Consider the following 72,089-nt stretch of genomic DNA (forward strand, 5'->3'; position numbering starts at 1 on the left):
CAGGTTGCCCAGGGGGGTTGTGGAGTCTCCTACACTGGAGATATTCAAGGCCCGCCTGGACAAGTTCCTGTGTGATGTACTGTAGGTTACCCTGCTCTTGCAGGGGGGTTGGACTAGATGATCTTTTTAGGTCCCTTCCAAACCTTGGGATTCTGTGATTCTGTGATTCTGTGAATGGATAAGGAGCTGCTGAGAAAAATTCAAAGGAAAAAAGAGTCTTATGAAAGGTGGAAGCAAGGACAGGCAGCCTGGGAAGAGTACAGGGATGTTGTCTGGGAAGCTAGGGACCAGGTTAGGAGGGCTAAGGCCCAGTTAGAATTAAACTTGGCTAGGGATGTTAAGGGTAACAGGAAGGGATTCTACAGGTACGTAGCAAACAAAAAACGGACTAGGGACAACATAGGCCCCCTGAGGAAGCTCTAGGGAGAACTGGCTACACAGGATTTGGAGAAGGCTGAGGTTCTGAATGACTTCTTTGCCTCAGTCTTCACTGGTAAAGGCTCTGACTGCACCACCCAGGTCTTAGAAGGTAGATGTAGGGACTTTGAGAATGATGACCTTGGGCCCACTGTAGGAGAGGATCTGGTTCAAGACCATCTTAAAAATCTGAACGTGCACAAGTCCATGGGACCTGATGAAATCCACGCATGGGTCCTGAGGTAGCTGGTGAATGAAGTTACTAAGCCACTGGCCATCATATTTGAAAAATCATGGCAGACAGGTGAAGTTCCCCATGACTGGAAAAAGGGAAATATAACCCCCATTTTCAAGGGGAAAATGGAAGACCCGGGGAATTACAGACCAGTCAGTCTCACCTCTGTGCCTTGCAAAATCTTGGAGCAGATTCTCCTGGAAGGCATGCTAAGGCACATGAAAAACAACAAGGTGCTTGGTGACAGCCAGCATGGCTTCACTAAGGTGAAATCTTTCATGACCAAATTGGTGGCTTTCTATGATGGGGCTACAGAATTGATAGACAAGGGTAGAGCAGTTGATGTCATCTACCTGGACTTGTGCAAAGTGTTCAACATTGTCCCACACAACGTCCTTGTCTCTAAATTAGAGATACATTAATTTGATGGATGGACCACTCGGTGGATAAAGAACTGACTGGATGGCTGCATGCAAAGGGTTGTGGTCAACAGCTCAATGTTCGTCTGGAGACCAGTAATGAGTGGTGTCCCTCAGGGATTGGTGTTGGGAATGGTCTTGTTTAACATCTTCGTCGCTGACATGGACAGTGGGATTGAGTGCACCCTCATCAAGTTTGCCAATGACACCAAGCTGTGTGGTTCAGTTGATATGCTTGAGGGAAGGGATGCCATCCAGAAGGACCTTGACACGCTTGTAAGGTGGGCTGCTACCAACCTTATGAAGTTTAACCACAAGTGCAAGGTCCTACACCTGAGTCGGAGCAATCCCAGGCACAGCTACAGGTTGGGCAGAGAAGAGATTCAGAGCAGCCCTGTGGAGAAGGACTTGGGGGTGTTGGTTCATGAGATAATGAACATGAGCCGGCTTCAGTGTACGCTTGCAGCCCAGAAAGCCAACCATATCCTGGGCTGCATCAAAAGGAGAGTGACCAGCAGGTCGAAGGAGGTGATCCTGCCCCTCTACTCTCCTCTTGTGAGACCTCACCTGGAGTATTGTGTGCAGTTCTGGTGTCCTCAATATAAAAAGGACATGAACTGTTCGAACAATTCCAGAGGAGGGCCATGAGGATGATCAGGGGACTGGAGCACCTCCCGTATGAAGACAGTCTGAGACAGTTGGGGCTGTTCAGCCTAGAGAAGAGAAGGCTGAATGGGGACCTAATAGTAGCCTTCCAGTATCTGAAGGGGGCCTATAGGGATGCTGGGGAGGGACTCTTTGTCAGGGACTGTAGTGACAGGACAATGGGTAACGGCTTAAAACTTAAACAGGGGAAGTTTAGATTGGATATAAGGAGGAAATTCTCTCCTGTTAGGTTGGTGGGGCACTGGAATGGGTTGCCCAGGGAGGCCGTGAATGCTCCATCCCTGGTGGTGTTGAAGTCCAGGTTGGATGAAGCTTTGGGTGGTATGGTTTAGTGTGATGTGTCCCTGCCCATGGCAGGGGAGTTGGAACCAGATGATCTTAAGGTCTTTTCCAACCCTAACTATTCTATAATTCTACAATTCTAAATATATTCTCACTCATCTCTCCAGTTCCTGTGGAGACGCAGTTTTTTCACCTTTTTTTAACTATGTTATCCAAGAGGTGCTGCTGCCATAGCTTATGGGATTGCCCTTGGCCAGTGGTGGGTTTGTCTTGGTGCTGGCTGTTATTGGCTCTATCAGACATGGGGGAAACCTTTGGCAGCTTCTCACAGAATCCACCCCTGCAGCCCATCCTCCATGCGCTCCCACTCTCTCCTTGCCACTCAAACTCAATGCAAGTACCCGCTTTTGAGATGATTCCTAACAAAGTAGACTCATGAGCAGAAAACAAGAATTTTCTTCCTTGTAGGAGAACCGCTTTGCTAAACAAAAATCCTAATAATTTTTTTTTTTTTGCTTTAGTTTTCTTATGATATTAGATTAATCTCAAACTCGCCATCTGATGTTGGAATGGGATCCAGTTTGTGTTACCCTTTCTGAAATTGGGACAGAGCTCAAAGAATTATAATATGGTAGCTTTAGTCTTCAGGATTTCTTCAGCTTCTAGGAGCTTATGTTTATTTGGCACCTCCCTTTAGACTTTAGTTCATTGGCTGTTGTAAGGTAGAAGAGAACCCATAGCTTTCTTCTGTAGCAGATATCATGAAGTAGAGCTGAGATAGATATAAACATTCATGGGGTTGTCCCTATGTTTTCATGGGATTGAATTATTTAATCTTTTCAACTTGGGTATCTCCTGATGTCCTCTAAGGTCCCTCAGCAGAAAGATCTTTATTCAGCCAAATCTGTTATTCGATTTTAGGATATATTTCAACATAGTTCAGTGAACATAAGCCATATTTTTTATTATATTTGCTCTTTTCTAATTGAAGATCCTTTGTATACTGAATGTTCTGGTCATGTGTACATCCATCTTGGCTCCTGCTAACTGCAATGGGAGCTGGGAACAATCAGTCCTTTCTTAAGTTTGAGCTTCTGTTAAAACTGTGATAACTAAAACCATTTCTATTGCATGAGCATGATGGTACATGTAAACTGGTGTCAGTCCCCCCAGCTCAAACTTATGCTGTTAATTTAACAGCCAAAACTTTGTCTATTTTCTTGCACTTTGAGACTCATGACATATAGCAATGCTGAGATAGATAGTTGAAAACATTCCAGTACATTTATTTAAAGTCAGGTGTTTTAAAACAATCCACTTCCAGTGTGAGAATATCTGTGATTCCACAATGGAAAGCACCAAGGGTTTTAATAGTGATGACTTAAGGATATGCAACCAGACTTACAAGTCTGTGTAGGAAGAGGTGTGTATGGCATCTCATATGTTTATGAGAGGTGAACTACAGAATAATCATGGACTCTTGTTTTAGCATAAATCAGAGAAGGTGGATAAGACTCCCTTGTTTGCTTGTTAAGTTAATGTTTGTCTTCACACAATACACTATGGGACACTTTATATTGGGGATTCTCTCTGTTATAGGGAGTGAGCTGATGCAGTAGCTCTTCCCCTTACATATCAGTTTACCTTCAATTTTAATCTACATTTGAAAAGCAGCACGACCTTCTTTCAGTGTTTACTTTATCATGCTATTTGTCATACTGTGCACCTCATAGCAATCTGATGGTCCATTCATATTTCTCCTTTAGCTCTAGAGTGACTCTGATTGTCATTCAGGGGCAGAGGTGATACTCAAGTTATTTTACAAGGTTATGTGTCTCCCATCTATCATGTTTTCCAAATAAGTTTATGGAGCTCTGTTTCACATTTGCTCTGCCCTCTGGTCCGGTCTATTCCCTTACTATGTATAGTTTCCTATACTCTTCAGCTGTGCTTACTTATCTTTCTGAGGGCTGAATAATTATACCAACATTCACTTAAGCATTGGAAGACTAAAATGTATACCTAATGTATGGTTATCCTATCATACGGCACAGTTAGCATTGAATAGATTAATCTCCAGAAATGTGTAGATCTTATTTTTATGTATGCTAAGTGAAAACAGGGGCCCCCTGCTGAAGAGCTCCTTTAACATGTTAAACTATGTTCAGCTAAAAATCAAATAAACACTAATGTACAGTGTAATAAACAAAGACAAAACTGGTCTCACTAAAATATGAAAAGTAATCTTTATGATGATCATTGCTGTGACTTACATGACAAATGAGCCAGATTCGGGAAACAAATGTTCAGAAGGGTTAAATCTGTGGAGCCAGCTGTTTTATAAACTACACTCATCCCTGTCTTAATAGTGAGCTATGAGACCGTGTTTCTTTTCCAGACCTCAATCCCACTGGTTAAATGAGTTGCTCAGTATTTGATTACAGAGGATAATCAAGATGTTGCAAAATTGAGTGAATAATTCATAATGTGTCATTTATCTGACAAATTTTGCCTCTGTTTCTGTCTGCCGGTTGTCAACGAGCAGATTATTATGTTCTCAATTGCACCCCTTATTTGAATTTATTTGCTGAATAATTTCTGCAAATGATTCTTATTTTGTGCCTCATCCACAGGCAGTTTGTTATGAGTGTTCAACACTGGAAGATGCAGTTAATTTTTATTTATCTGGCATATGGATCATGCGATATTCCTCTGTTTTCTGTGTGGATGATGCCTAGAATATAAGGAAACTTCAATATCAAAGTTCTACATTCTTTTACATTCAGGATGCACCTAAAATTCTTGGGTAAAAGCCAGCATGCCCTACTAGACAACAATATCCAGGCACAGCGTAAGAACAGGAGACTGACCCACTCCTCAGATCACCTGACTTCACATACATACTGCCAAGGAGATTTAAATAGGATGAGTCCAAGAGTAGCCAGCGCAGTTTGCAAAGAAACTACAGCTATGTGGGATATCATCCTCTCAGTTCTCTTCTGAAATTAATAGGGGTTAATGTTGCTGCTCAAAAAGGAATATTATTTCAATCTCTGCATTTTGCAAAATAGCTTTATGGACAGATAACACTTAACAGGGAGGCTGCATTCTAGGGGAATCCACTTGGATATAGGAATAAATCATCGAAGGTGATGATTCCTGCCCCTCTACTCTGCTCTTGTGAGACCTCGCCTAGAGTATTGTCTGCAGTTCTGGTGTCATCAACATAAAAAGGACATGGAACTGTTGGAACAAGTCCAGAGGAGGCCAAGAGGATGACCAGGGGACTGGAGCACCTCCCGTATGAAGACAGACTGAGAAAGTTGGGGCTGTTCAGCCTGGAGAAGAGAAGGCTGCTTGAAGACCTCATAGCAGCCTTCCAGTATCTGAAAGGGGCTTGTAAGGGTGCTGGAGAGATGCTCTTCATCAGGGACCATAGTGACAGGACAAGGGGTAATGGGTAAAAACTTAAACAGGGGAAGTTTAAGTTGGATATAAGGTAGAAATTCTTTCCTGTTAGGGTGGTGAGGCACTGGAACAGGTTGCCGAAAGAAGTGGTAAATTCTCCATCCCTGGCAGTGTTCAAGGACAGGTTGGACGGCGCCTTGGGTGACATGCTTTAGTGTGAGGTGTCCCTGCCCATGGCAGGGGGGTTGAAACTAGATAATCTTAAGGTCCTTTCCAACCTTAACTATTCTATGATTCTATTCTTTGATTCTAATCCACACCCCATAAAAGCAGACAAGACATTAAGCCTTCCTGTTAGAGAGAATACATTCTTGTTTCTTTTTTTCATTTTATTTCTGGTTGTGTAATGGCACACTATCTATAGAAGAGCTTCTCACTCTGCTTAACTCCATCCCCGAAGGCTTTACTTTAACTTTTCACATTTCCTCTTAAGATTTGCCATATGGATGGCAAAACAGTTCTTAAAAGGGTACGGACCTTGTTGTGTTTCTAAAAAATTGTGCATTTCTGGGGTGCAAGATTTAATGTGGATAAAACATGTGTCTTGGAGGAAGTTACCTACAAGATGATGAAGGTGAAGATTTGTTTAAAAATGTAATTGGACATGTCTGAATGTGAGTCTTTCATTCATCTTTACAATTTTGCGAGAACTTCTATAATGACAATGGCTTACATAAAAATGTTCACTATAGGACCAAAATTCCTATGACACGTATTTTATTATTATTTTCTATGCATATCTCACTACACAATTCCAGTTCTGCACGTTACTTGTGTTGGTAGGACTTACCCCTTTGTAATGTTTCCCATATAAAAAGGAAAATGTCTTTAATGATAGCAGAACTGGACATTGATATGATGTAGATAAAATTCTTCAAATGTTTTTTGGTTATATTGTGAGGTTTGGCTGCATTCTTCACAGAATGTCAGATTCTGGGGGCTTCCACGGTCTGGGATCTGATACTGATATGAAACTTGTGACTGACATGTATATAATAGGCCAGACATAAGACAGTTCTGAAAGATAAACAGAAATCATAAAATTCTGCATGGAGCAGGTCCAAGAGAGATTTGATCTCAACCTGTTGTGTGCACTTCCCCAGAGAGAGCCACAACTTTCTTTAGTAAAAAAATATGCCATTGTTTAAAAGTCATCACTAGGAGCTGCTGTAGAAGTATGCCCTTTCTCACAGATTGTGTGCCCTCTGAATTTTCCATTACTGTACCTACAACTCATCCATAACTACCTGTTCTTCCAGAATCTTAACCAATCAAATCAATCAAACACTGAATAAATCTTGTACTTCGCTTTGCATGAACACAATTAATCTTGCTCCGTGTAAACATTACCAGTGAGCCGCTGGCCCCAGGTGAGGCATACGAGCCATTACAATAAACCAGATTCCACTAACAATTCATAAAGTAATTGACTTTTTAAAAGCATGTTATATTTAGCAGAATTTGATTTTATTTGCATTTGTCTACAGAAAGTGATATATTTCACCTGACCTAAAATGAATATTTCAACAATATTCAGCTTTAATAAGACTTCATTCACAGGCCTGTTTGTGACCACTTTGGATAGTGAGATCACAAACCAAGTTCATATTGCCACCTTTGAATTTTGCTTGTGTTGGAACATTCTTTTATATTCTTTGCTTTGCTAATTTGCACCTCAACCTGTTCTCAGTGCTTCTCAGATCAGAATTACTGATATCTAGCAGAAGTCCTAAAAGAGCTTCACTTTCCAGATGAATTGGTAGCAGAGTAGTTTAAATACAGCATAAATACAGATTGACAGAAATAAATTTCTATTGCTTTGGAACATGAGTCCATTTAAATGTAATTGCAATAACATTTTATTTTTTGAAATCCCTCCTTTCTCCTAAAATTACTAAAGTTCTGGAAGACAGTATCCACTGCTTGGATTTCATCTCAGCTCAAACAAATCTTCAGGTAGGTCAAGAAAATTTCAGAAAGCGTAAGTCTGAGGCAAATTCAATCTTGATACTAGCAATGGCAATCTTGCAAGGCTATGAAGTATACAGCATGAGCACAAACAGAGGACTAAGACATTTCCTGAAATATTCAAACTGTAGCTGTAGACGTAGAACGTCTACAAAACCTGCAGCCACCACCACCACCATAACAACCAAACCAAAGCCATTGATTTTAGGATTCTAAAAATATTCTCTCTGGTTTAATGTATAAGAAAAAACAGAGGCTGAAGCAGTTAACTTTTCTAACAAAGCAAGAGTTACTTTATGTAAGTGCCACAGAGAAGAATTCGGAAATTTAACTGAAAGGTTAAAGAGATACTAGTTCATTCCTTACAACAATTTCCTAGAAACAAGTACTATGCATTAAATTCCAAGGGCAATCTTAAAATACTTCTGCCACAGTGGCAGAAATAAAGATAAACTTCTTCATGATCATTTAAATGGCTTCTTTGTGCCCTGGTAGATATATAGATGATATGAGAGGCCTATTTACAATGTATGAATTGTACAGATTTTAGCTTTATGTCTCCAGACACCAGATGAGTCTTTTTGTAGTTCTAGGATGTGGAGCTTAAAGTGATCTTCAGTAAGAGATAACTGAAGATCAGGTCTGTTTTATTCAGAAGACTTAATATTGACAACGAAGATGAAAATGCATATGAATAGGTGATCCTTTTACATTATAGGCAATGGAAAAGCAAATTAAAAAAAAATATTCCTTAGTTTACACTAGAATCATCGTGGAACAAATCTGACCATCATTGCTGTAGCACTCAGCTTAGTGAGGCTCTGTTTTTTAACTTTGACATTTTCATATCACTATGGTGAAAATAATAATTCATCACAAGAGCAGCCTATGCTCAAATAATTTGTCTATTTTGAATACCACTATGTAGAGTTTCTCAGTAAATTAGTGCAGACAATTAGGCACAGGTGTTTTGAAAGAATCTTGTTAATTTTCCAAGATACCAGAATATATGAGCAGAATGCTTTTCTCTCCCTAGGAGAATTTCCTTAAAAAAAAAAAAAAATCCAGAATACTTTCCAATTAACGTTAAGGAGCTGATATAACAAGAATTGACAGGTCACAACATGCTCCTTCATCCTAATTCAAAGCTGTAGATTTCATAAAGTTTTAAATGTGTTTAAATGTGCAAAAACTCAGGAGGAAATTCCTAGTATAAAACACCTGCTATCTTCACCTGAACATTCCAAATATGAAAGAAATTAACTTTTAAAGTGCATCTCTTGAACCATGCTGATAACTAATATTCTGAAAAAGCCTAGCCAAAGCATCTTTTTAAAATGTAGTAATTTTATTTCTCAGATAAGACTGCATGGTACTTCAAAAGTCAAAAGCATTTTTATAAATGTTGTAGAACACAAATATTATTTTTAAATGCATGCTAGATTACTTTAAAGTGTATGCTAGCTCTGTATTCACAAATAGAAAAATAATGAAGTAAAATACATATTTAGTAAAAAGGAATGCAAGGAAGAAAAATCTCCGTACGTACTGCAAAATTGTTACTGCAAAACCACATTATATTCTATGAACATTCATTTAAGTATTTCATTAACTATAACTGATTCAATATTATTTGTTTATCAATTTTAGCAACAAAGATTACAGGAAGGAGTGGTGGCTAAAATAATAAATTTTCAGCGGTCTTGAGAGCACCCTAAAATAAAGTTAATTTTATTAGCATTTTAGCTTTGATTCTCTCCCTTATAATATCTTTAATTATTTTTATTATGCAAAACAATATTAAGGAAATAAAAGAAAGGTCTCAAAAAAATATTTCTTAGGAGGATATGCAAACTCTTTTTTATAAACCTAATTATATTAATATATATATATATATTATAAATACTTTCACAGGAACCAGATATATCATCAACAGCTTCTGAGATATGGTTAAAAAGGAATTAACATTAAAAAAAATAATAAAATTGAAAGAATATGATTTACTACCCCCAGTTCTGAATTTCTTTAGAGAATATTGATGTCAGTGTTTCATCTTAATAAGATCAAAATATTTCCTGATATGCTTCAGAAGAGCTTTAAGAGATGGAATTTTGAGTTTTTTCAGGCATGAACCTTATCTTCTAGGCTGTCTTCTTAGAGGATCACCAGAAGCTGGAGAAACACTGAGGTCTGGAAGGAAATACGGATGAATGTCTGCAAGAGAGACCTGCTAGTGCTTCCAAACCTGTACCTCCTGAGTAGCTTGGTATTAGTCTAGGAACCTTCTTATTTTTGAACAGCCTGCAAAAATGTTTTTAAGAAATCCTACAAGTGAAGATGCTTCAACAAGTTTTCTTTCCTAAAAACATAGTGTTAATGTTTGCCTACCATTCTGTACAGCTAGAATAGAACAACTGGTGACACCGTGACACCGAGAGAAAGAAAAGCAGAGTAATTAAAATGAGATGATTTCTCCACACCAAAGTATATTTTTTCTTTATTTTACCATCATGCTAAACCTGTAACTTTCATTTGGGAGGATAATAATAATAATAATCATAATCATAATTCTCTTTCTTGAAAATTTATTTGGCACTGAAGTGCATTTGTGGGGTTCTTTGGTTTCAGCAGTGTTCCTTGGTATGATAATATTTCTGTGTATAATATGTATATCTGCATATGTGTTTGTCATTATGTATGTGTTTGCGCACATGTACAAATGTGTCTTTCAATGTTTGGACCATGAAGGAAAGATAACTGATGACATACATCTTCCAGAAACTGTATTATTTTATTACTTTTTCTGATAGATAATCTGAGTTTAAATGAGAGCTTGGGATGGTTACTAACATGGAATAATATTTAACATCAATTAAGAGTTTTTAATATTCAGTATCATGCACTCAGCATGATAACAATTAGCTGCTATGAGTATAGAATCTCATACAGAAAAGCAGTGGGCTATGGTCTTCTGTTTTGAGTACTTTAATCCTCTACTGATCATTAGATACTATAAATGTCAGCACCTTGACAATGGAATCTGGAAAAAGTCCTAGCACAGACATCTGATCTTATAAGTTATTAAAAAATATTACTAATATTTAAAAAAATAAATTATGATTAAATAATGTTTGTCTTTACTAGATTATTCTTCCACTGTAAAGATTAGAATTATATTTTCAATTTTTTTCTGATATCAGTTTGATTTTTATTTTTCATTCACTTCAATATGTGACTGACTCAGGGCTACAGAATTCGCTGCCTACAGAGTTATAATTCTTCAAATAACTTCATCTATATTGCCAGTAAAGAACAGTGAGTAGCTGTCTTCTTTTAAATTTAAACAGAAAGTCTTTGATATAGCAGAAAAAAGTTAAACTTCTGGTCAGAACATAACCTACCTTCAAAGTGGCTGGCTGAGAAAAAGAGCTAATATATACTAATCCTCTACTAAATAGCATGTTAAATTGTATGTTCTTCTGTTAACAGTTCACAGAATCACAGAATCACAGAATCCCAAGGGTTGGAAGGGACCTCAAAAGATCATCTAGTCCAACCCCCCTGCAAGAGCAGGGTAACCTACAGTACATCACACAGGAACTTGTCCAGGCGGGCCTTGAATATCTCCAGTGTAGGAGACTCCACAACCCCCCTGGGCAACCTGTTCCAGGGCTCTGTCACTCTTACAGTAAAGAAGTTCTTCCTGATGTTAACGTGGAACTTCCTATGCTCCAGTTTACACCCATTGCCCCTTGTCCTATCACTGGATATCACTGAAAAAAGCCTAGCTCCATCATCCTGACACCTACCCTTTACATATTTGTTCCTCATAGTTATAACAAGTTTATCACAGTAGTTGCTGAATGTCTGCCATTTATAATCTGTTTTATAATGCAGTGACAATATATTTTTTGATACCTTCTCTTTTAGATACCTTCTCTTTCCATTAACCTCTATTTGATTCTATGATTCTATGATTCTTCTTTCATCATATTGCAATACTGCTGCCAGCAGATTCTGCAAAGTTATGTGCTCCATTGCATCTCACTGTCACGAACTCCACACAGTACCAAATATTCTGAGCAAGCCTGTGTAGAAAGGTATGGTTTTCTTTCACATGTGGAGTGATATTTTCAGAAGAAATATAAACCCAATGTATAAAGGCTAGGTCTGGATCAGAACATTTGCAAAATCTTTCTAAACAATATTTTAGGAAGATATATCTCTGCATATTAAATTCTATTTAATTTCCATAGACAGCAAATGCATTTCTAATATTCAATACAAGTCCATAGAACAATCACATTCCAAATAGCTTAGAAACACATACATTCTTTACATACTTACATGCACATCTGCTGCTATGTGATAGAGTATGTTATCATAGAATCATAGAATAGTTAGGGTTGGAAAGGACCTTAAGATTATCTAGTTCCAACCCCCTTGCCGTGGGCAGGGACACCTCACACTAAACCATCTCACCCAAGGCTCTGTCCAACCTGGCCTTGAACACTGCCAGGGATGGGGAATTCACAACGTCCTTGGGCAACCCATTCCAGTGCCTCACCACCCTAATAGTGAAAGAACTTCCTCCTTATATCCAATCTAAACTTCCCCTGTTTAAGTTTTAACCCATTACCCCTTGTCCTATCACTACAGTCCATGATGAAGAGTCTCTCCCCAGCATCCTTATAGCTCCCCTTTAGATATTGGAAGGCTGCTAGGAGGTCTTTACTCAGCCTTCTCTTCTCCAGGCTGAACAGCCCCAACTTTCTCAGCCTGTCTTCATACGGGAGGTGCTCCAGTCCCCTGATCATCCTCGTGGCCCTCCTCTGGACTTGTTCCAGCAGTTCCATGTCCTTTTTATGTTGAGGACACCAGAACTGCACACAATACTCCAGGTGAGGTCTCACAAGAGGAGAGTAGAGGGGCAGGATCACCTCTTTCAACCTGCTGGTCATGCTCCTTTTGATGCAGCCCAGGATACAGTTGGCTTTCTGGGCTGCAAGTGCACACTGCCGGCTCATGTTCATTTTCTCATCGACCAGCACCCCCAAGTCCTTCTCTGCAGGGCTGCTCTGAACCTCTTTTTTGCCCAGCCTATAGCTGTGCCTGGGATTGCTCCGACCCAGGTGTAGGACCTTGCACTTGTCGTGGTTAAACTTCATAAGGTTGGCATCACCCCACCTCACAAGCGTGTTATGTTTTATGTACTAAGAAACTCTGAATTACAGTATTAAAATGACAGAAGTTCTTTGTGAATAAATGATGTTTCAGCACAACCAAGCCTAAGACTGAAGAAAAATCCATTAAACCTCCTTTGAATTAGACATATATTGCTACTTCTTACATAATAAAAATCATTGTGGGGGGTGGTGGAGGTGTGCAATCCAAATAGAACTTATTTTCTGCAACACTTAAAGAAGCATGGGGAAATTAGAGAAAATTTCTCCTGTATTTTTTTTAATGGTTTCAACAGTTATTCTAAAAGCAATATTGTTGCCTTTTGGTGCACTATCTCAGTGCTTACAACACTCATTACAACTGATGAAGACCTAACATAAGTAAGGCCTGGTTTGGATTGACTTCTATAACTCCTGTATCACAGAAAAGTAAAGTTTCAAACTGTTGAAATTGTTGATAATGGAGAAACACAGGTACTTATTTCAAGCTGGAAGTATTTAGTCAACCTAGAATGACAGATCTTGTGTTTGCCAGTGAACTTCTTTCAAAATAAATTCATGTTCACCTCTGAACTTTACAAGGAATTATTTAAAGTTCCTTCTTGGGGAGTTTTGGTAACAATGTAGGTAAAATTTTAACAGGTTTTGTGAAGAAACATTTTTTAAAAAGGCATGTTTATTCTCAGTTTATAATGTTTTCTTGTAGAAAAATTATCTTCTTGGTTTTAGTTCTTATCTCATTTATTTTGCTGATATAAAATTTAACTGAACATGACTTTGTTCTTAAGACACATGTTCCTACATGTTTTTTGTTGTTTGGATTCTCTTATAAAGTTAGAAAAGTAACTCTAATGGTGTTTTAAAGAAGCTTTCATTTTTTATTTAGGAAGATGTTTTTAATGCTTCAGTAAATGTAAAAGATAAAATGGTGCAATGAAGTTTTTATTTTTTAATCTTTAGTGCTAATTTTAAGCTGAATATCCTATTATTATGAAGAGCCAGACAATATTTCTCAATTGAAAAGGACAAGTGATATAAAAAGACCACTGTGGCTTGCTACATACAGTTCTTTATGGAACAGTAATTTCTTCACAACTGTGCTTCTAATGGACCATCACAGAGGAATCTGTTTAAATATATTGCAGTCTAAACAGATGTGGCATCTGTGAAACATGCCTGATTTACCTCTAACAACAGCTAGACTGCATATCAGGATACAGGTTGACCAGCTAACAGCAAAATAATCTCCAAACAGTGTTGTATACTGGTAACAGACAGACATGGAGAGACCTGCAATGTAAAAACATAAAGTTATTTATAGAAGTACAAAGTTTTTATTATTTTTACAATAAAACAATGCAGACTACTAGCTAAAATCTGTGCTAATGCCATTAGTCTACTATCTGAAGCAAAGGATGTTTCCTCTTGTGTGACTTGCTGAGGTCATACAAACAAGACACAGGGAAAGAAAAGTAGGAAGCTAAGCTTTTGTGACTGTTCTGTAAGAATCAAACTAGCAGTGTGCACCCAAGAGAGTAAGCTTACTATTTGAAATGTCTTTTATGTCATTTTACTTTTTCCATTTTTTGATAAAAAAAGGAATTAAAAATAAAGAAATGTATGTAGAAAAGCCTATTAAAAAGATGGATAGACATACTTATTCTGAAGAAACATTAAGAGAGAGATTTACTTTTCTCAATATCATTCTGGGTCCCTCCCAGTGCCTTTGTGTTTGTTGGACCAGGAGTTGTTCTGTATATGTGAACCTTTCTGTATCTACTGAAGCATGTTATGTTAACAACCTATGGAAATAAATGCATACATGGGAATAAATCTGGAATGGTAATCTGAAAACTTCAATTTTCTATATAACTGTGTGTAATTATAACAGATCTCTCAAAAAACCAGCTCCCTGACTATCAGATTCTGACAGTAGACCTCAACCCTATAAGTAACCATCTGTGCTGCCATTCAGCGAGACCTGGACAGGCTGGAGAGTTGGGCGGGGAGAAACTTGATGAAATTTAACAAGGGCAAGTGTAGAGTCTTGCATCTGGGGAAGAACAACCCCATGTACCAGTACAGGTTGGGGGTTGACCTGCTGGAAAGTAGCGAAGGGGAAAGGGACCTGGGGGTCCTGGTGGATAGGAGGATGACCATGAGCCAGCAATGTGCTCTTGCGGCCAAGAAGGCAAATGGCATCTTAGGGTGCATTAGAAAGGGTGTGGTTAGTAGGTCAAGAGAGGTTCTCCTACCCCTCTACTCAGCCTTGGTGAGGCCGCATCTGGAATATTGTGTCCAGTTCTGGGCCCCTCTGTTCAAGAAGGACAGGGAATTGCTTGAAGGAGTCCAGCGCAGAGCCACAAAGATGATTAAGGGAGTGGAACATCTCCCTTATGAGGAGAGGCTGAGGGAGCTGGGTCTCTTTAGCTTGGAGAAGAGGAGACTGAGGGGTGACCTCATCAGTGTTTACAAATATGTAAAGGGTGGGTGTCAGGATGATGGACCTAGGTTTTTACAGTGATATCCAGTGATAGGACAAGGGGCAATGGGTGTAAACTGGAGCATAGGAAGTTCCACGTTAACATCAGGAAGAACTTCTTTACTGTAAGAGTGACAGAGCACTGGAACAGGTTGCCCAGCGGGGTTGTGGAGTTTCCTACACTGGAGATATTCAAGGCCCGCCTGGACAAGTTCCTGTGTGATGTACTGTAGGTTACCCTGCTCTTGCGGGGGGTTTGGACTAGATGATCTTTTGAGGTCCCTTCCAACCCTTGGGATTCTGTGATTCTTCTGTGAAGCATGTTATGTTAACAACCTATGGAAATAAATGCATACATGGGAATAAATCTGGAATGGTAATCTGAAAACTTCAATTTTCTATATAACTGTGTGCAATTATAACAGATCTCTCAAAAAACCAGCTCCCTGACTATCAGATTCTGACAGCAGACCTCAACCCTATAAGTAACCATCTCCAGAGGGGAGAAGTCTTTTATAAGTCTTGAGAACATTTAGGCATTAGCCTCTCTGCTTGTATTACCACATGAGGATGCCAATAAATGTTATTTACAATGTGGATACTTGTCCATTAAAAATGGGACTAAACCCAGTAAATAATTTCACACAGACCATTGAATAGCTGTCAGAGGGTAACGCTTTCTGTCACTACTAATTTGGTATGGATGAGAAGAAGTGACTTAGAGGTGTAATTCTCTATCTTATTACTATATGCGCCGTACATCCTATTTAACTTTAATTATTTACTTTTGTATTACTATTTGTTCAGGAAGAAATGCCATCAGTCTTTAGCAATGCTCAAAGACAATTCAGTTATTTTAATTTTTAAATGCAATATTAGGCCTGTATATTAGGGAACAGAAAGTTAAGTTAAACATTCTTCTTCCACATATAAATATAAGGTACCACTTTTTGCTTTTTTCTGTTTTTCATTCTATTACCTTTTCTTTTTCCCATTCTCAAGATATGAAAAATCTTTCAAAGTGTCAGGATGAAAGCCTTATGGCATCTAAGAAGATGAGACCATTTGACTGGGGAAGTTGTAGCTCTGGATCCTGACTTTATCTGAAGGGAGACTTTGACATCTTGATCTAGTAATGTGCTAGGAAAACAAGAACCAAAATGTGTGTAGTGTGTGTGAAAGTCTCTAGGACAAAACGGCTAATTCTAGTCTCAATGCTTTCAAATAATGAGCTCATTCCTCATCTATTACCATTGTAGCAAGCCATCTCATTTTATTTCAGCACTTCAGCATCTCAAGACGCATCCTACCCATTTTAAGCATCTGAAAAACTCCTTTTAGTAATTAAAATTCCACTGAGTATTGGTTGAAACTCTGAAAGACAGAGAGACGGGAGGAGGAGAGAGTGAAGGATGGGGAAAAGAGAAATAGTAAGAACCAAATTTGACATAAAAACAGGGAAATGTGTTAGGTTTTGAATTGCATTACAATGATATAATTTGAATAGACTACATGAGAATCAGGAGTTAGTTAATCTTTACACAGTAAATATTGCAGAAATGCTAAACCGAAGGTTGATTTCCCAGAAGTCAGCTCAGCAAAGGCAGTTTCATCCATATATTCCAGATAGGGTAGAGGAGTTCATCTAGGATTAAGTCACACATGCCTAAGTTCTGTGTACGTGTATACAAGTATACATGTATACATGTGTGCAAGCAGTTGGTATCTTTCATCTTTCTTATGGTCTTCACAGCTGTTCCCAGAAGCCCTAGGGGCATACACATGCAATATAATTCCAAATCTTGTATTAATGACAGGATCCTTGGATCATCTCATTCTAATTGACACTGATTACAGGACTTGGAAAAATAAATGCATTCAAAATGTCTTTTGGTTTCCCCAAACCAAGAATTATACTCTTATCTAGAGCCTAAGGAATCATCAGTAGGATTTTAGATAAGCCAACAGAATGTTGTAAGTTTCTCACGTTAAACACAAATATTAAGAGTTTAGGACTACCTTGTCACTTCTTTAGAAATGCTTTTGATACCAATAATGTTAACATAAGGAATTAATAACTACCATCATCATCATCATCATCAGTTACCAAAGCCAGTCTTCCTTCTGTCACATCTTTCAGTCTTTTCTTGTAATTTATTCTATTAAATGATTCCTATATTTGCAATGTGAAAAAGGATACAATTGTCACTAGATTTTGCTGATAAAATACTAGTTTTATCAACCTAGTTGTGTCAATGTAATGATGAAGCCATAATTTCAATGTCTTTGAAGAAAAACAGTGGAGTATAGCAAAAGTACAAACAGATACTTTAAAAGAAAATGCATGGGATGACTTCAGAGACCACTTAAGTATAAATATAAATTGCAAAAGAGTAATTAGTAGTAAATGCAACTTTGAGAGCTGGGTAGGGTTCATTTTAAGGCATTTTTTAAACATGTATAGAACTGTGGTACAGCCTATTGCAGGTACCTGTGATTGATAACATAGGTACAATAATCTTTAGATTGTTTACAAGACAACAAACCCCTAAGCTAAATGCAGATATATCTTTTCTTCAGAACTGTGTGTACAAAGCATATCAGTCTGATACCCTGTAATAATATTAAGCTACCACTATGCTATCAAGAAAGGGAAATGTACCTTAATTTCAGTACCACTGCTGGTAACTGTCCACTGAGACTCAGTTGAAATTGGCATATGACTCAATCTATGTCATGCTCTTATTGATAGAATAACTTTGTCAGCCTTTTAGGCAAAGTTCATTGTCTTTGACACTAAATGAAAGCAAACCAGAAAAATGGAGCCTGGTTAAAGCTACTGTTCTGTTCAAATTTTATTTTCTATATCTAAAATTTACATAATTATCTAGATACATTGTTACAGATATTTTATTTGGTTAATATACACAGAAAATTGCATATATAGAATGTAAAATATAAATATAAAGCAGTGACATAACAAGTTATTCAATAATGTCATCTGCTATATGTGCGTTTTTCAGCCTGTGGCAATAGAAGATAATGTGACTTTGTTTACCAGTAAGCCTTTTGATATTTAGCAGTGTTTCTTAATTTACATATAGAGCACACCAAGAAAGTGCAGACAGATGTTATAACTGATAAATGGTGGTCTGTTAAGCAGTAACAATTTTACAAGTATCTGAGTCCTGTCTTATATTTAGACAGTATAATTAAGATTTACCATCTCCGAAAGAAATAGGGTTGTTATAAGAACAAGCATAGTGAAATTTTATTTATGCTCTTTTTCAAAGCAGTTTAGCAACAGAAACAGAAAATGTAAGTATGTCTATTTTGATATTGCATAATATACATGAATAGGATTTTCGGTTGTTTAAGATTCCTACTGAGTTTTATGAGACCTTTGAATGTCAAAGTATTCCTATGAACTAAAAAAAACCCTTTTTCGACAAGTCCTCCAAATTTGGCTTTGCTACAATTTGACCATCTGTTTGTGCTGGACCTGGATTCCTGTGATACTGGCAGTGGCCAGTATTGTCTCAGGTGGTGAATGGAAGAGAAGAAATAGTGACATATGGTAGTAGGATGCTTAATCCAGCTGAGCAAAAACAAATTGTACTACATAAAAGCAATTACAGTTTATTTTTTTTGCTCTGAAAGTACAGAGTTGAATTTTAAAGATTTTAACTACTTACATTTTTTCAAGGACTTCATAAAAATTAGTTAAATGCCTTTAGGCTGAAAACCAATAAGAATAATTTTGCAGCCTGCATTCTGAGTTGGGGGAGTAAAAAAAGTGTTTATGTTATCAGTTTAGATGGTGAACTTAGGTCCAATAAAGACTGTAAAAAGCTTTCCTTGTTAATCAACCAAGATATCTCAAAAAGGACACTTAAAGGACACCTAAAATAATTTGCAGGTGCCTTCTTTATGTTCTTTAAAATACTCTTAGTAGTCTTAAAAGTAGAGAACTGGAAAATTGTTGTTTTTAAATCCATACTTTTTGGCTATCCACACTTTTATGGAATCAGGATATGGAAACAGGCTTTTCAAACAGTTACAATGGATAGCTAGCGTAGTGAAATCACAGAGAAAAATTTTTCCTTTCATGTCCTGTAAAGCTGACAAGTTCTGCACAGGAATGCAGACCAAGAACATCTCTTCATGCTTTGTTGTACATAACTTAAGATAAATAGTCTTTCTTTGTATGAAATCATGCAAGAATTCCTGCACAAAGAAAAGCAAAAGCAAAAATGCTCCCTCTCCCAGCCCCCCACCAAACTCTACACAATAGCCATGGGAAAGAAGACCTGTCCAAGGTACAATCTCTACTCCGTAGATAACCTCTGAAAAAGGTTAATGTACTTACTGCATAAGTGCTGTAACTAATACATACTTATGGTTTCCGCTTAATATATTTTGTATAGTGTTCTGCATTTAGGTTTTCTGAAGAAATGACCCTACAGATACTACAGGTTCCAATACCTACACCATTTTTAGGGGTTGGGTTTAGGTCTCAGTACAATGAAGTGGAATGACATTTAATTACTGATGTGCAACCATTCAGTTCAGCTAATTATGATCCCTGGAGTTTAGTCATCATATGTAATTAACTTTTACTTTCATAAAAGCTTAATGTGCTGCAAAAGCAGCAATGTCTGTGAATGTTACACTTCAGGATCACTGACAGAATTCAAAATGAATTCGAGAAGACAATTTTTCTCACTAAGTGCTGATATAGCCATCTGCTCTTAAACAATGTAAATTTGTCCATCGATATCTATGGATTTTCCTTTTTTTTTTTTTTTTTTTTAATTCATGGTCACAGTAACCACAGTATAAACAAGAAGGAGAATAATTCAGCCCCAGACAAGCAATCATACTCTACTCAAATAAGACTAACAAAAAGACTGATGAGCAATATTTGAAGGCCAGCTGGGTTTTCTTTCATGTTTTGTTTGGTTTTGTTTTTCTGTTGGTTTGTTGGTTTTTTGGTTTTTTTTAAATAACATATTTCAAACCACTGTAATTAGCAAAACTCAATTTGATTTGTATTTTTAAAGCATTTTAGTAGAAACTATGAAATAAATTTCCATATCAGCTATTTACCAAAAATAATGATTTTGTAGAAAGGAGGTTCACTACCTCTCATGTATGTTTAGCCAGCTTTTTCTGATCTTTGTTGCAGAAAAAGGAAAACAGATCAAAGCTCTAAAGTAAATCAGAGAAAAACTGTATTGAGTCACACCAAAATCTTGAGGTATGCTTAACAAGCCAGTTACTGTATGTTGGCATAATTCATTACAGTCAAGTGCAGGGATATACCAGTTAGCTCTGAATGGGCAGGAGTACCAAATCAGTGTCACAGTTTGGTGACACTTTATAACCGGGATAAAATAACCCATTTCTCAATAGAGTTAGGTTACTTAGTAACAACATGCTATTGCATATGCACCAATCAGATGTACTCAGTATAACCCTGGAGAACCCAAAACACTCATATTCTCTATTTATGATATTTGTAATGGTTACTGACGAACAAGAAACTGTTTTGAACAATGCTGATGACACTGCTAGAGCTCAGCTTCAGGCAGGAGAAGCAACAAGCACTTGGCTACGAGGCAGAAGCTGAAACCAGCTCAGCCCAGTGTGGTGGGTTGACCCTGGCTAGACACCAGATGACCACCAAAGCTGCTCTATCATTCCCCTCTCAGCCGGATACATGAGAGAAATTAAAACAAATGGCTTGTAAAGTAGTTCAAGGACAGATATGTCTGATACTCAGAGAAATGGACTGTTAGTTTTCACCCTCAGTATATGCAGATCAATGTATCCTGCTCTTTTGTGTTTCTCTATTCCTTCACAAGTGTTGTGTTCAATTCCCCATTATATTGAAATAATTCTTAACATTCCACTTTTTGGGATTTACACCCTTCTACCAAATGTATGTGTTTCAGGTAAACTTGCCCCAAGTGTGTTGATTTACATTTTCAAAGAACCAATTCAAATAATTCTTTCCTTGTACATCTCACTTGCATGAGCATGTGTAACTCTTCTTTTTTGAGTTCTTCATTAAATTACTCATTACTGAAAGATTCTGGATGACAATATTTGTTTATTTGTGACTGATAGGTTGACCCTGCCTGGACGCCAGGTGCCCACCAAAGCCGCTTTATTACTCTTCTCAGATGGACACAGGAGAGAAAATACAGTGAAAGGCTCATATGCCAAGATTCCCAGTGAAAGGTCCCTCTTAGGGCAGGGAGGGATCACTCACCAGTTACTGTCATGGGCAAACCAGACTCTACTTGGGGAAATTAACTAAATTTATTACCAGATCAGAATAGGATAATGAGAAATAAAAACTAAGTCTTAAAAACACCTTCCTCCACTCCTCCCTTCTTCCTGGCCTTGATTGTACTCCTAATTTCTCTAACACCTCACCCCAGAGCAGCACAGGGGGACGGAGAATAGGGGTTGTGGTCATTTCATCACACAGTCTCTGCCTCTTCTTCCTCCTCAGTGAAGGACTCCTAACACTCTTTCCTTGCTCCAGTGGGGGGTTCCTCCCACAGCAGACAGTCTTCCATGAACTTCCTCAATCTGAGTCCTTCCCATGGGCTGCAGTTCTTCACAAACACTACCTTCTCTCTCTCTTCACTGACCTTGATGTCTGCAGAACTGTTTTTCTCACTACTCTCTCTGGCTGCAGTAACTTTTTCCTCTTCTTAAGCACATTATCCAAGGGGCACTACGCCATCCCTGATGGGCTTGTCCTTGGCCAGCGGTGTCTGTCTTGGAGCTGTCTGGCATTGGCGCTATCAGATACAGGGGAAGCTTCTCTCAGAAGACACTCCTGTAGCGCCACCACTGCCAAAGTCTTGCCATGCAAACCTGATGCAGTTACATTAGTTTGAAATAGTGTCTGTGGCTGCCATGAGGAGCCTCTGTTTCTCACCTCACTCCAGAGCTGGGTCACACATCCATATTAAAAATTCTGAAGCACACCTGAGCCTCATCACAGTTGTGTAGTAGGCTTAATGCGATAAGTTTCAGGCTTGAAACCTGAATTCTGTTTAGCATCTGTTGAATCTTGACATCTATCAATCCCAATTTAAACTTTTATCTGTTTTAATTGGCTGTATGGCATCATTAGTTGTGATGTTCACCACATCCTGATACAACTTAGCTTTGTCATTTTGGTGAGCTTTAGTGGACCTTGGACATTAAAACTTCTAAAGCTCTCTAAACATGCTCAAGTACTGTATTCATATAGCAACTGTACAAAACAGAAAGTATCCCAGTCTACTTCAGTCACTGCCATTCGATATCCTGTTATTCTTATGCAGGACAGTGTACCAACTAGTGCAAGGCTTGGTACTGCTTTCTCATCACATTCTCTGAATAAAATACACTGGCTTGTTTAGTTTCTCTTTTATTAAATTAATTGTTATCTAATAAGCTTAATAGCTCTCTTATGGCAATATTAGAAATGGAAATAATATCAATTCTAGAATTATCATTAGGAAGTGGTACTTTAATGTGGCTTTCTGTTATATTAGTCAGTATAGTAAAAAAACCCCAACAAATCCTGAAGTGTATTTATTTTCTCTACTATTCAATATCAATCTGTTAAAGCAATTGCTGTATGATATTTAGTATCTTTAATAGATTAGACCTTCCACCAATATCTGTCTTCAGACTCTTTCTAACTTTTCCATGAGTGCTATTGATTACTGTAGTCTTCTTTATGATTGCATTCTTTATGATTCTTTCTAATATTTACCAAATGTTACCTTTTCTCTTTTTTTTTTTTTTAATCCAGAATTGAATCTTGAGTACCTAAAAAGAGTGTACGTTGAAAAAAAAAAAAAAAAAAAAGGCAAGGTTCATTTTGGTGTGATCATGTTAGCTTTTACCATTTTAAATGTAAATATCTTATCTCCCTACCTGCCTAGGTCAGAATTGATCATATTTCAGTCTATCAGATACGCTTACTATCTTTCTGCACCATATTGCTACTACTATGCATTGTTTGTATCTGTGCAGTCTTGTTTACAGGTTTGTCTTCTGTGTCTCTAGAGGTGTATGAAGTCTTAGATGACAAAATTTGAGGTCATACTTTCTTGAACAAGTCTCCATTAATTATCTTTAGTAGACCACTTGTATCTCCAGCCAACAGCAGTCTAATGAGCTAAGCTGTAACAAAGGAGAAAACTTGGGGCTAAATTGTCTTTTTTACTAATTAGAAGTGATTGCTTTTCCTTAGTCTCAAATAAAATCAATATCTTAATAAAAAGATATTCTACTTTAACTAAGCCCTGGGATTAGCAAGAAGAGTCTCTATCAGTTTCCACAATAGCATTTTAAATTAAACTTGATAGAAGAACTGCACAGAACTCTTATCTAACCAAACCTGTTAAGCAGGGAGTTGAAGTGTATAAGTGAATACTAACACTAGCACAGAAATTATAGGACATGAAGAGTGACAGTATTGTGCAAATTATGTTTTTTAAAAAAACTATATTTTTATTTGGTACCAAGTTCAAATTAAGTCAGACCTGGGCATTTGCACTTTGTTTGGATAGAATGGAGTTAACTTCCCCATATCAGAGTTCATAGTGTTGTGCTTTTTATTTGTCAATAGAATGGCTTTGGTAACACACCAATGTTTTGTATAAACAAATAATTTTTTCTGTTTCTATGCAAGGCCTTTGCTTTTCTTTATTAAACTGCCTTTATCTTGATTCGTGAGTTTTTAATCTTGTTTTATTCCCTGTCCCTCTGAGGAGGGGGAGTGAGAGAGTGTCTTTGTGGGCACCTGGCACCCAGCCATGGTAAACTCACTGCAGCATTTCACAAGCACAGCCTTCCCTGTAGACCAGATAATTCACTGATTACATAGATTTTGCTGTATTGGAGATACCATTTGCCCAGTAAGGTGTAAAACCAAATACATGAGCAGAAGTGATCTTTAGAGATCCAAAGGACGTTTTAGTGAGAGTAATATTCTTCGTTCTGGCAAATCTCCATTCCAGGCAATTATGTCTGAACTACTTAAATTCCCCCTATAATTGTAAATGCATATAAAATTCTACTTTAGTTCCCATCTGCATTGTTACTTTATACTAAGGGGCAAACACCATCTTACCCATGGCAACCGGAATGGTAAAGGAACCTACCATATCATAATGTTATGTCTTAATTAATTAATACTAAAATCTTGAATAAGTTCAAATGAGTAGACTGCTTAGAACTACAAAATATTCTCGACAGGCCTGAAGAACATTGACTAAAATCTGGTTTTATGTGGATAACAATTATTTTCAATCTTTCAATCTCTTCTTTGTTGTTCAGGAGCCAGCCAACACGGTGATAGGAACCTGACAGTAAGTTACTCCTGCGGGAGCAGACCTCAGGGTGAAACTGGCCCCTGCTCTGTATAGAAAGCTTGTGAGGGCAGCCTCACAAGGTGGAGATCCAGGGCTCACAGCATCCTCTGGACTTGAGCACTCAGTCCATGCTAGCACAAATGTAAGCAACGTTATAGAAAGTTAGATGAGAGAGCATTGTGCTTTTAAAGAGATAGCTTTTAAAAAGTAACCAGCATTCATGGACCCTAATACTTTCAAAAACACATTCCCAGAATACCTTGCTATTTAGCTCCTTCAGCAGCCCTATATCTGCTCTCCCCACACCAAGAGTCAAAGTTTTCCTGGCAGTTCTAATCCTATTGCCAACAATTTGAAACTCAGCTGCTTTATGGACACTGACAAAGACAGTCATGAATCACCACTTTACCCATGAGTTCCTCTCTGTTTACAAATAAAAAAATTAGGAGGACACCCTTCCTAGTTGGCTCCCTTAGTATCTGCACGAAGACATTATCTTCAGCATGCTTCAGAAATTTCCTGGACCTATCTGTGTTCACTATGTGACATTGCCAGTTGGTGTCTGGGAAGTTAAAATCACCCATAAGTTCAAATATTAATAAATTCTTAGTTTCATACATGTGTTCCCTTTTTCCCATAATAAAAGTTAGAATGTAGCAGCATAGATAACTATAACAACTTTGGATTTATTCCTGCCAGTCCTTTCACCTAGACAGATCTCCCGTCTTAAGTCATGTTGTTCAAGAAGCAATTTTCAGTTGTTACTGTTCAGTTTACTAAAATTAGTCATCTCACTTTGTAATCCTCCACTCTTTTTTCCAATTTTCCTGAGGTCAGTCTTCTTTCCTTGCGTTTAACAGTTATTCGCCTATGTGTAAGTTCCTGCACCTTCTTTTCAGGTTCAGCAATGAATTTGTTTCCCTACTGTATTGCAAAATCTGTGCATTAGATTATAAGCATAGGGTTATCTTATACATATATAGGTATCTTTAACCATATGAGACTTCTTAGATCTTAGTCAAAGTTACATTCACATACCGCTTTCACTTATTCTTTCTTTACAGAGCTAGAAGGAAGTGTAGCAGGAGGGCCAGGACACGTCCTTGGGTGGATAAGGAGCTGCTGAGAAAACTTCAAAGGAAAAAAGAAGCGTATAAAAGGTGGAAGCAAGGACAGGCAGCCTGGGAAGAATACAGGGATGTTGTCCGGGAAGCTAGGGACCAGGTTAGGAAGGCTAAGGCCCAGTTAGAATTAAACCTAGCCAGGGATGTTAAGGATAACAGGAAGGGATTCTACAGGTACGTAGCAAACAAAAAACAGACTAGAGACAAAATAGGCCCCCTGAGGAAGCTTTCAGGAGAACTGGCTACACAGGATTTGGAGAAGGCTGAGGTTCTGAATGACTTCTTTGCCTCGGTCTTCACTGGCAAAGGCTCTGACCACACCACCCAAGTCTTGGAAGGTAGACACAGGGACTGTGAGAACGAAGACCTTGGGCCCACTGTGGGAGAAGCTCTGGTTCGAGGCCATCTTAAAAATCTGAATGTGCACAAGTCCGTGGGACCTGATGAAATCCATCCGCTGGTCCTGAAGGAGCTGGTGAATGAAGTTGCTAAGCCACTGGCCATCATATATGAAAAATCATGTCAGTCAGGTAAAGTTCCCGACGACTGGAAAAGGGGAAATATGACCCCCATTTTCAAGAAGGGGAAAATGGAAGACCCAGGGAATTACAGACCAGTCAGTCTCACCTCTGTGCCTGGCAAAATCTTGGAGCACATTCTCCTGGAAGGCATGCTAAGGCACATGAAAAGCAACAAGGTGCTTGGTGACAGCCAGCATGGCTTCACTAAGGAGAAATCCTCCCTGACCAATTTGGTGGCCTTCTATGATGGGGCTACAGAATTGATGGACAAGGGTAAAGCAGTTGATGTCATCTACCTGGACTTGTGCAAAGCGTTCGACACTGTCCCACACGACATCCTTGTCTCTAAATTGGAGAGACATTAATTTGAAAAGTGGAGCACTTGGTGGATAAAGAACTGGCTGGATGGCCACACACAGAGTTGTGGTCAATGGCTCAATGTCTGGCTGGAGACCAGTAACGAGTGGTGTCCCTCAGGGATCGGTGGTGGGACCGGTCTTGTTTAACATCTTCGTCGCTGACATGTGCAGTGGGATTGAGTGTGCCCTCAGCAAGTTTGCCAATGACACCAAGCTGTGTGGTTCGGTCGATATGCTAGAGGGACCTTGACACGCTTGTGAGGTGGGGTGATGCCAACCTTATGAAGTTCAACCACGACAAGTGCAAGGTCCTACACCTGGGTCAGAGCAATCCCAGGCACAGCTACAGGTTGGGCAGAGAAGAGATTCAGAGCAGCCCTGCTGAGAAGGACTTGGGGGTGCTGGCCGATGAGAAAATTAACATGAGCCGGCAGTGTGCGCTCGCAGCCCAAAAAGCCAACCGTATCCTGGGCTGCATCAAAAGGAGCATGGCCAGCAGGTCGAAGGAGGTGATCCTGCCCCTCTACTCTCCTCTTGTGAGACCTCACCTGGGGTATTGTGTGCAGTTCTGGTGTCTTCAACATAAAAAGGACATGGAACTGTTGGAACAAGTCCAGAGGAGGGCCATGCGGATAATCAGGGGACTGGAGCACCTCCTGTATGAAGATAGGCTGAGAAAGTTGGGGCTGTTCAGCCTGGAGAAGAGAAGGTTGCATGGAGACCTCATAGCAGCCTTCCAGTGTCTGAAGGGGGCCTATAAGGATGCTGGGGAGGGACTCTTCATTAGGGACTGTAGTGACAGGACAAGGGGTAACGGGTTAAAACTTAAACGGGGGAAGTTTAGATTGGATATAAGGAAGAAATTCTTTCCTGTTAGGGTGTTGAGACACTGGAATTGGTTGCCCAGGGATGTTGTGAATTCTCCATCCCTGGCAGTGTTCAAGGCCAGGTTGGACGAAGCCTTGGGTGAGACGGTTTAGTGTGACATGTCTCTGCCCATGGCAGGGGGGTTGGAACTTGATGGTCTTGAGGTCCTTTTCTACCCTAACTATTCTATGATTCTAAGATTCTACAGCAAAATCTGGGTTTGCTTGGTTTCCATTACACTAATGTACCAGAATGTGGAAAAAATGCTAATATTGTGTTCTTAATTCTAAATATAATTTTTCTTTTATTAATTGCTTCATTTAACTCTCATAAAGCTATTTCATTAATTATTTAAATGGAACTGATACAGTTCCATTTAAATACATTTTTCAACCAAAGAATAGCATCCTGTAAGAATGGTTTTGATAGCGTCATTCTCTGAAGCAGATATATTTAAAATCTAGCTCTGCCTTTATTTTCTGTATGACTGGAAGGCATCACATTAATTGACATTGGAGCCTTCATTTCTTCTGGTCTTGCTGTTATTATATATTATCAGGTTTTATCAGTTTTATTTTTTTATTTTCTATTGAGAATTATTTTCATTACTAGTGCTTCATACCTAGATAATTTGTGAGACTAATAATATACTGTCTCAAAAGGGGAGAAAATATGAACTGAATCCAAATTAAGTTTAAGCTAGAAAAGAAATTGAAAGCCTCTTGAACAAAAATGATGAAAATAACTTAAGTCCTACAGCATTCAGGTGTCTAGTGCCATTGACAGCAGTCACACAGTGGCAAACACAGAAAAAAACAGATTATAAAGTAATGGCAAGATTTGGATTACAAACAAACTAGACATACCGAAGTTAATCTTGGAATACTTACAGAAGTGCTTGTAGTAGAGATGTAAAAGGATATTTTTTTTAAGAAATTGTGAAATATGGCTGAGATTCTAGAAAATAATGCTTGTGCTAATATGGGAAGAAACTGTGGATTACAAACTGTTTTGTTTTGGGTATTTTTCTATCTTTGGAAATGCATGGGGAAAAAAATGTACCCATACACAGAAAATAAATTCACTATCAGTGAATCCATACTAGCCAGTAGAGATTCAGCAGGAACAAATCATGTCAAAACACTGTAATTTCATTCTGTGGCAGATTGATAAGTGTGAGGGTTTGGAGCGAGTTAGGAAATATTATACTCTGTGAACATTGAAAAGCTTTTGACACAGCCATACTTGATATCTGTGACAAAATTCAAAGAAAATAGTAGGATGCACATTCATAAATGGTTGCAAGACTAGTTGTAAAAACATACCATCCTATTATCAAAGGTTCTGTGCCAGCTGAGGATGAGTAAGGTGATATTTCGTCTACCCTGTACAAGAGTTGCTAAGTATTTTCATTAATAACCAAGGAAATTAATTAAGTAGCCTTTTTATTTTGCAATTAATTTGGAGGATATTTCTATTTTTCTGCATACTAAGCTGTCAGACAGAGTCTGTTTCTAATGCTTCTAGCTCATGTGTCAGCATTGGTATCTAATTAGAATCTTCTGTTAGAATTTTCATGGACTATTGCTATTTATGGATTATTGTTACCTGTGTGGGGCTCATCTCACCTTCAGTAACATAAAAGTTAAATATTTCATATTTCAGGCTTTGTCTTTTTTATGTTACTGAAAATCAGCACCGTTAAGTTCAGCTTCAAAGAGCTTTTACAGAGAAAGTGGCTTGTTTTTCAGAAAGATTTGAATGAGATAAAAGAGATGAAAAATATTGTATTAAATGCAGTTAGATGAGTTGAGAAGAAGCAAACTAACGTGAATATGACTGTGATAAGGACAAATAATTAAAATAACGATTGCTGCTATTTCTCCAAATACCAGTCTTTCTCCAAAATCTGTTTGTATTCTTTATTAAGGACAAACAAACAGAAAATAGGTATAGTGCCCTGCAGGTTTAGTGCATAATGTGTTAGGAAGGATCATTTCAGGGGAAAATAGGAATTTTCTAAATGTAAATTGGTTTGTTTAAAACTAGTCCTGGAAGAGAATTCTGTTCATAAATAAGATCGAAAAGTTCTTTTCTGTCAGATCTTATTGAAAACCTACAAATTCCAAATTCTTGGGAATCAATTCTGCCTAAGGCCTCAATAATTGGAGAGTCTACAGGCGTGAGCTTTATTGTGTACAGTCCAACCAGTGAATGTAGATGAGCTCATCCCAACCCCAAAGTGATTTCTTCATGATAGTAAGTCATGCTACTTAAGAGTTTTGGCTCACTCATATGCTAACATCTCAACACCGTGGCTACTAGTTTAAGCCACCTTGGAACCCCCGATATATCCCCTGATATATTTATCAAGATTTTTCTAAAAAAGAAACATAACTACACACTCAATATAACAAAACAACCTGATGACTTGCTACATATTGCTTTTTAATTTGAAGGGTTTTTTGAGATGGATGTTTTTTTAACACTGATTATTGTGCTGCACTTACTTTACGTAATTTAAAAGTTGAATCTGAGCTTTACGTATGCAAAGAGGCATCACTGTTTTTGCAAGAGTGTTCTGATGACAGGCAGGGTACGCCACAAAGTGACAGCGCACTAGGTGTATAATATGCACAGTTTATTAAACAAACACACTAAAGCCAATAAGCACACTAAAGCAAACAAGCACATTAATGTGAATCAGGTAAATCTCTCTCTCTATATAGTAAATAAGTACAATAAAGCAAATCAGAGATATACGTATATAAGTAAAGTACCAAAGAATGTTAGCAAAGCATCAAATCATTACTACATAGAGAGAATAGAGATTAAGAAGAAATACACTACCAATTACCACTGAATCATCAACCAGGCCCACACTCCATTGCAGATGATGCCAGGAGTTGTAAGTAGTTGGGAAAATTCTTACATGGTGCTTCCAGCCATAGGTGAGGCTTCTGTCATGGCCAAAGAAGGTACTGCCTTTATACCCTTAGAAAAACAACAACCGACTTTATGCCAGATATGTAACTGTTTACTCATGGGGCTGTGCAGTTTCTCATGATCTCATTGTTGTCCTTACTGAGAGTGTTGGCCAGGTGCCCCAGTGCAGCCAAGGTCATAGAACAGCTGCACCCCTGTTTTCCTGTTTCTTTCCAACAAACACTCACAATAAACATAAATATATATACTCTACTGAATACACTGTGACAAAAAAGATACTTGTGCCTCTCAGTCATGAGAGGGAATCAACTCTCAGTTAGGTTCCCATCCATTACAAGGAGCAAAGGAATATTAGTGAACGTTTAGAACTACTTATCTGAAGTGGTGGATTTACTCAGTACCTGAATTTTTAGGTGAGGATTTCTAGAACTGTGGTCATCCAGTTGACAGAAGCTGTCATGGAAACAGATAAAAGTTAACACATTTTTGTTAGACACATGAAAGCATTCTGAAACCCTATGTGATTTTGGCTGATGATCTACAGCCCAGTGGATAATGACAAAACAGTTCTTTCTCAAAGGGAACTGTTAAAATTAAGGATTCTTCCTGAGATAATGAATTTGTTAAAATAAACTTGTGTGGAAATAGGGGTCTTCTGTATAGTGTATTAAAAAAAAAAAATGTTTTCTTTAATTTAAACATAAATTTATGGAGTAAATTTGTATTATTGAAGACAATACCAAACATTAATTTCCTGGGTTCAATTTCATTCTTAAACTAGCAAGCACTTAACACTGTCAGCCCCTTGTGCTTTTAACTGAATAAAGGTCAGATAATCAGAATCTGGAAGGACAGCTCATTTATCATCCTCTGATAAATGTGTCAGTAGCTAATCTTTAGCAGTGGATGATAACACCACACAATGAAAAGTTAATGAATTCAAAGCACTGAATTTACCACAACAAGTATGTAATGATGGTGGAGAGCAGAGAGTTCAATATTATCCTATATTTTATATGAATTTTTATTTGCAGCTGAAAACATTAATTCCCACAATCTAAACTTTATTTAAACTAAAGATTTAAATAGACTAAACCCCACTTTATCTAACTTTCAAGAATATTTTGTATTCCAATAGTTCATAAATATATTGTGGAAATCAGAAATATCACCTCCTAGCAGTATAATTTTGTCGGAATTATTTTCGTAAAAAAAAAAAAGTAGATTTATTGCATGCTCTGTATCAGTTTTGCAAATTCATTGTTATGGTATTTGAATCAAGCAACAGAAAAAAGTTTTTTAACAGAAAAAATACAAACTTTCAAGAAATAATTAAAAAAAAAAAAAAGAAGAAAAGGTTATGACAGATCATATTTTTTTTCTACCTGGCAGCTTAACTCAAATCATTCATGTGTGCAGAAAAGCAGGTTCAATGCTATTTACAGTAAAGTCAGTGATAGGAATAATAAAAATATTTTTTTAACAGTGGCATACTGTTTTGATTTAAAAGTCAACATTTCAAACACATCACCATAGTCAATATTTGTCAAAATAATGCATTTCTAAATAGCTATATGAAAATTTGTATCTAGTATCTAAAATTGCTCATTAAGATCAAGTGAACAGCATTGAATTAAAGAAATAATACAGTAAAAACTAACAAATCATTTTAAATCATGTACATACTCCTCTATACCTGGTTTTAGAAGAGCAAAACAAAACACTTGCATAATAGATTTTTCTTCTTTCATAAGTATTATCCAGTTGGACTTCATTATTTGTCTCTCAATTAGTTAGCTAGCTAATATTCTTATAAATTGTTCTTAGATAGTAAGTTAAGAACATATAATTCGGTTGGGAATAGTTTCATATTATAATGACTGAGTATGAATTCTGAGCATTTTCTTATGATAGAATCTGCTTATAATCTTACATGAAATTTACAATTACTGTTTTCATCACTTGCTTGTAAGAGTAAGATTTCTACTCTCGTCAAGATTTGTCAAATGGATATTGAATTTGTGACTTACAGAAAATTAATGAGAGAACTTAAAAACCTTGATGATAAATATATTACAGAATCGAAACATATCAACATATACAGAAAACAGAAAAAGGATTTGGATTAATTGAAACTTGTGTGCTTGCTTCAGTGCTTTTGCTTCCTATAGAGTGATTGCACTGGGAAATCTACAAAATGAAGCAAGCTTTTTAGCACTTTAAGTAGAGCCAGACCGAATAGCTTTACTGGGATTACTCTGAAAACAGTTAAGGCAAATCAGCATGAGCTGCAAACAGAAAAATAAATTTTTTGCTGTTGAAAACTTGGCTTAAAATTACTAAAGAAGGTGTGTTTTCAAGGGAAAAACCAATTCTGAAGCTAAGCACACATTTTCTGAGCTTATACATTTTAAACAAAGAATTAGAAATTTTAGAAAACATATTCCTAAATTCCACTGCAGTGTTGGGTTCTTGGAAATTTTATTTCTGTTCTGTTACACATTTTTTTATACTCCACATAGGAGGTCTACTAGTGCTTGCAAAGGTGACAGCTTCTCATGAAAAGATGTACTTAAGTTACTACTGCATGATTCTGACTATGTGCATCACATGAAATCCAAACAAAAGGTCAAACTCTGTTTCTGTCAGTTTAGTCTCAAAGCTTCTTAATGTATGATTATTGCTGACTCACACTCAATTACTTCAATCTTGCTTTCAAATACAGCTCTGAAACATATCCAGGAGGACTCTACACTGATTGGTCTGATCTGTCCTTCAGAAAGTTTAAGACATTACACATCCACTGATGTATAATATTCTACAAAGCTCAAGAACATTAAAATCTCAATCTTTTACTCCTGTATAACACTGATCTTCTAGAAAGCAGGAATAAAAATCAAAAAGGGACCAAAAGCAGAGTGGTTTAAAATTATACATTGTCTTATGTGGGGAGTGCCATGTGCAAATTTCTACTTTGTTGTAGTCGATCTATCAGCATGGGGTTTTGGTCTGACTCAGAAGCGTAAGGAGCATTATAACATGAGCTCAGAGATCACTGAGGAGAACAGATGTTTTTAAAAACTTTTACAGAAATAGATCTGGGATTAGATAATAGGAACTATGGGATAATGTGAAAATGAACAAAACTGATGAGAGGTGCTTGTGAGAGACTTGGAAAACACCATATTTTACAGTTACTTGTTTTATTCACAACAGACAAAGTACAGAGAATACATCACTCCATTCTTTATGTTAGCTTGTTTCACATGGATTCCCCCACACATTATTACTGTCATTATTCTTACGGTTGTTGTTGTTATCATTATTACTACTTTGCTATAGTTCTGCAGATAATATACTGTAATATTAAAAACCCGAGATGTTTGGAGACGTGCAAAATAAAAACTCAGACCATATTGTCTTTGAAAAGAATGTGTATCACCCTGATGAAACAATTAAATGAATAAACTGCAAAGACACAATGAAAGGAGCTAGCCTCATAGACTCATAGCCCATAGTCAAATTAATCTCTCCACACCTTCCCTGAAAATTAAAGAAAAAGAAATAATCTCTATACCAAATTTCTTTTCATCCCTAGTTGTTGAACTACATGTGTCTGCTATGAGAATGCTTACTGTAGACAGCAATGAGAAAAACAGAGGGGGGTTAAGTCTGAACATTACAGCTTTGTCTTAGAATTCATAGCACAGTGTTAAACCAACATATTTCTGTTCTCCAATTTTTTGTTCCACAGCTATTCTGATCTTTCAGAATTCTCCTAGTCAAAGATTCCTCTGCAGGTTGGACTAGATGACCTTTAAAGGTACCTTCCCACCCAACTCATTCTATGACTCTGTGATTCCTGAAGGCCAGCCTCACTAGTAAAGACTGAAGGGAAGAAGGAATTCATTACCCCAGCTTCTGCCATGTCCTATGTGACCATTCAGCAGTGGACTCATATTTTCTCCTAATCTTCCTTTTTGCAATTCATATACTTAAAGAAACAGTTCTGGTTGCCTTTGACATAATTTACCAGATTCAACTCCATATGGTCACTGGCTTTCCTAACCACACCTTTGAATGTTCAATGTGTCAATATTCCAAGGTTACCTGTCCCTGTTTTCATCTTCTGTGTATTGTGTTTTTACATTTGAATTTTTGCTAGGAAGAGCTTGTTAATCCACTCAGTCCTCCTGATATTTTTTTTCTGATTTCTTGCTCTCAGCTTGGGGAAGGTGATCCTTGCATATCAACCAGATTCTCTTGACATTTTCTTCCCTCTAAGACCTTATAACTTGTTTTCAAGCAGATCCTTGAAGGCATGAACATCTATTCTCCTGAAGTCCAGGGATGTGATCTGGCTATTTTCCTGCTCCCTCCTGTCAGGATCCTGAACTCTTCCATTTCGTGATCATAAAAGCAGATGTCAGGTAGTCAAAATATTCCATGAGGACCAGGGACTGCAATTGTGAGCCTACTGCCAGTCTTTTTTCACCCATTTATTCCTCCTGGTCAGGCAGCCTATAGCAGACACCCACTACAGAATCACAGAATCACAGAATCCCAAGGGTTGGAAGGGACCTCAAAAGATCATCTAGTCCAACCCCCCCGCAAGAGCAGGGTAACCTACAGTACATCACACAGGAACTTGTCCAGGCGGGCCTTGAATATCTCCAGTGTAGGAGACTCCACAACCCCCCTGGGCAACCTGTTCCAGTGCTCTGTCACTCTTACAGTAAAGAAGTTCTTCCTGATGTTAACGTGGAACTTCCTATGCTCCAGTTTACACCCATTGCCCCTTGTCCTATCACTGGATATCACTGAAAAAAGCCTAGCTCCATCATCCTGACACCCACCCTTTACATATTTGTAAACACTGATGAGGTCACCCCTCAGTCTCCTCTTCTGCAAGCTAAAGAGACCCAGCTCCCTCAGCCTCTCCTCATAAGGGAGATGTTCCACTCCCTTAATCATCTTTGTGGCTCTGCGCTGGACTCCTTCAAGCAATTCCCTGTCCTTCTTGAACAGAGGGGCCCAGAACTGGACGCAATATTCCAGATGCGGCCTCACCAAGGCTGAGTAGAGGGGGAGGAGAACCTCTCTTGACCTACTAACCACTCCCTTTCTAATGCACCCTAAGATGCCATTTGCCTTCTTGGCCACAAGAGCACATTGCTGGCTCATGGTCATCCTCCTATCCACCAGGACCCCCAGGTCCCTTTCCCCTTCGCTACTTTCCAGCAGGTCAACCCCCAACCTGTACTGGTACATGGGGTTGTTCTTCCCCAGATGCAAGACTCTACACTTGCCCTTGTTAAATTTCATCAAGTTTCTCCCTGCCCAACTCTCCAGCCTGTCCAGGTCTCGCTGAATGGCAGCACAGCCTTCTGGTGTGTCAGCCACTCCTCCCAGTTTTGTGTCATCAGCAAACTTGCTGATGGTGCACTCAGTTCCCTCATCCAGGTCATTGATGAAAATATTAAACAGCACCGGTCCCAGCACCGACCCCTGAGGAACTCCACTAGTCACAGACCTCCAGCTAGATTCTGCGCCATTGACCACAACTCTCTGCCTTCTTCCTTTCAACCAGTTCTCGATCCACCTCACTACTTGATCGTCAAGCCCACACTTCTTTAGCTTATCTATGAGGATGCTGTGGGAGACAGTATCAAATGCCTTACTGAAATCAAGAAAAACTACATCTACCGCTCTACCATCATCCCTCCACCTAGTCACTTCCTCATAGAAGGCTATAAGGTTGGTCATACATGACTTCCCCCTCATAAAACCATGTTGGCTGTTCTTAATGAACCCCTCATCCTTGATATGCCTAGTGATGGAGTCAAGAATAAGTTGTTCCATCACCTTTCCAGGGATGGAGGTAAGGCTGACCGGTCTATAATTACCCGGGTCCTCCTTCTTGCCCTTCTTATAGATTGGTGTGACCTTTACCATCCGCCAATCTTCAGGCACCTCGCCCGTTTCCCACGACTTACCAAAGATGATGGAAAGTGGCCTAGCAATGACCTCCGCCAGCTCCCTCAGCACCCGTGGGTGCATTCCATCCGGACCCATCGATTTACAGATGTCCAGATTGCATAGCTGATCCCTAACCCAATCCTCATCTACCAAAGCAAACTCCTCCTTTGTCTTGACTCCTTCTGGGGCTATAGAAATCCGGGGCCCTCCGGGAGAGTCTGCAGGAGTAAAGACAGAGGCAAAGAAGGCATTCAGCACCTCTGCCTTCTTTATATCCTCTGTCTCCAGGGCACCCACTTCGTTCAGCAGTGGGCCTATATTGCCTCTTGTGTTAGTTTTATTTGCTATGTATTTGAAGAAGCCCTTTCTATTGTCTTTAACCCAACTAGCAAGATTGAGTTCCAAGGAGGCCTTAGCTGTCCTAATTGCCTCCCTACATCCTCTAACAACTGTCCTATATTCCTCCCAATGTCACCCATACTAGTCTGTTCCTTTACACTTACCCATACTGTCTCAATCATCTCATCATCCATCCCCAGGTACAGCTAGATGCATTCTAGCTGCTATTTCACATACATCAATTTCACTCTTCATCTTCTATGTCTGTCCTTCTTAGAGAGCCTGTGTTCCTCCATTGCAGCACTCTATATAGTCATCTGAGCCATCCTGCAACACCTCTGTGATCCCAACGAGATTACATCCCTGCAACAGCACACAGATCTCCAATCACCTGTGTTTATTCCCCATGTATGTGCAGGAGTGTACAGGTACTTCAAAGAGGCATCCCAGCATGCTGATTTTTCAGAAGGGTCTCTGGGGTGTTTCACCATAATGATGCCTTCTAAGCACTTTCTTGACTACATATGTACAAAAAAGCAAGCAAGAAAGCTTGAAGTGGCCAAACTTAAGCCCATTTTATTCCTTTGTGTTCACGTCATCCCAGGTCTTCTGCTTGTCAGCCCTATCCATCACTCACAACAGGACTGCTGGAGACTCCCTCCCTCCTCATTCCTAGCATAAAGCTTTTGTGTTAGACTGGGACTCAAAAGACTGCACCCTTCATCTGAAGCTTTGTCTGGGTTGCAGCTTCTGCCCTGGCTGAGCAGCTGCTCCGGTGCCTGCTGAGGAATATGCCCTGCGGTGTATCACTACTTAGCCTGAGAAAGTTTTTATAGTGCTCTGACCTGAAAGCCCTTTCTTTGCACCCTGCTGTGTTAACTGCTGCATTTGTTGGCTTCACCCTGGCAGCTATGTTCTTGGCTTGGCTTTTGTACAGGCCTTGCCTTACCTAGCACCAGCTCAAAGAGTGCTTGACTCTCCCTAATTGGAGGTAAGTTTTTTTTTAGAGCGTTTCCAGATGCCTGACAAAGTTCCCAGAAGCTCAGAAAGATCTCAAAGAAACAAGAGTCCAGAAACTGCTGTACATGTGGCTGTCTTCGTTATCTGTGTTTCCAGGTTATTAAAGTACCTATCCTGTTAGCCATCTATGGTTAGAGGAGCCTATTCTGATAAAATATGTATTCTTGCCTAAAGTTGCATTGAAGCTTATGGTTCTATAGAAAACCACCAAAAATATCTAAATCCTTAAATTACCTAAATCCCTCTCCCAAACACCTGAAGAGTTAGTCATGGATAGTTAGACATGGAAGTGCCTGAATTAAGTGTTTAAATTAGACTGATTTGGCTTCACTCTGCTTGTGGAACTATTTGAAATAAGTCAAAGTGAGAAGAATGTTTACCACCCTGTGCTTTCTACAGGCTTTTCCTGCTTGTTATTTTCCAAGACACAGGAGTTCTACAGACTTCTATAACTCTTGAAAGTATTGCTTTATGAAAAGACATGGCAAGAGAAAGTAAGTTGAAAAAATCTGATTTCTTCCAGGTGCAGGAAGCTTAGAACTGAGGTCTCTCCCTTCCTGGGAATACAACAGGAGTAGGCTGCTGCATGGTAAGAAAGTAATACTTTGTATCAATTTTTTTTTCTTGAGTGAAGAGTTATGGCAGATACGCTGCTGTTGAGTGTGATTTTGATGTAGTTTAAACATCAATTTGCTTGGGTTCCGCAAAGAAATGCAAACTCAGACAGGTGTGTTGGGGTTTCCACATAATAGCCAGAAGAATCCAGGTAGCACTTTCTGGCAGGATTTAAAGGTTAAGACCATACACAATGTGACCCAGAAGAAGCTTTACTTGTGAAGGCCAGTCACCACCAGACTTCCAACTGGCTGACGAGTAAGTTTTCATCTCTCATACTCCTGGGCTTTGATTTTCACAGGTCCCTTATGTTGTATTTTTTGATTCCTCAGGACTTTTCTAAACCTAAGGACCTAATTTTTACTGCATTTCTATTTTGGGTTGTTAAAGAAGAAGTTTCTAGATTGTTTTTTCATGGTTTCTGTTACTGTATTTCTATTAGCAAGGATGAAAGAAGAAAGGATGTGTAAAAAATGATGACTAAATCTTTTTGCTATAATTTTAAGTCACATTTGATACAGCTGTTAAAGATGATAATTTCACTTGAGGAACATTTTGTTTGTTTCTGGCTTTGTCAGCTAGTTTTATTGTTGCCATAATTTATACATAATTTAAACAGAATGTCAGTTGTAGCAAAATGATTTACCTCAAACATTTTATCTGTCACTTTGTGCTGTGCCAAAATATTCTACATTTCAGAAAGATATTGGTATGCATGTGATGGCTCATATAAAAGCTCTTCTTATCCTCTGAATTTGTCTCACACCTTTCTTTGTTGATAAACAGAATAATTGTCATTGTCAGTCTCAATACAATATATATTTTTTGTCAGTTATTTGCCTATTTAACAGAACCAGAAAATACTTTGTTGTGCATAGTGGTTTGGTTTTTTTTTTTTTTTGCTTTGTTTTGTTTGTTTGTTTGTTTGTTTGTTTGTTTTTGCAATGCAATAGTGTTTCTAGCATTTAACAAATGAAATCTATTTAATTCTACTGTGATTAATTTTACAAAGGGAGATTCAAGTTGAGAGGCTAACACAAGCTATAATTAAATCGGAAACCACAGATATCCCTAATTGTCCATTACTAGATCTATATAGATATACTTAGCCCTTCCTAATGTTAATACCACTGACATTATGGTAATTAAATACTTTAACCACTTACCCATTAGTGAGACCCACTAATTTCTGAACTTTTATGTTCAGCCTAAGAGACATATTTAAACACACAGAAGATAGAGACAACCTTAAGATATGTACTGGTTCCAGCCAATTCAAAATATTAAAATTAAAAGTGTAGCTGGAAAATACTAATTGTGACATGTAGAAGAATATAGCAAAGCTGCTCAGGAAACTGCTGGCCTGTGGAAAGTTTACCATTGTATGCAGAGAGTACATAAAGGTCTGGAGAACATAGGTCTTAATCAATCAAAGGCATTTTGAACAGGAAGAGTAGTGCTTTGTCTCCTTTTTAGCAAAACAGACACAGAAATTTATAACACAGATGCAGTAGGAATACGCAGTGGATATTTGCCTTCAATTGAAAATAAACTCTTTAAAAAATATATATCTTCTGTCATATTCCTATTAACTCTTATGTACTACTTGGATTTATTTTCCAAATATGAAGTTTATAAACCTTTACAGACACAGCAATAAGTAGCTTTTGCATTATGAAAAACTGTGTAATCACTAATAAAGGTAATGCCAAATACTATATAAAATTCACAGCAGAATAAGTTGTAGCGAGATGAAGAAAAAATATTTTGCATTTTCTTAGTTGTAGCCAAAGAGTTTCAAAGCCTACCTTGAGGTGGCTGTGGATAAAATCTATTATGTAAGCAGTCACCTGTGAACAGTTTCTACAAAAATGGCGAAGGGCATTTATCATTCTTCAATTAAAATGTCAGTTCTGATTAGACTTCCGCTCAACACACTATACCTTACCACAGTGGTACAATGAGAGAGACTTTCCCTTGAATTGCTAAAAAGCAAAGAGGGTATCATTGAAAGCTCCATGAGAAACTGTGGAGTCTTTCTGTAGGATTTTTCAGGTGCAGGGGAGTTAATACATCAGCTGTTTGCAGCCTATAAAGTATCTGTGGATTTGATGATGCTCCTGGATGTAGGAGAGGTTCATTCTCTTAAGACTCCAGACCAAATTGTTCTATGATTAGGAGAGATGTGTCCAAGACTCACAGGTTGTTTTGATAGTGACTGACATTGTATATTGGTTGTTTGGCAGAGTGGAGATTTCACTATTCATTTTTTGGTACTTGCTTTTAATCTGATATGACACAGCTTAACAAAGCTAAACGCTAAATGAAGGTTTCAGGCAACATCATCTTGCTTTTTCAAGTAAGGGATTCCCAGTGCAGCCTTCAAGTCTGACATACAGAAAACAGAGTGGAAAACAAATGTTAAATATTATTAATAGTAACCTAAATATTTTCAGACAAACACAAGTATTTAAACAAATTAGGTGTATTTCATAAAATCTACCACTGATAGCTGTAAAAGTAAACTATAGGATACGAAATCATTAAATATTTTCTTTTCACTGAAGCTAGGCGTGTCATATGCAGACAGGTGATTAACGCAGTCCAATGGTTTTGTTGCATGGATCACCATACTAATAACAATCTGTAGGCTGATTAGATTGTATCTGGACATAAATGGAATTATTCACTCTCCTAGACTGAGTTAAAATTCAAATTCTCAACAGTTATATAATGCTTTTGTGACAAAAGGCAAGTCAGAGTATATCAGTAGATATAAAGTTATAATCACTCTATTTCCTCCCTTTTCCCACCTTCCAGTCACTCTAAATACAATACTTTTCTGTTGTCATTGTTAGAGACAGTGGTGCAGCCGTGGGTTTTGGGTTTTTTTTTCCAGATTTACTCTAATTTTTATATTTCTAAATTGTAAATTGTCAGAATCCAGTACTCTCTGGACAGGTTCTTTTTGATATTCCACACGAAGAGGGTTTAATATTTAATATTAAATTTACTCTTTTTTGAATATTTGATGCTCCATGGGACTTTGATTTTGCAGAATGATACAGCAGTATAATGAAATCACAACACTAAAACTATATAAATATTGCAATGTACAGCTGGATCACAATACAGACATGGTTCCAGTTATTGGTCTCTGTAAGCTCACAATGCTGTGCATCCTCAGTCTCTGTAAAGGAATATGTGAGTTAAAGCCAGCTCAAGCCCATTGCTCTCTTCAAGCATCATTCTGTTGGTTTTTAATTTTTAGGAGAGCCACATGAGCACTGTTCCATGCAGATCTGTCTGGCTGGGGAAAATGATACTTTCTAGTGACTAATTTAGGGCAGGCCATTTTCATAAGCACTTGACACAGTCAAATGATATAGCCATATATCTAAAGCATAGGCTGCTCTCTGGTCCCCTTTTTGCTGTGTTTCCTTTGTAATAGATTTAGCCAGTATATATTTTTCTGAAATTCATGAGCACGTCATCCTTCTTGTATTACTGGGTTCATATGTCTAAGTTTTGGTAGTGGGGGGGTTGTGAAGAGAGACCAGCTCTGCCCCATGATGAACATAGATGGCTCCAGATGGCTCTAATGGACACAAGACACAGATAAGCCTGTCAGGAACGATGGTGGTGCCTCTGCAATAACATATTTAAGAAAGGGAGAAAAGTACTGTAAAGCAGTTGAGGGAGTGAAGAATGAAAAAAATAATGTACGAGAAACAACCTTGCAGATACCAACATCAGTGGAGGAGCTGCTCTAGGTGACATAGAAGATTCCCTAGTAGCCTATGGAGAAGAAGACGGAAAAGCAGATTGTCCTCCCTGTACCCTTTTGGAGGGCCAAGCTGGAGTAGGTATTGACTCTGCAGTCTGTGGAGGATCCCCAGCTTTGAACAGACAATATACCCATTTCCCATCTTGAGTATGCGCACAGCAGCAGACATCTGATGGAATTAGCAGCCAATAATTCCAATAATGACCCCAACAATAATCAGCACCCAAATGCATCTAAATTATTTTAAAATATAAGCACTTTAAAAACGTTAGCATAACAAATATTAAAAGTTGTAAAACAGAAAAAAAAGTCAACTCTGTCAAATGTATGCAACTTCAGTTGAATTTACTTAAAACACTCTTGAATCATAAGACTATTCCAAATTGGGTCAAGTGTGAGACTAATTTGCTAATTAGTGCTAATTTTTGATGTATAAATCTTTATGAATGGTTATTTTTAAGTGAAAGATATTTGTTCATCTGCCTTAACACAAATCCTAGATTCATATACTGATGCAAATATGCATATGTAGACATAAGTAGATCCTGATAATTCCCCTTCCTTCCAGTTCCCTATGTTTTAGAAGTTTTTTTGATAATTTGGACCCTGATAACAAAATAATGGCCAAACTTTGATGCTAGCATCAAAGTGCACAGCCTGGTTTTAGTGATATTATGTTCATCAAAGCTCTTTATATTTTGTTTCATTCTCAAAGAAAAAAAATACTCTTGAGAAGGGAAGTGATTGATGCCCTCTCCGGAGAGTAGCATAGGGGTGTTTCACAAAGAAACAACTTACCGAGACCTGATTTTTCACCTGATTAATCACAGTGGGATTAATAACCTTATCCTTATAAAAATGTCTTGGGATCGCTTCATGAACATTAGCTGTGAGGGCACTGATAAATTTCTAAAGTAAATTCTGTCTCTCAAACACAGTTGTCATCTCGGCAAAACATGATGCTACTGCTTGCTGGGAAAGCAAATCATTGTGCTCTCAATGTGCAGACAAATCAGTCTAGTGTTAAACAACTAATAGAACAGTTTTCTGTAGAGAAACTGATACTGATTAAAAATCCTGTCCTTACGGCCATGCTATATGATATGGAAAAATTGCCACAAGCTTCAGAAATTCAGTCAAACTAGTACCTCTATATTATTAAATAAAATGTTACAAGAGACAAGAAAGATGTTGTACAGTGGGATTTTATTAAACCACACAAGGCATTAGTTGCAGCAAGTAGGGGTAATAGCATTTTTTACAATAAGATTTACTAGTGTTTCCAAGAACAACACCTTCTTACTATCTGTCTTATTACTTAACTAAAATTAACTAAACTGTAATCATCTGAACACTAAGCTTCCAATTCTTATGTGTGCCTGGTTTAAAAAAACACAAACCAAAACAACCCTAAATAGGCTACATATTTTTCTGAAAGAGGATGAAGGTGATAACTGGGGTTTTATTCATGTCAAAGAAATCTAGAAAAGCTCTTTTTGCCTCATGCTTTAAATTGTGGAGATAAAATCTGTCAGGAATTTTTGCCATGTTTGTGAACAAACAGATTTTAACCAAATTACATATCTTAAAAAAAAAACCACACAAAAAAAAAAAAAAACCCAAAAAACCAAAAACAAAATAAGAAATTCACTCATCTTCAATTGAAAAGCACAAGCTCTGTTCACAAAACACTCCATCTATACTGAGTGTGTTCTGGCCAGGTCTCAGCAGATATTCATGCATTATGATAGCTTTATGTCTAATTATAAGTGACAGCAAAAGGAATGTTCCTCCTGATCAACCAGCCAACAATTCTATATTTGTGCCCAGGCACCAAAGAAAGTCAATATGGGAGATGAGCGTTCAAACTATCCTATTTGAATTTAATCAAGGTGAAAGATATTTGCAGCTAGATGACTAGACAGAGATTAGGAGGCACACAGGGTGTTCAGTTGAAAGGAAAATACATAACATGGTGTAAACTGAGACACTGGAAATGTCAGCAGGATTCTGATATAAAATGTCAGCAGTATGGTTCAGGAATCTCTGATTAGAAGTGAAGGGAAATTACAGGTGTCTGTAAAGGATAGACAAATATGCATGTATGCAGACGAGTAAGAAGCCACAGCACTGTCACAGACTTGAGGCAGTCTGCAAAATAAAAGGGTTAATATAGTAGAAAACAAGAAGTGAGATTAGATGTAGATCCCAGGAATGAAGATTTTTATTAGAAAGCTTTTGAGCACTAATGGAAAGATACAAGTGGAAGTCAGAAGGTAACAAGAGAGCCAGGCTGAATGAAGAACCGTAAGAAGTGAAATGTAATGGGCAAGCTGTTAGCAGGATAGTCCTCAGCAGAATGCAGAGGTTTTATCCAGGAACAAAAGAGATTAATGATGTGAGGAGGTATGTATGATAGTTAATAGCTTTTGTTGATTGAAAGCTTATGTAATTATAACACAGACATACCAATAATAAGTACAACTACAGTTCATCAGCATTTAACTATGGGACAAAACAACAAATAAAAATTGGCAATTATGGCAAGAAGATGATTGTGAGAATTGCAACAGAAAATACAATATTAGCAATTGTAGTGGTGCATTCCCCCAACCTCTGGGCTGCTTCATGATCTCAGGAGTTTCTGACAGGCCTTGGCCTTTGTGTAATGAGTTGGACAGTGAAGCATCCCTTGACCATACCAGGAATTCTTGCATGGCTACGGAGGGAGACACTGATTGTACTAGGGACTCCTGTTCACTGGCTACAGTGGGAAGCAGGAGAGGGATAATCAGTCTTCGCAGACAGCCATTGAACACTCCTTTCCTTGATTGTATCCCAAGTGGAATGCTACAATTGTTACTGGAGTTTTGAAAGAATTTTAGTAATTATGGACTCGGATTGCGGCCAGGCTGGAGATCTGCTGATGACTAAAGCAAATCATCTCGTGACCCCATAAATAGCTGTCCAAAGTGAAGCCCTTTGAGCTCTACTGGACCACAATGGGTAGTCATTTCTTGTAAACATGTTTCTAAATGTTGCAGTTGTTATTTTGTAAGAACCACCTTAAAACTTCAAACTGCTTCTACATGACACTTGAAAACCTTTAGATTAGTACTGTTGACCAAGCCTGAGACTAAGACTAGATCCAGCCACACCTAGGCTCCATCAGGAGTTTAGAAAACCACGGGTCTAGTCTGAACTTTTTGACTCCATGTGAGGGTCTCCTTTACCCTTTGTGCCTTTGGCCTCTATCAATCGTCTTTAGCTTGACTTTACCTTGATTTTCCTTTATATGCTTTATCCATGCAATAAGTAATAGAGGGAACCTTGCCATTAAATTCTGTTAAGTTGTGCCTTTACAAATTGCTCTTGCTAATACCTTCGATAGTCATTCTTTGAGCGACACTAAATCCCTCATTTCGCAACAGAAACCTTATAAAATAACTAATTAGATTATGTCAATGGTAGAGGATAACTAGTACAGACTCAACGTCATGCTATCATTAAAATACTAGTAGAATAGTGTTATGGGTGTGGCAGACACCCTCCATCCCAAATCCCCAAGTTCCTCCAAAGCAAATCAACAAGACTACTATCTAGGTCCTTACAGTTCACATCCATGGCATAGGGGAACAAGCAGTATCTTACTGAAGCATCAAGTTTATTTAGAGAAGGTGCTTGCCTCTATAGCAGTTGACTCTCAGATGATACCTGCAGTGCTGGTCCTCCATCGACAATTCAGTAGTCTTTTTGGTTGCTTTTTATCCCCTTAAAAGACTGATTGTGTTAACATGTTCTTTCTTTACTTCCCCAGTTTTGCACACTTATTGTCATCTTTGGTAAGTTTATTTCTCAGTCTGCACATAACTGATTGCTGTGTCCTTGCTTATCATGTCCTAATCCTCAAAATGATCCTGTGGGAGTCAGCTCCTTAAAACTAATCAAAAATGCTTCTTCCTTTCTTCTTTCTGCTGCTGACATAAACACATAATTATCCCACTGTTTCTCATATTTTCCACTTATTATGTTAGCTTAGCAGTGTTCAGCACTTCAATTCTTGTAGTCCTTAGATATTCCATTATCTAAAACTTAAGTTTAATCAACATCTCAGTTATTCCATATCTATACAGTATCAAAACCATCTGTATTAGAAAATGCCACACCAAGGCTTATCTTGACATCAGTGGTCACCTTTCCCTTACTGTGGTGGCTAGCCACATGCGAAGGCACATCTCCGATCAGCTGTTCTCTTCTGCTAAAATAGCGATGTATATTAAGGCCTATTGTCCTATCCAGGCTCAGCAACTCCCTTCCTTGATATAGGTTTCAAGCCTTTTTAACATTCTTGAATTTCCCCTTACACATGCAAAGATTAGGCAGTAGGAAAAAAGGGAAATATTTGTGATGAGTCTAATAGAAAAAAAACATAGTTACTAGTTTAGGAGAATAGATCTTTGATAAGAAAATCTGCTATCTCATGTTGTGGAGTTCATGACGAAATTAGTCCTGGGACAACAACTCAATTGCACTTGACAAAAAGGATGAGAACTGCCAGCAACTGAAAAAAATTCCTGTTGCTTTTATGACAGAAGGCTGTGTGCTGTCAGTAGTTAGAGTTGGTACAGAATTTGTAACAAGATTATTAAAACTGTCTTTTAAACCATCATCTGCAAACAAAATAATATGAAAATATTATTTACAAATAAATTTTGTTAAACTCAAATTTTGGCTGCCTTTTCCAGAGACAGCTGGTGACTCTTTAATGGCAAAAAATAAAAAAATGTAAAAAAAAAAGAAAATTAAATAAGTTATGAGTTGTTTGGCCAAACCACTTCCCAATAATCCTTTGGTAGTTTTACAGATTTTCAGCACCTCATTTAGGGTTTTTTTTCTTGGGTTTTTGTTTGCATTTTCTTAGTCATAACATTGTATTGTCCATTGCTGTAAAGTTTGCTTTAAGTGGTAATAATTCACTACACTGTATTCACATGCTCTTCTATTTTTCCTCATGTACCTATTTAATAATGAAATGTTCTGGTTTTTACTGTCCAGAATTTCTAATGCTGATCAGAAATCAGCATTTCTACTCCTTCTGACTAGAATTCTTACTGACTCTGTGAGAATTTTAAACAACTATAAATCAATTAATAATGTCCTCCATGTTGGGGTAATAAGCGTAGAACAAGAGGCATTTTGGGGTTCCATGATTAATATAATCTGACTCAAAAAAGAACCTAAATTCTCTGCCTCAGGGAAAAAGAAGCCTCTCAACATATGTGAAGACTGAATTCAGAATTCAGGTGGGATGAAAAACAGCTTATACCCTAATGCTTAGGACATCACAAAGAAAACCAGACAGTAATAATTGGAACATTTAGAAATATGTTTACAAGAAATGACTGCATGCATCAAGAGAATATTCTTTTCTTTGATTCTAGGTCCAGTGGTGGAACTAAATCAAAATGCTTGCACTGTGTCCCTTCTGAAAATGAACAGATGGCCTTGTTCTCTTGTACCATGAATATTTTTTTTATTTGGCACAGGCATTTCAATAGAAAACCTCTATCCTCTTATCCCTCTGAAAAATAATTCAGGTGTAGTGGGGGGGGGGGAAGAAAAATCTGTAAAACATGAATGACAGTGAAAGTCTATGAAATCTTGTTAGTCTGCTTCTTAGCTGATGCATTGTTTGGCTATAAATCATCAATGTTTATTATAATATCAGTGTAGAAACCATAGATTACATTTACTGTAAGTAATGGGTGGTAAATAAATATACACATGAAATGGTATCAGAAAGTACCACCTTATTGTTGCCCATCACTACAAACTATAACTAAATATGACATAGCTGTGTGCAATGAATGTTACACCCTATAGCAGCATCAGTCAGGAATCATTTCTGCCTATGCTTATGCTTCCTATCTCATCCTTTTTAACATTTCTTTCCTCTCTTTTCAATTCTTTCATCCTTTCAATATCCTGTTATTACCATATACAAGGAACTATAGTATATTATAAACTCCAACTTTCCTCACTACTTTCCTCAGTTTCTCTTCTGCTCCTTCGTCTTTTTTTCACTAAGATAATTTTCTACATTATTATTGTAGCCATTTTACTATATTATACCAAAAAGATATGTTGGTGATAGTCTTCAGATTTTTTTTTTCAAAGTCAAGCATTTTTGCAAATCTAGCGAGCACTAGGATTTTAAATATGTTGAAGGATCTGTGATGAAGTTACTGTCTGATCTATCTCCATCAAAGTAGGACGCACTGGGAAAGTATGAACCAAGGTAACTTTAACCAAGTTAGCATCCCAAGCATAGAGGTTATAATATTACCCTTCCTGTTTTGCATGAGAAACCTCTGGGTGAATTTTCTGACTAATAACTTATTGGTTAGATAAAGAAAAATCTCTTCAGGCCATATTTTAAATATCTGACATGGAAGTGTCTTGAAGAGAAGAAAATCCACTAATGATAAGATTTCCCTTGTATTTTGCTTCAAGAAGATCATGCTTGTTGATTTTTTAGTTAATGCAATTGACATGCAACTAAGGAGACATTTTTATTAATAGTAGGTTAGGCTGTGAGTAACCTTCCCTTCATTTGGAATTTTGCTAGCATTTGTCCTGGGTTTAGCAGTAACAGTCAATTTTTCTCCTTCTTAGTAGCTGGTGAAGAGCTGTGTTTTGATTTTCAGCTTGGGAACAGAGCTGATAATACTGATGTTTACTCTAACCAAGGACTTTGTGAGTCTCATGCTCTGCCAGGGAGGAGGGGAGGCCAGGAGGAAGCAGAGACAGGACACCTGACCCAAACTAGCCCGAGAGGTATTTCATACCACAGCACGTCATGCCTGGGGAGGTAACTGGGAGTGACCCAGAAGGGCACTCTCTTCTCAGTAGGGCTTGTTTCGGCGGGTGGTATCGTATTCTCTTCCCTTGTTGTTTCTCTTATCATTATTATCATTGGTGGTAGCAGCAGTGATTTGTGTTATACCTTAGTTACTGGGCTGTTCTTACCTCAACCTGTGGGAGTTACATTCTTTCGATTCTCCTCCCCATCCCTCCCGGGGGTGGCAGGGGTGGGGTGGGGGAGGCAAGGAAAGAAAAAGGGGGGGAGAGTAGAAAATGTGTGGCTGACTGAGTTTAAACCACGACAGTTCTTTTGGAGCCCAATGTGGGGCACGAGGGGTTGAGATAATGGCAGATCTGACTGGAGGGTGTCTAATCATATTTGTGATAAGCATTCGTTATTTTAGATTAATAGTCACTCGTCACAATGTTGATTTATTGGCTCTCAAAGTTGTTTCTCTTGATCTCACAGTTTCAGTGTATCGTACCTTACTTAGAGCCAGTGTTTGCTGTGGTACTGTTTTTCAAGTGTGAAGCTTGGGCTAAGGTTTTTGTCTCACTGTACTTTATGGCAATGACTTGTAATACAATAGAATCATTGATCATGAAACTGATCTGGCTTATGTTCCCAGCATGGTCACCACCTTTATACTTTGGGAGGTATATAATAGAAGTGTTTAGCAATTGCATATCTTTTTTCTCCTTCTCAGGTGGTCAACCTGTGAAGGAGACATTCTTTTACCCTCCCAGTACAGCAAAACCCCCCCTCCCCCCCCCCTCCCCCCCAACCATTTACAGCATTATCTGAGAGTTTTGAAGTTTATGAATGGCCTTTTAATACTGTTGAGACCTGTTTGCTGATTGTGATGGGGAACACCGTGTTGGCATGCATACAGAGTGTGTTTTGCCCACAACCATTTCATCTGATTTCAAGAGTTAAGCAGAATCAGGTTTGGTTCTTGTCTGGGGTTAAATGACGATATAGGAGGACCAAGAGATTTTCCCCAGGGCTGGACAGCCATGAGTGGCAGGGTGTGTGGGATAGTATGGGCAAGTATCTAGGTCAGTGGGCCCCTCCAGTACTTTAGAATTTCACCACTGAACAAGTGCAAAATCCAGAAAAATTAGTAAAACACTTAAACGAGGTGTGCTGTCGTTCTTGCCATACCAGAGACGAACAAATCATGGCAATGTGCTGGGGCTTGGCCTATGCTTGTAGGCCATGTTCAACACTATCCAGCACCTTCAAAAGGAAAAAAATGTCCCTGGATCTGAGGACAAAGCAACAGTCAGCACAGCTACCCCAGCTCCAAGCACAGCAGCTACACCACCCCCAGCGACAAGTACAATTGCTACTCAAACCACAGTGATAATTACTGCAGCTAAATCACAGGACCAATTGGTACCAATATCGGTTGCCCCTGTACGCAACAGAAAAAGCGAAAAAGAGGCAAGAAGGGTGAAGCAAGACGAAGAAACAATGTATTTACCACCCAGTCCAGCATTTGATCAGGAGTCATAATCACATGATGAAGAAGAAGAAGAAGAGGTGACTTCTCAACCTCAGACCTCAACCAGGCTATGGAATATGTGGAAAGATTTTACCCATCAACCAGGGGAGCACATCATCACCTGGTTGCTCCAATGCTGGGACAATGGGGCCAATGGTCACGAACTAGAAGGTAGGGAAGCCAAGGAGCTGGGATCACTTGCTAGAGAAGGGGGAATTGACAAAGCAATTGCAAGAGAGAAAAAGTCCCTCAGTCTTTGGAGGCTGCTTTTGGCAGCTGTGTAAAAAAGGTTTCCATACAAGGAAGATGTTACTAGTCGTTCGGCCAAGTGGACTACTTTAGACAAAGGCATCCAGTTTCTGAGGGAATCAGCCCTCGTAGAGATGATCTATCACATCAAGCCGAATAACAGGGGTATACCCATAGACCCAGATGAAGTCAAATGTACACAACCCATATGGCGAAAACTTACCTGGAATGCACTGTCATCATATGCCCATTCATTGGCAACAGTAACCTGGAATGATATAGTACCACTAACAGTGGATGAAATGATTCATAAACTCTGGGAGTTCAAAGACAACCTCACCCCTTCCATCATCTCAGCTGTGGAAAAACTGTCCCAGGATCTCAAACAATTGAGGGACGATCTATCTGACTTATCCAGCTCCTCACGTGTACCAACACACATCTCAGCTATTAACAAAAGGCATCCTATTGTTCGAGAGAGAAGATACAGGGGGTACACGCCACAGGCCACCCTATGGTTTTACCTGCGGGATCACGGAGAAGACATGACGAAGTGGGATGGAAAACCTACTTCAGCTTTGGAGGAATGGGTGGGCAAACTGAAGAGGGGAGCAAGAGCCAAGACTCATCATCCCATGAGAGCTGCGGCTTCAGTCTCTGGTGAGCAGATTCCCAGATGGAGTGGAAGAGCTGATTTTACTCCAGCTCCTGTGATAATGAAGAATAATCCCTTTTAACACGACTTAAGTGTCCAATGTTGTGATGACTATTAGAGGGGCCCTGCCGCCAGCCAGGTGGAGGTAGGGGACAATTGGATTTACTGGACTGTGTGGATCAGATGGCCTGGCACATCAGTTCCACAGAAGTATCTAGTAGATACCGGTGCACAGTGTACTGTGATGCCATCAAGCTGTCATGGGGTGGAACCCATCTATATTTCTGGAGTGACAGAAGGATCCCAAGAGTTGACTGTACTGGAGGCTGAAATCAGCCTGACTGGGAGGAAATGACAAAAGCACCCCATTGTGACTGGTCCAGAGGCTCCATGCGTCCTCAGCATAGACTATCTCAGGAGAGGGTACTTCAAAGACCCAAAAGGGTACCGATGGGCTTTTGGTATTGCTGCTTTGGAGACTGAGGAAATTGAGCAGCTGTCCACCTTGCCTGGTCTCTCAGGGGATCCTTCTGTTGTGGGGTTGCTGAAAGTCGAAGAACTGCAAGTGCCAATAGTGACCACAACAGTGCACTGGCAGCAATATCGCACCAACCGAGACTCCCTGATTCCTATCCATCAGCTGATCCATAGACTGGAGAGTCCGGGAGTGATCAGCAGGACCCGCTCACCATTTAACAGCCCCATATGGCCAGTGCGAAAGCCTAACGGAGAGTGGAGACTAACAATAGACTATCATGGCCTGGATGAAGTCACACTACCCTTGAGTGCTGCCATACTGGACATGCTAGAACTTCAGTATGAATTAGAGACAAAGGCAGCCAAGTGGTATGCCACGACTGATATTGCCAATGCATTTTTCTCAATTCCTTTAGCAGCAGAATGAAGGCCACAGTTTGCTTTTACTTGGAGGGGAGTCCAGTTCACTTGGAATCAACTGCCCCAGGGGTGGAAACACAGCCCTTCCATCTGCCATGGACTGATCCAGACTTCACTGGAACAGGGGCAAGCTCCAGAACACCTGCAATACATTGATGACATTATCGTGTGGGGCGATACAGCGAAAGAAGTCTTTGAGAAAGGGAGGAAAATAATCCAAATCCTGCTGAAAGCTGGTTTTGCCATAAAACGGAGTAAGGTCAAGGGACCTGCACAAGAGATTCAATTTTTAGGAATAAAGTGGCAAGACGAACGTCACCAGAGACCCACAGATGTGATCAACAAGATAACAGCTATGTCTCCACCAACTAATAAGAAAGAAACACAGGCTTTCTTGGGTGCTGTGGGGTTCTGGAGAATGCACATCCCAAATTACAGGTTGATTGTAAGCCCTCTCTATCATGTGACCCGGAAGAAGAATGATTTTAAATGGGGTCCTGAGCAACAACAAGCCTTTGAGCAAATTAAACGCGAGATAGTTCATGCAGTAGCACTTGGACCAGTCCGGACCGGGCCAGATGTCAAAAATGTACTGTACACCGCAGCTGGGGAAAATGGTCCTACCTGGAGCCTTTGGCAGAAAGCCCCAGAGGAGACTCGAGGTCGACCCCTTGGTTTTTGGAGCCGGGGGTACAAAGGATCTGAGGCCAGCTATACCCCAACTGAGAAAGAGATACTGGCAGCCTATGAAGGGGTTCGAGCTGCTTCGGAAGTGATTGGCCCTGAAGCACAGCTCCTCCTGGCACCCCGGTTGCCTGTACTGGGCTGGATGTTCAAAGGCAGGGTCTCCTCTACACACCATGCAACTGATGCTACATGGAGTAAATGGGCTGCACTAATTACACAACGTGCTCGAATAGGAAATCCCACTCGTCCAGGCATTCTAGAAGTCATCATGGACTGGCCAGAGGGCAAAGATTTTGGAATGTCACCAGAGGAGGAGGTGATGCGTGCTGAAGAGGCTCCACCATATAACGAACTGTCAGAAAGTGAAAAACAGTATGCCTTGTTTACTGATGGGTCCTGCCGTATTGTGGGAAAGCATCGGAGATGGAAGGCAGCCGTATGGAGTCCTCAACAACAAGTTGCAGAAACTGCTGAAGGAGAGGGCGAATCGAGTCAGTTTGCCGAGGTGAAAGCCATCCAGCTGGCCCTGGACATTGCTGAACGAGAGAAGTGGCCAGTACTTTATCTCTACACTGACTCATGGATGGTGGCAAATGCCCTGTGGGGGTGGTTGCAGCAATGGAAGCGAAGCAACTGGCAACGCAGAGGTAAACCCATCTGGGCTGCTGCACTGTGGCAAGATATCGCTGCCTGGGTGCAGAACCTGGTGGTGAAGGTACGCCATGTAGATGCACATGTACCCAAGAGTCGGGCCACTGAGGAACACCAGAACAGCCAACAAGTGGATAAAGCTGCTAAGATTGAAGTGGCTCAGATGGACTTAGACTGGCAACATAAAGGTGAATTATTTTGACCTGCTGGGCCCATGACACTTCAGGCCATTAGGGCAGAGATGCAACTAACAGATGGGCCCGTGACTGAGGGGTGGACTTAACAATGGACACTATTGCCCAGGTTATTCATGACTGTGAAACATGTGCTGCAACTAAACAAGCCAAACGGTTAAAGCCTCTCTGGTATGGAGGACGAAGGCTGAAGTACAAATATGGGGAGGCCTGGCAGATTGACTATATCACGCTCCCACCAACGCGCCAAGGCAAGCGCCATGTGCTTACCATGGTGGAAGCAACCACCGGATGGCTTGAAACATATGCTGTGCCCCACGCCACTGCCCGGAACACTATCCTGGGCCTTGAGAAACAGATATTGTGGTGACACAACACCCCAGAGAGAACTGAGTCAGACAATGGGACTCATTTCCAGAATAACCTTATAGACACTTGGGCCAAAGAGCATGGCATTGAGTGGGTATGTCACATCCCATACCATGCACCATCCTCTGGGAAAAACAAACGGTACAATGGGCTGTTAAAAACCACACTGAGAGCAATGGGTGGGGAACTTTCAAGCATTGGGATACACACTTACCAAAGGCCACCTGGTTGGTTAACACTAGAGGATCGGTCAATAGAGCTGGCCCAGCCCAGTCAGAACTTTTGCATATTGTAGAGGGGGACAAAGTTCCTGTGGTGCACATGAAGAATTTGCTGGGGAAGACAGTCTGGGTTATTCCTGCTTCAGGTAAAGGCAAACCCATTCGTGGGATTGCTTTTGCTCAGGGACCCCGGTTATACTTGGTGAGTAATGCGGGAAGATGGGGCAGTCTGATACATACCTCAAGGGGATTTGATTTTAGGGGAAAACAGCCAATGAACTTAATTGTGTGCTGTTGCCTGCTGTGTAATACATTTACAGCCAATCAACTAGATGTCTTCAGGTCACCAGCGACCAGCTCTGACTTCCCTCCAACAATCATCCCAACAAAGAATGAACTTTGATAGAACCAGACGAGTTCTGCTGTCAAGGAATGATCAGCATCAGCAGGCAACGATCCAACACTGCACACAGCCTCTCCTTCCCCGAAAGACTGTTACAAGGGATGGAACCTGACATCATGGATCGAATGGACTCGACAGCATTATAGGGATTGGTCCACGTACTAAGAAATTATTTCTTTCTCTCTCTGTGTGTGTATGTGGACGTATATATATGTAAGAGTGATGGTATATTGAAAATGTGGGTTCTGAGCATTACGTGAATGGTATGGAATAAGGGGTGGATACTGTCCTGGGTTCAGTAGTAGCAGTCAATTTTTCTCCTTCTTAGTAGCTGGTGCAGAGCTGTGTTTGACTTTCAGCCTGGGAACAGCGCTGATAACACCGATGGTTTTAGTTGGTGCTCAGTAATGTTTACTCTGACCAAGGACTTTGTGACTCTCATGCTCTGCCAGGGAGGAGGGGAGGCCAGGAGGAAGCAGAGACAGGACACCTGACCTAAACTAGCACAAGAGGTATTCCATACCACAGCACGTCATGCCCAGGGAGGTAAATGGGAGTGACCCAGAAGGGCGCTTTCTTCTCGGTCGGTCTCTTTTCGGTGGGTGGTACTGCATTCTCTTCCCTTGTTATTTCTCTTATCATCATTATTATTGGTGGCAGCAGTAGTGGTTTGTGTTATATCTTAGTTACTGGGCTGTTCTTATCTCAGCCCGTGGGAGTTACATTCTTTCGATTCTCCTCCCCATCCCTCTGGAAGCAAGGCGGGGGTGGGGGGGGCAAGGAAAGAAAGAGGGGGGAGAGTAGAAACTGTGTGGCTGACTGGGTTTCAGCCACGACAGCATTATATTAATGACTTTATCCCCATGCACTCTTTTTTGCCTAAGATATTATAGGTATATTATTAATTTATAGTTTCATAGAAATTTTTGCCAGAAAAGAATATTGAATCAACCAACGTGATCCACCATGCACTCCTAGTCTCAAAATGTGCATTTAACTAAGGTGTGTCTTCCTCAAAGACTCAAACTGTACTGCAGCTTTTCAAGAGATGAAGATTTCAGTAACTGTTTTTTTTTTATTCCAAAGATAAAAAAAAGACATGTTCTGCATTTAATGTGTAAGTTTTTTATCACTAGAATCTTATTTTTTGACTGCAACACAGAATGTGTTGTACGTTATAGCAATGGCCCCCACCCCTTCCCAAGAAACAAGCCAACAGTTTAGCATACTCACTTTGCAAGGGTAGCAATGATAGCAGATAGAATCATAGAATCATAGAATAGTTAGCGTTGGAAAGGACCTCAAGATCATCTATTTCCAACCCCCCCGCCATGGACAGGGACACCTCACACTAAACCATCACACACAAGGCTTCAGCCAACCTGGCCTTGAACACCATCAGGGATGGGACACTCACAACCTCCCTGGGCAACTAATTCCAGTGCCTCACCACCCTAACAGGAAAGAATTTCCTCCTTATATCCAATCTAAACTTCCCCTGTTTAAGTTTTAACCCATTACCCCTTGTCCTGTCACTACAGTCCCTGACGAAGAGTCCATCCCCAGCATCCTTATAGGCCCCCTTCAGACACTGGAAGGCTGCTATGAGGTCTCCATGCAACCTTCTCTTCTCCAGGCTGAACAGCCCCAACTTTCTCAGCCTATCTTCATACAGGAGGTGCTCCAGTCCCCTGATTATCTGCATGGCCCTGCTCTGGACTTGTTCCAACAGTTCCACGTCCTTTTTATGTTGAAGACACCAGAACTGCACACAATACTCCAGGTGAGGTCTCACAAGAGGAGAGTAGAGGGGCAGGATCACCTCCTTCGACCTGCTAGTCACGCTCCTTTTGATGCAGCCCAGGATACGGTTGGCTTTCTGGGCTGCGAGTGCACACTGCCGGCTCATGTTCATTTTCTCATCGACCAGCACCTCCAAGTCCTTCTCCGCAGGGCCACTCTGAATCTCTTCTTTGCCCAACCTGTAGCTGTGCCTGGGATTGCTCCGACCCAGGTGTAGGACCTTGCACTTGTCGTGGTTAAACTTCATAAGGTTGGCATCAGCCCACCTCACAAGCGTGCCAAGGTCCTTCTGGATGGCATCCCTTCCCTCCAGCATATCAACCGGACCACACAGCTCGGTGTCATCAGCAAACTTGCTGAGGGCGCACTCAATCCCACTGTCCATGTCAACGACGAAGATGTTAAACAAGACTGGTCCCAACACTGATCCCTGAGGGACACCAGTCGTTACCGGTCTCCAGCCTGACATCGAGCCATTGACCACAACTCTTTGTGTGCTCCCATCCAGCCAGTTCTTTATCCACCGAGTGGTCCATCCATCAAATTGATATCTCTCCAATTTAGAGAGAAGGGTGTCGTGTGGGACAATGTCAAACGCTTTGCACAAGTCCAGGTAGATAATATCAACTGCTTTACCCTTGTCTGTCAATTCTGTAGCCCCATCATAGAAGGCCACCAAATTGGTCAGGCAGGATTTCCCCTTAGTGAAGCCATGCTGGCTGTCACCAAGCACCTTGTTGTTTTTCATGTGCCTTGGCATGCCGTCCAGGAGAATCTGCTCCAAGATTTTACCAGGTGAGACTGACTGGGCTGTAATTCCCCGGGTCTTCCATTTTCCCTTTCTTGAAAATGGGGGTTATATTTCCCTTTTTCCAGTCGTCGGGAAGTTCACCTGACTGCCATGATTTTTCAAATATGATGGCCAGTGGCTTAGCAACTTCAATCGCCAGCTCCTTCAGGACCCGTGGATGGATTTCATCAGGTCCCATGGACTTGTGTGCGTTCAGATTTTTAAGATGGTCTCGAACCAGACCCTCTCCTACAGTGGGCCCAAGGTCTTCATTGTCACGGTCCCTGTGTCTGCCTTCTAAGACCTGGGTTGTGCAAGATCATGGGTAATATGAGGAGACAGCCAAACGGTAACTTATGTGTGGCATTCCTGTGTCATGAGTTATTCTCCATTGTTCTCCATTTTCAGATACTTCACTTTCCAAGGTTAATGCAGAATTAATATCTATGGGAAAAACACCCATTATTTTAATTCATTTATAGGAGTGCAATAGCGTACATTTAAATAATGCACTTATACTCAAGCAGTCCTAAATGTTTCAGAAGCCATAAGAACCTTGCCAGTCCAGGAGCTAATAATGAACATATGTTGGTCTGTCTTACTGGGCATACTGTAAAAGATCAAAATATAATAACCAGCTGTCCTTGCTGTACTGCTTTTGTGTCTGTTCTCTTTCTTCTGAGTCATTACAGTAACCATGCCTTCAGAAGCTATATCACACAGAATGAGTGAATGGGTCCGTTTGTAAAACTGAACTAAAACAGTTGTTCCAGTCAGGTGGGGAAAACAAATTGCCCATATTTATTACACCCACTTTACGGAAAAGCTCTGGAAATAAAAAACAGGCTTCAGAGTTGAAGTGATTAGCCATGCCTTCCTAAAATGTGCAAGGACATAAGCTGGCAAAAAAGCCAGAATTATTTATTATCGGCCTAGTTTTGTATACTTTTAATATACTTTTCTGTGTCCCGATTTCTAAACTGTTAAATCACTGTGTTCCAGTAAAAAGTAGAAGCTAGAAACAGTAACCTGTGTTTAACACAAAGTTGCTAAGTTGTCCCCTTTTAATTTCAACAAAAGAATGGTGAGAAGACAGAGACAGATGATTCAGCAATTACAGAAAAAAGATAGAAATTACTCCCTTTCAGCTTTCAGTCATTTCCTGTTTACTTAAACACTTATTTTACCCAAACCAGAAAAGTCCAAAACTGTCAATTTCATGGAATCACATTGAGAACAATGAAAAGATGTTCTTTAGGCAACAGATTTTCTGTCTCAAACTGCTGGGCTGTGCTGACAGCATTAGCTAACTATAAGCTAATATCTGTCTCGAAAAACATGCTTTGGCACTGACTATTGCTTTACCTTATCAGTAATCATAGAATAGTTAGGGTTGGAAGGAACCTTCAAAGGTCATCAAGTCCAACACCCCTGCAATCTGCAGGGATGTTTTCAACTAGTAATACTTTGGTCCATCTCACCTAACCCTAGATATTTACAGAGCAGACATCTACATTGCCTAAACAAAACCCTTTATGGGCAGTGGAGTAAAACAAGTAAAACAGGATGCTATTTGTCTCATTCTCTATGTACGTTAAAATAAGACAGAGAAATTGTGCTACAGAAGTGTCAACTTGTTGTTAGTGACCAAGCATAAGGTTGGAATTAGATCATATTTAGCTATCAACACTGGCGGTGTGATGAGAATTTAAGAAATATACCTTAGTAACTATAAAATGGAAACATTTTTCTTAATACAATAGACACAGAAATTACTTATAATAGCATCCATGGTCTCTGAACATTTGAAACTTTCTAAATTAGTCTTTAGGAAACACTTGCAATAGTGTAGCAATGAATCCAGTCCTTTTATTAAAGATTAGAAAACATCAGTGTTTCTTTTTGGGGTAATTATAATTTGCTTATAAATTGTTATTTGGCATTTTACCTAAATACTTTTGCATATCTGTGTTTTTTTCTTTTTGAAAAAATCGGTTATTTTGCAAAGGTCCACTGGATCTGTCAGTGTGGAAGACATGTTATTGAAATAAATTATTTGTGCACTGAGATATAAACGTGTTTGTATAAATATATGCATATTAATTTGTGTACAATTAGATTTAAATGTCAATGAGGGAAGGAAATTGAGGTGTCTTTCACATGTTATTTGAGCTTATTTCTCTATGAAATGTAGTAAAAACTCTAATGATGTTTCTTGCAAGATTATGAGTCATATTGGGAGCTTTCTATTCCCCAAATACATTCTTATTTACACCTTATTAACAGACTGCAACTTATTTATGAAGCTGAAATTTCATTCTTTTATACTTTCAGGCTGCACAATTGCACAGATTTTTCTTCAGGATAATATGTGCTTTCAGATTATGTAAAGGAAAGATACTATTGTAGCTTTTCATGAAAGCAGCTATCCAGCTGTACCATAATTAATGAACCAGAATTAGTATTTTTCTCAGGTCTACATTTCCTATTAATCAAGAATCTGCCACTGGGAACAGAAGTACGTGAACTGAGAAGACACAAAGAGTAAAATACTGATACAAACCAGCTAATGGAAAACTGTATCTAATGAAAATAATTATTGAAAATTTGTTTAACCTCACTGGCAAATAACTAGCATTGTGCAAAGAAGTTGGAAGCTGAACTAACTGTAATAACTTGATTTTAGTTTTTCTTCTTTTAATGTCTTTGGTTATAAAATAGTATTTTTAGTGTTTAATTTTTTCTTTTAATAATCCATCATCCTGTCCCTCTAAAGATATTCCCTCTACCTAAAAATATCCCTTTTCTGCCTCAGATGTCCACAAGCAAGGGTAACTATTGGCCATATTGTGTGCTTTGTTGCTGGTGTTTGCAGAAGTGTTAGACAGAAAGAACCACAGGAAGGCAGCAGATGGTATTGTCTAGGGATAAAGTTGCAATTTGTGCTTTTTCATTTACAACCATACATAAATTTAAATAATAAGAAATATAATGAAAGAGCAGTAGTTCCATTGATGGCTTTTGGTATGACTCTAAGCTTCTGTAAAGAGTTTTTGAATTAATTGTCCAGTCAGCCAGGTCCAAAAGAGAAACCTAAGGTTCAAGCTGTATTTTTTAACAGAATGTTTTCAGAAATACTCAATTAAAAACTTAATATATACTGTTATCTCTCATGCTAGAAAATGAGACTTCAGAAATCTTAGTGTTATATTATCCACACATTTAATTTATTATTGATTGATTGACTGATTGAATGATTGATTTTAAAGAGTTTTCTTATCTTAAATTCTTCATGTTTCAGGCAATCATCTAATATTCTTATGAGGTTGTCCTGGGTTGAGCAGCAGCAGTCATTTTTCTCCTTCTTAGGAGCTAGTACAGTGCTGTGTTTTGATCTTTTGGCCTGGGAACAGTGCTGATAACGCCAATGTTTTCAGTTGCTGCTTGAATGTTTGGTCTGGCCAAGGACTTTCTGAGCCTCATGCTCTGCCAGGGAGGAGGGGAGGCTGGGAGGAAACAGAGACAGGACACCTGACCTAAACTGACCAAAGAGGTATTCCATACCACAGCACGTCATGCCCAGGATGTAACGGAGAGTTACCCGGAAGGGTTGGGACTTCAGGGCTGGAGGAGGTATCGGTCGGTGCTCAGCTAGGGGGAGTGGGGCGAGTTATTGGTCGGCTGGTGTTGAGGTGTTGTATTCTTTCCTCTTGTTATTTCCTTTATCATTATTATTATTGGTGGTAGCAGTAGTGATTTGTGTGATACCTTAGTTACTAAACTCTTCTTATCTCAACCCGTGGGAGTTGCATTCTTTTCGATTCTCCTCTCCGTCCCTCCAGGAGCAGGGGGAGGGCAAGAAGGGGAGGAGTGAGTGAACAAGGTTTGTGGTTGGGTTTAAACCATGACAGAGGTGAAACTTCAAGCTTACCTACAGCTATTGTCATGATGGTTTTTAAATGTCCGTATGGTAGTTTAAATTTTTCTGCTGACTCATAGTCACAACTGAAAAACGCTAATGTGCCCTGTCACCTCAGCTACATAAACTCATCCATCATCTCTGGTCTCTTGGTTTGTACCGTTCCTCAAGATGCCCATTGCTATTTTATCTGCAGGACTGACTGCAGCACAGGAAGATATTTGTGAGCACTTATGCTTATGTGAATTTTTAAAGGCAAACAAGTCTCTAGGGAGAATTAATATATTTTCTTAGTTATAGGCCTAGTGTCTTACCAGGATTATCACACCTAAAAAGAAAAGAAATGGCTTATTAATGTTCTTAGATGGTAATGGCTATGGCATATCTGCTTAGTAAAGGGAAATGCTTTTGAAACATCTTGAAAATTCACTGCTGCTTTGGGAGATATTCAGTCTGGAAAAGGAAATAATATTGTGTTGTAAGTGACCATCAAGAGCAACAGTGACTGAATAGCTGAAATTCAAATTTAGGTGTTCATAATCAGTCTGTGGCTTGACCTATATTAAACTGTTCACAAAAACAACTTCTTGATTCACTTCATATAAGCTATTCATTGGTAAACATTGAACTCTGATATGAACATTTTGCAAATTACAAAGAAACCTCAAGGATGTAAATGAAATTATTTCTAGAGCATTATCTGCCCAGATCTCTTAGTTGCAGCTTCTTGTTTTATCCGTGAGAAGCCACGTTTACCTCCTCTCTAAACAGACTGTAATGAAGTACTGGGGAATCTGGCAGGCCACAAAAGGTTTTCAAAGTGAATGCTTTTCTCAGATACTTTTTAAACACCCTTGTTTCATTATCATAATATCATGATTTTAAAAGTGCACATTCCTACACAATGCATAGCACTCTTGAGTGACTCCTTTTAAAACAAAGGATCAATTATCTGGCCATCTCCACCTCCACACATTTCCCTAAGTCCATGAATACTGTTTCCTAGAGTTTTGATTTCAAGGTGAGGAATTTCTGTTTTCCTCCCTCTTCCTGAGTGTTTTTGGTCTTCTAGATTTGTTAATTTTGTTCCCACATGTACTTTTCTTCTTTCTCTCCTATTAGGTATACAACAATAACTTTGTTTTAGCTACTCTGAGATTATTTCTGGACAGCAATTTTTTTTTTACCTCACAGAATTCAGTCTCTGTGTTCAGCTGCTATTTCAGGTTCCTTCTTCTCCCCCTCCCGCATATATTCAAATGGGGTCTGTTTATTGACATACACAACATCCAGATTTCACAGAAGGGATTCTAAACCATTCACTTGCAATTTTAGATTGTTCAATAGACCAAAGGCTTCCCTCAGGAAAATAAAAAAATAAAAAAATAAAAATAATAAAAAAGAAAGGCTACATGCAAAAATCACAACATCCTGTTGTAATTTCTCCATGTCCCAAATAATTTGTTATCTACATCCTGCAATGCTCAGATCTGCTCCCTCTGCTCTGCTGGGGTGAAAAAACAGCTATCAGCCTATAAATGAAAACTAGTTTTCTTAATCTTTACCTTCTATACCTGGAGAGACATTCTATGACATTCTTCTCTTTCAGGTAGAAGAATTTACTGTAAGTGCTATAAGATAATTTACCAATAAAATTTTTAAAATAATAATAATTAAAAAGCTGCAATTCAGACTGGAAATATTCAGCATAGAAGTATTCAAAGATACACTAAATGTAATTATAGACCACTTTGTTCACACTTTCAAAAAAAAGGAAGCATAAGTACTGACCAAGTACTCTGTTTTGGTATTGTTTGGGGGTTTTATAACAATTTCAAAGACATTTTCTATTATAATTCATTTATTTATATGTCATACAAAGAGTCAGTAAGACAGTCCCAATGTTCATAGTAATGTACAGTTGCCAAAGCTACTAAGTAGTGAGCTTGCATCATCAAGACTTTCTTTTCCACAGGAGGATGGTGATTTTTAAAAAATCAGGATTCATGTACTCTGTTATGTGTTTGTGACACTGATAGTCACAAACTAGTTTGAGCAGTTTAAGAGGTTTTGTCTTCTACACAATGTGTTGTCAAATGAACTTCTTTCTGGTAATTATTAGCTATAAAAGAATTTAAGTGCCTGAAAATAAATAAGCTGAATGCCAAAAATACCAAAATCATATAATTACTATATGATGCTGCTTCTGAGAACGGGGATGGTAACAGTCTGCCTCTCTCCTCTATTTCCTTATTTCCCATCTGACTGCTATTATCAAATCTTATTTTCATGCAGATCTGGGACCTGTTCTGCAGGTTGTGAAATGCAGGCTGAAATCCCCTGTTCTACCCAATTTCTTCCATCCTCCAAGAATCATCTGTTCTCTCTTCTGTTTTAAAATAAGATTCATTATTCCTTATGTGTTTCTTATTTCTATGCTTTTCTAGAAAAGAGAAGTGGATTCTGGTCTAAAATGATCCTTTCCACCACTGAAACTGCTAAGTACCAAAGAAGTTTGAGAGATACCAGATAGATGAGGATAGAAACGGGAGTATCACATTAGGTCTGCCAGCACAATGTAGGACAGAGATCAAGACACAACTACAATGGCATTTGTGCATGATAATTTTGCTATCATTTAAGATGTTTGTTTGAACCATTTTCTGTTATTTTTTCACCTGTGATTCCTTTATATCATCTTGTCAGTCAACTGTAGATTTTCTTCTGGGCTTTTGTCTTCAACAGGTGTTCCAGTCTTTCAGAGAACACAAAGTAAGAAATGCAACTGATCTTTTCAGAATAGCTGTGCAGAAGGATTGCAGTTCACAAAAGCTCAGAAATTTTTTTTTGTTTGTTTGTGGGTTTTTTTGTTTGTTTTTTGTGTTTGTTTTGATTTGTAGAACATAGTTGTGTATAATCTCTCTATTTAGCAATTTAACTCAAAATGGTATACTTCTAGTATGTTGCAAGAATAAACCCACAGTAGAAAAGTCATATTCAAGCAACTATGAAATTGAGGCCAACAGAAAATTAATGGCAATATTCTGACTAACATTGGAGAAACCATTATACCATCTACAAGAATTAAAATGCACTTACCAGAAGAAATTGCAAGTATTTACATATTAGGTACCTTATTAGTCATCAGATTTGTTTTTTATCTCTTTCTGTCTACTTCCTTTTGTCTATTGATTTACTTCTACTCTTGATTTTTTTCATTTGTCTGCAGTTAATTTGTTTTTTTTTTCTATCATCTCCTTTGATCTTTACAATTATACTTTGGTTTCTTGAGACTCATAGTACGTACATTATCCTGTATCTAATATTTTTGCATTTTTGCCTAGGACAAAAATGAAAAGTTCAATTTGTATGATGTAAATTTAAAGTAAAACATGTTCAAATATTCATGAACTTAAGGCTTCATTCTGCTCTTTCACCTACTTTTTTTTTTTTTTTTCATAGAACTACTTGTCATTATTTATGCTACCGTGTAAGAAGCAAGATATTATGCTCAGGTAAAAAATGTGGAAATTAGCAAGACATAAATGATTTCTCAGAGAAAAGTCAATTGCTTTTCTTAGTGTGCTTTGAGTTAATTTGTGTGGCCTTAGTTTCAATTTCCATTCCCAAATTCTAATACTTTTATTTCTTAGAAATAATCTAAGACTTTAAGGTTTAAGTTGTAGGATTCAACCCTTTGTCTTTTAGGCCTCCTTTCTTTTCTGATACATCTAAGGTACTTCATTCTTTGGTCTGTTTTGTTTAGAACTCATTGTTTAGAACATTTGGTAAACTGTAATATTTTTCCATTAAAGATTATAATATCTTGTGAATTCAGATTTTGATTCCTTCTGTTTTCTTTCCTTATAAACATTCTTCCCCAGTTTTCACATTTTAGAATTTCTTGCCATGAAAATAAAGCATTAAACACTTCCAAACTTCTCCAGGGATAACTTTGCTCTACTTGAGCTTAGCCTTGTTAACCATCAATCGCTCAATCAGCCTTTATTTTATGTACAGTAACACATTGAAGAATGAATCTTAAAGTGCCGTGTATAATAGTTGTTAGTTAACAAGAAAAAGCTAATTTCCGCAGATGAATTTTCACCTTTGTTTTACATCTACTTAAAGAGTTTCTAACAACCTCAGGGATTAAGTGTTATTGCTGCAGGGTATATGCTTGAAGTTTTAGCTTGTGTTTTGTGCAGCTGTGTCCATGATCCCTTTGGAATAAAGTGAACTTGCATTTAAAATAAAATAGTACTATCAATGGCCAAATTTTTATTTCTTTATTTATTTTAAAATCACAAAAGTTCCATTTTTGTGATTTTAAAAAACTGTTTTTAACTATGATGACACTGGCTAGTCAAACTGTTATAAAGAGATCAAAGCTGTGTTACTATATCAGTAAAATTAATCTTTACTACATTTTTTGCAGCTAACATACAGATGAGGAATACACCTGAGGGAGGTCATAATGTTCTTTTGCAAAACTGGAATTCTCCCACTAGATAGATAATTGTTACATGGCAAACCTGCCCCCTGACCACGAAATGTCAAGAGACACCACTGAGAGCTTCAAATTTTCTCACATGTATGCTATTGTTTCTTAGAAAGAAAGAAGCATCAGAAAACCATCCCAATGACAGTAGTGTAAAAAGACTACCTATCTGTTGCTTCTGCTGTTAACTAAGCTTCTTTTTCAGTTGAACAAGCATGTAATTTCTAGTGCTAAGCAGATACATTGAAGTAAATTTTGCTATAGGTTATTTTCCAAACTAATGTGTTGACAACTGTATCAAAAATACCATTATTAATGATTAGTATGAAGAGCAGCCTTTTCAACAACTCAAATAAAAATTCTGCAGTATTATTCAGAGAAATTAATTTCTATTTTAATAAGTTTTTGTCAAAAAATCCAAAACTCAATGTTTTGCATGTGAGCAGACCAGCTTTATCTCTGATAGATTCCCTTTGGGGAATTCTGTGTTTCCTCTGTAGTTCTAGCGAAAAATATTAGTTTGCATTTACTGTAGCAATTTACTGCGAATTTGAATAAACATCACTAGGAACTGAATTTGTTTAAAGCTAGTAGTTCTTCATAGGGCATATTCAGTCCTCAGAAAGAATTGGTATGCCAATCCAAACTAATCTCCATCTTTTTTTTTTTAAAAAAAAAGCTATAATGCTTAGTAGCACATGTCAATTAATAAGCAGAGTGCTCCTAATAATTGGCACTTAACTCCGTATTAAGAATCAGGTTATTCACTGCTAATGGAACCTAATGGATTGTAATTCTGAGCCTTATATTACTTGTCACATGCCATTCTTATCTTCCTTTCTGTCTTTGCAACCAATTACATAATATTTGACAATAATAAGTAGAAAAATGATAATACTTCACCTGCTAGCTTTAAAAATGAAGTGGTTATGGGCTGGTTTTAATATTTTACAAAAGTCTTACAGACTTTTTGTAAAAAGTCAACTCATGATTGTCCTTTTTTTGTAGATGAATGTTTAATTACAAATTTTTACACAAGGTCATAGAAATATTCTACATATACTGATTATTAGATACACTGAGTGTAACCAAAAGATAAGCAGTATTTACAGAACCATTCTTGTCACTTCTGATACCAAAGTGCTGAGAAACTTTATTTGGTTTTACATCTTCTGTTGTTAAAACTCCTGAATCCAGTTGGCAGCTGGTCACAACTGGTGTTCCCGAGGGTCAGTACTGGGACCAGTTCTGTTTAATATCTTTATTAATGATCTGGATGAGGAGATCGAGTGAACCCTCAGTATGTTTTCAGATGACACCAAGTTTGGAAGAAGTGTTTACCTGCTTGAGGCAAAGGAGGATCTGCAGAGGAATCTGGACAGGCTAGATTGATGGGACGAGGCCAATTATATGAGGTTCAACAAGGCTCAGTGCTGAGTCCTGCAGTTGGTCACAACAACCCCATACAACACTACAGGTTTGGGGAAGAGTGGCTGGAAAACTGCCTGGAGGAAAAGGACCTGGAGTTGTTGGTCAACAGGTAGCTGAACATGAGCCAGCTTGTGCCCAGGTGGCCAATGGCATCCTGGCCTGTAGCAGAAATAGTGTGGCCAGCAGGACTAGAGAATTGATCATCCCCCTGTACTTGGCACTGGTGAGACCACACCTCAAATACTGTACAACTGCAAGAAAGACATTGAAGTATCGGAGAGCACCCAAAGAAAAGCAACACAGCTAGTGAAGGGTGTAGTGCACAAGCCTTATGAGAAGTGGCTGAGGGAACTGGGGCTGTTCAGCCTAAAGAAAAGGAAGCTGAGGGGAGAATTTATTGCTCTCTACAACTACCTGCAAGGAAGCTGTAGCAAGGTGGGTGTCAGCCTCTTTTCCCAAAAGGAAATCACATCAAGTTGCAGTAGGGGAGATACCGAAAGAAGTTGTTCACTGAAAGGGCTGTGAAGCACTAGAACAGGTTGTCCAGGAAAGCAGTTGAGTCTCCATTTCTGGAGGTATTTAAAAGATGTCTAGACTTGAATCTTAGGTCCATGGCTTAATGGTGGACTTGGCAGTGCTAGGTTAATGGTTGGACTTGATGATCTAGGTCTTTTCCAACATAAATGGTTCTATGATCCTCTAATTCTGTGATTCTATTCAGATATAAATAAACAATAGACACAAACCTTGAAAGCACTGGGATCAGGCTAAGTGCTCTCTGCTAGTAACTACTATTTATTGCTTGATGGTTCTGGAGCTTGGACAAAGAAACCTGATCATAGGAACTACTCTACCTTATCCCTAAGGAAGAACGCAAAGTAAGTGCCTGGTAAATAATCACAACAACTAGCTGCGACTTTGTGCCCATCATTTTCTACTGAGAATTAACTTAGGTCAGCTCTATATTAGAGGAAAAAAGAATGTTTGCACATTTTGCAGCCTAGACACACACCAAATCTGTTTAACCACACAGAACAATAGCAGTCACTTTCAAGCCAGTACTAATTAAAGTTTAAATCAATCTCTCTGCCATTGCTACTTGTAAACCTTAAAATATGTTTGCTTTTCTGGAATGGCAGCAGTGAAAGAACAGTCTTCTTAATTTTTTTTTTCCATTCCTGTTATACTGTAGTGCTAATACATATATAAAAAAATCTTACTGCCGTTCACTAATCCAGTTATAGAGTGCAATCTTCCTGTATAACATCTGCAGCTAAACAGAAATCACCTTTCTGCAGATAACTTGTATGAATTATAAATCAAGTGAAAAAGTACAAACATACTCCAGCAAGAATATATATTGCTTTCACAAAATGAATGCAATGAAAACTTCCTCACCCAAAATAATTAATGACATTAATTTAATTTGAAATAGAAATACTGAAAAGTAAGTCTTATTGCAGCCCAAGAGGAAAGGAAAACATTTGAAGTTTATTTGCTGAATCTTAACTTCAGAAGAAATAAAAGTGTCTATACAGCTCTGGTGAGCTGTATAAAGGTTAGCTTCACTTTCTTCATCAAACAGGATTCCCATTTCTGAAGGTGTCAGTTTTATTACATTGCATATACCTGAGGTATCATACAACGGTTGATTTTCTTTTGCATTATGAAGTGTACTTGGGAATCTTTTTTTATTGAAATCAGTATGACTAATGGAATTATCATGGTTTGATTCCTCTTCGTGGTTCTTCTTATATTCCCCTGTGCTTTTGTGCCACAATGGAATAAAAGCATTCAACAGCACACAACCAGCATTATGGTGTGCTGTTTATGGTAAAAGTGTCATAGCTTTAATTTTTCACTTTGTATCCGTTTCTTGCTCTTTTTATTCCCAGAACACTGTATACGTTTTCAAATATCACAAAATCCCTAATTGCAAACATAATCTAATTTTACAATTGGATTTTACCCAATATTAACTGCAATGCAAAATAATGTGTAGTGTCTTGCCAAGCAGCCACCATGAGGACAATTAAAACCTAATTGTATGTTGTATATGTGCATGTGCATGAGTACATAGTTAAGTCAAGAATGTGATTAAAGGTGAAAAATGAAGATCTCAGATTGCTATTCTTTAATGTTCTATAACTTTTTATTTAATGAATAATAGAGTCGGTTTCTTCAACTTTCTTCAAAAACTAAAATCAACCTCAGGCGTTATCAGAAAGGCAGAGGTAAGAAACAAGTTTGATCTTATTGGAGATTTTTAATAAAATGAGAATATTTGATTTTACTGAAGTCAATGAAAGAACACCAATTCAGACTCCAAAATTGCTCATAGGAATAAATATATTTAATTACACGATGCAAATTCCCATTGTAAAAACACCTAGGGTTAGAATTTTTTTTGTTTTAGTAAATGTGTAGTGTTATAAATATCCACCCATATCTTTCACCTTCTGTTTATCTTTTGCTGCATATCAGAAAACAAAACATATAGGAAAGTTCATCATCTGTAAGTGAATTTGAATCAATTGATTTCCTTATCATTACCCTTTCCGTTATAGTTAAACCAGTGTAAAATGCTGCAATGTATTAGAAATTATACTTTTTTCCCCAACACACCTTGCTAAACAAAGTGAGAGCTACTGGTTATAAGCTTTCCAAAGGGATTTTAAATAAGTGGACAGTCATTAAAAGTGCCAGAAAGGCCAGATGATGTTCACTCTGAGATAATTTCCAAAACCTTTTAACGTTCTTTGGCTTTGTCATCCATTCAACAAATAACCCTTTATTTTTCCTTCAGCATCTCATTTTCCTGTATGGTCAGTATAATGAATGAGTCAAGGGCTTTTTTTGTGCTCATTTGAGCACCAAAAATCTCATCTTTCTAAGCTTATTTTGAAACAAAATTTTTAGGCTCCTATGTAGTGACTAAAAATGGAGTTATAGATCTCTAAATTACTGTGATACATTTGAAAAAAAGTAATTAGTATCTGTCCCTTTCTATATCTACTGAGAAGCTGAGAACAGCAACAGAAAATATGCCTTGGGAGCTTTATAATTAGTGAATCTTCTTAGTGTAATAGCATGATAGATTGAAAAGTATCAGACACAGAAAAAATTCCTTCCCTTGATACATAAAAAAAAAAACCCAACAAAACAAAGCTTAAGGGAACAGATAGGCTATCTTCTCCAAGCATGGGGCATTATGAGAAAGATAAGGAAATTAATTTCTCCTAAAATATAATTGGAATTTAAAACAACTATCTTATTGAAATGCATCAGAGAAACTTTATATAGTGACAAGTATACAACTGAAAACACTTATATTTACTAAGTTTTGATTAAAAAAAGAAGACAAAAAAAAAAAAAAAGGTTTTTTCTGACCAAATTTTGTACATGAAAACACAGATGGATGTGTCAGAATCTGGAGTAAATAAAATAACCGTGAAGCAAAGTTCACTGTTTCTTCATAAAAGTCTGCAGTTCTAAGTGGACTGGACAAGAACAGCAACAATTTTACAGGAATGTGTGCAGCATAGCAATGGGTGCCCTACTTTGTGCTGCTTTGCTAAGGATTAGAGTTTGTTACAGGCTTGCAAGTTCTATGCCTTTTCTCCAGAAGTCCCAAATAGGCAGAGCAAAATAGCAGCTATGCTTTTAGAGAAAAAAGTATGGTTTTTTGAAAGGAATTAAGTGGCACTTTAGGGTAGTGTAAAGGTAAAGGATTTTTTTTCTGGCATTTGTCATACAAGCTTAGATAATAAACCTAACTATAAGATAAAACTCTGTTCTTCCTACTGTGTCAAAATTAAGGAAATTCTCAGACTGTTGAAACTGGGAGGCAGCAACTGGTGCAGGAGGTAAGATACTGCATCATATTTTTTGCCTCTTAGCTGAGACTGCTGGGTCAGTGCTAGTCAATAGTTTAACACAACCTCTTCAACTGTATCCTGTAAGGGATACAGAGCCACTCAGGCTCTTAAGCATAAGTTTTGCTCAGGAAGCAGTGCCATAACGTGTTTCCTTGCTTTTGTCATTGCGGTTGATGTGTGGCTTCACTCAAAATTTTTCAGTGAAAGCAGATTTAACAAAAAGGTGAGCATTTCTATTCAATTCTACTCAATATTCTCTTAATTCAGCTTTTCTCAGTTCTACAGCACCTCTATGTAGCAGTCTTCAGAAAATATCTTTGGTTTTTTAGACTATTCCAAACTTTAATGATATTTTAATTCCAAAATTCAACCATATTTTTCCAAAATAATTATATTTCTCCTTAGCACTATCAAGTTCTTTCCACAGGTAGTGACTCAGATTTCAAACCCTAAACCCCTGAAACTATTCAAGGACATTTCACTTGATTTTACAGTAGAAATAAACAGCACAGGTGGCAGCAATCTGGTATAGAATACAGCATGATCTAATAATAAAGTTAGTATATTGAAGGCTCAAACTCAAAACTCAATCAAGAACTAATTGAAAAAATTTAAAAAGAAAAATTAATTTACTAGATAAAACCTTGGTTAAAACCAACACTACTAATAATACAGCCTCACGACAAACAAAGCCAAAATATTACACCAAAGCAAATCTTCACTGAAAACACATTGTTACAAAACATGATGACACTGTTTTTTAAGTGATATTTTCTTCCATTTATTTTAACATACTTTTTCTTTATTTTCTAGTTATATGTGTTACAAATCCTCCATTGTTCAGGTAAGCTATTCATCAGTTTGCTTGTAGAACTTGCATGGATAACAGTCTTAATTTATTTTTTTATTTTTATATTTTTAAGATTTGTTCAGACAAGTGAAATGTAAAATGTGAATATATTTTTTTTGGCATGAGCTATGGCTTCACTAACAACCCTTC

The sequence above is a fragment of the Lathamus discolor genome, chromosome 1 (genome assembly GCF_037157495.1).
Source record: "Lathamus discolor isolate bLatDis1 chromosome 1, bLatDis1.hap1, whole genome shotgun sequence".
NCBI lineage: Eukaryota > Metazoa > Chordata > Aves > Psittaciformes > Psittacidae > Lathamus > Lathamus discolor.